The sequence below is a fragment of the Sphaeramia orbicularis genome, chromosome 15, assembly GCF_902148855.1.
Source record: "Sphaeramia orbicularis chromosome 15, fSphaOr1.1, whole genome shotgun sequence".
Lineage (NCBI taxonomy): Eukaryota > Metazoa > Chordata > Actinopteri > Kurtiformes > Apogonidae > Sphaeramia > Sphaeramia orbicularis.
In genome coordinates this window covers 33234115-33299669 of record NC_043971.1, presented here as the reverse complement: position 1 = coordinate 33299669, position 65555 = coordinate 33234115, and the positions used below count along the sequence as shown (strand labels likewise).

The 65555-nt window shown below is 35.8% G+C and overlaps 5 protein-coding genes across 6 annotated transcripts; 2 read left to right on the top strand and 3 right to left on the bottom strand.

Annotated features, from left to right (window-relative positions):
- Positions 1-9185: 9185 nt before the first annotated feature.
- On the bottom strand, positions 9186-17092 carry ftr14l (finTRIM family, member 14-like). Its single transcript, XM_030155248.1, has 7 exons — positions 16557-17092; positions 16363-16458; positions 15329-15562; positions 15083-15242; positions 14504-14638; positions 12647-12783; positions 9186-10338 (listed from the first exon to the last, which is right to left on the bottom strand). The coding sequence occupies exons 1-7, from the start codon at positions 16968-16970 to the stop codon at positions 9952-9954; spliced, it is 1563 nt and encodes a 520-aa protein (XP_030011108.1). The 5' UTR covers positions 16971-17092; the 3' UTR covers positions 9186-9951.
- Positions 17093-25072: 7980 nt separating this feature from the next.
- Positions 25073-32983, top strand: itprip (inositol 1,4,5-trisphosphate receptor interacting protein). Its single transcript, XM_030155196.1, has 2 exons — positions 25073-25174; positions 30546-32983. Exon 2 carries the CDS (start codon positions 30615-30617, stop codon positions 32226-32228), a length of 1614 nt encoding a protein of 537 aa, XP_030011056.1. The 5' UTR covers positions 25073-25174; positions 30546-30614; the 3' UTR covers positions 32229-32983.
- Positions 32984-34326: 1343 nt separating this feature from the next.
- Positions 34327-39160, bottom strand: LOC115434626 (glutathione S-transferase omega-1). Of its 2 annotated transcripts, none has more exons than XM_030156663.1 (6): positions 39022-39160; positions 36290-36398; positions 35958-36186; positions 35180-35275; positions 34902-35008; positions 34327-34628 (listed from the first exon to the last, which is right to left on the bottom strand). In XM_030156663.1, exons 1-6 carry the CDS (start codon positions 39047-39049, stop codon positions 34478-34480), a joined length of 720 nt encoding a protein of 239 aa, XP_030012523.1. In that variant the 5' UTR covers positions 39050-39160; the 3' UTR covers positions 34327-34477. The 2 variants fall into 2 exon arrangements, with proteins under 2 accessions (XP_030012523.1, XP_030012522.1); XM_030156662.1 differs by having other exon boundaries at positions 35180-35281; positions 35964-36186.
- Positions 39161-39250: 90 nt separating this feature from the next.
- cfap43 (cilia and flagella associated protein 43) lies at positions 39251-63070 on the top strand. Its single transcript, XM_030156666.1, has 38 exons — positions 39251-39324; positions 40106-40362; positions 41071-41167; positions 41285-41452; positions 41618-41768; positions 42643-42787; positions 42962-43044; positions 43160-43291; positions 43376-43492; positions 43600-43677; positions 43791-43936; positions 44778-44881; positions 45039-45182; positions 45801-45961; positions 46050-46214; positions 46568-46698; positions 47627-47786; positions 48525-48623; positions 49269-49346; positions 49750-49875; positions 49955-50059; positions 50152-50268; positions 50753-50944; positions 51662-51868; positions 52024-52110; positions 52332-52412; positions 53892-54020; positions 54121-54240; positions 55032-55139; positions 55382-55468; positions 56322-56410; positions 56510-56720; positions 58632-58744; positions 58890-59049; positions 59887-60051; positions 62345-62425; positions 62509-62659; positions 62762-63070. Exons 1-38 carry the CDS (start codon positions 39296-39298, stop codon positions 62935-62937), a joined length of 4950 nt encoding a protein of 1649 aa, XP_030012526.1. The 5' UTR covers positions 39251-39295; the 3' UTR covers positions 62938-63070.
- Positions 63071-63127: 57 nt separating this feature from the next.
- sfr1 (SWI5-dependent homologous recombination repair protein 1) lies at positions 63128-65155 on the bottom strand. Its single transcript, XM_030156664.1, has 3 exons — positions 64875-65155; positions 63429-63761; positions 63128-63349 (listed from the first exon to the last, which is right to left on the bottom strand). The coding sequence occupies exons 1-3, from the start codon at positions 64974-64976 to the stop codon at positions 63161-63163; spliced, it is 624 nt and encodes a 207-aa protein (XP_030012524.1). The 5' UTR covers positions 64977-65155; the 3' UTR covers positions 63128-63160.
- Between the last annotated feature and the right edge of the window lie 400 nt (positions 65156-65555).

The window sequence follows — 65555 nt, the reverse complement described above, 5'->3', positions numbered from 1 at the left end:
GGCCCAGGGGCCAAATCTGGCCCGCCAAAGGGTCCAGTCTGGCCCCTGGGATGAATTTGTGAAATGCAAAAATTACACTAAGATGTTAACAAGCCTTTTAGTTCAGGTTCCACATTCAGACCAATTCAATCGCAAGTGGGCAGGACCAGTAAAATACAATCATAATAACAGAAATAATGAAAACTCCAAATTTTTCTCTTTGTAAATGTAAATATTTTCATATATTTCCACTAAAACAAAGTATAATTTCACAAAAAATGTAAATAACCTGAACAAATATGAACAACCTGAAATATCTCAAGAGGAGTAAGTACAATTTTAACAAGAGTCTGCCTGTTACTAAATGTTTCGTATATTTGTAGATCCACTGTGATCTATAAATTATAATGTACACGTGTAAATGATAAACTGTCTGAGGCAGAATATTGTTAAAATTACACTTATTTTTTCAGTTTGTTAATGTTACTCACATTGTTTGAAAGGATAGTTTGTAAATGTAAACATTTTCATAATGTAAATTAACTTTTTTCACTCTTAAACATAGAGAAAAGTTCGGAGTTGACATTATTTACATATTCTTACGTTACTATTTTACTGGTTCGGCCCACTGCACATCTAATTTACCCAAATGTGGCCCCTGAACTAAGATGAGTTTGACACCCCTGTTTTAACCCATAAAGACCCGGTGCTACTTTTGTGGTAGTTTCCAAATAAATTTTTCTCTCTATTTAACCTGTAAGTGATTTATCACCATCTATCATAGTATTATCCTCTCTATTTTGTTTTTTCTGTGAAAATCAGGTATTTTCCTATATCTATTTTACTGATCATATACTTTAATCATCATGCTAAGATTACATTTAAGGGTTATTATGCCAAAAACAGAGATAACTTGAGAAAAAAAAAAAATTACTTTTCCAGTAAATTCTATCATTAACTGAACAGAAAATCAAGTGTGTCCATCCACTGTCATTTATCAAACACCATGGGCTTTACTGGTGAATCAATGTTGTAGAAGATGATAGTGTTTCCATGTTCACTATGGAGCCTCTGAACCTCCAAATGAGTCATATTTGATAACCTGGAAAAGATGATAAACTGCATTTTACACCAATTATTTACATGTATTGGTAGGATTAGTGGCTCTAAGATTATTAAACATTTTACATCAATAGATGATTTTGCTCACTGGTGTAAATTTGGGTCTTTGTGGCTTAAAACACTGAAAACACAATACATTGATTTGCTTAAGTGATCAAAGCCAAAGCTAAAGCTTGACATAATAAGTCACTAAGGGGCAGGGCACAGTGAAAGTTAAATTTTGAATGCATCGCATCACATCATAAACACACTAATCACATCAAGTTACATCATACACACACGTTTATAAATGTGTCCCTTCGCTCAGTCCATAACCATTAACTCCATATACACCTGCTCCATTTCTGCACAATGCAACTGCTCTTTTTCACACCGCAGGACAATTTTAACCCATAAAGACCCAAATAGCCACCGACAACCAAAACCATCTACTGATCTAAAATGTTTAATAACTTCTGAACCACTAATACTATCAATCCATGTAAATAAGTGTTGATAAGTGCAGTTTATCATCTTTTCATGGTCATCAGATATGACCTATTTGGATGTTCAGAGACTTCGTAGTTACCATGGAAACATCGTCATTTTCTATAACATTGGTTCGCCAGTAAAACCCATGGAGTTGGATCAATGACAGTGAATGGAGATGGCTGGTTTATGTTCAGTTAATGATATATTTGACTGAAAAAGTCACTTTGTCTTCATTTTTCTCCATTTTTGACATAATAATCCTGAACTTTAATGTGAGCTTTTATGGATATCTACATGATCTGTGAATTAAATACAGGAAAATACCTGATGTTCACTGAAAAAACAGAAAACACAGAGGATTATGTCAAGAAAAGTTAAATATTGAGAGCAAAATATTTTACAACTGACAAAAATGTAACACTGGGTCTTTATGTGTTAAATCATGTCTTTGATCCATCAGTACACAGTTCCCCATCTGAATGACTGTGATTTGCGCCTGGAGATGATGGGTAAAGGGGCCAATGTGTTGAAAGAGATCATTGACAAAAGTCAGACAGAACTGTCTGAAAAATATGACAGTGTACTTGTGTCCCATTAGTGTTGGAGTGGCTGTTGCAGCTGCAGCTATTTTTGCTTTGGCCATCATGGAGAAATGATGGTGGGATAGCACACGCTGCAATTAATGTTCTGTCATTTAAATAAACCTGAGGAAATCACAGTTGTGGTCGTGTGTCCATTAACAATCAAACCATCAAAGAAAAAATAAAAAGGCAAATAAAGAATCAAATAATGCTGTTATATTATATTTTGTCGATTTATGTACTTTAATTACTCCAGACTGTTTCAAATTAACTGTCATGTGTTAATGGCCTCATATGACCTTTACTAACATTTTATTTCTGGTAATTGTTTTATAGAATGAAATTAGACCTACATAAAATGAAGATATCACTGAACATAATGTAAACAAAACATGCAAAAAAAAAAAAAAAAAAAAAATTGAAAATTGAAAATCTGTAAATATGTTTCCTGCCTGAATCCAGTCAGACTAGCAGAAGTGAAAATATCAACTCATGTGACCTCAAGTTATTTCCAACATTGTCTACATCTTTTCCTGTTGTTTTGATTGAGAGACCTCTAGTGGCAGAAATTACATTACTGTGTGTTTAGTGTACTGTTTCTTCGCTTTATATTAATAAAGCATGACATAATAATAATAATAATAATAATAATAATAATAATAATAATAATAAAACAATAGCTATTATTATTATTATTATTATTATTATTATTATTATTATTATTATTATTGTTGTTGTTGTTGTTGTTGTTGTTGTTGTTGTTGTTGTTAGTTGTTGTGGTGGTAGTAGTTGTAGTAGTGGCTGTGGTAGTAGTCAAACACTGATGTTGAAAAAGGTGCAATATTTCAACAGTAGAACTGCCGACAATACAGTATCTCATACATTCTTGCACAACTGCTGGCTTTATAATTCTGTTACTGGAATATTTGGTCATTGTTTTCAAAATAGCATGTGAAAATGAGTGATACAGCTTAACTTTCAGAACTGTATGAATTTTGCCACATTAGGATTTCTTTTATTTAGCAATAACAATGTAAATTCACATTACTTGAATTATCAATGGACAAATTATTCAATAAAATATGAGAAGGCTGTCAAACAGATAAAAACATATTGAAGACTGCAATAATATTAACATAAGTTCAGATGTAGATTTAGGTTTCTGGTGAGATATTACTGAGTGTGCATTTTTACTTTGCTGTTTTAAGCTTTACTCTTGCAACTCTATACACATTACTTCATGCTGAAATATAATTTGGCATTTAAATCAGCTCTAATCCAGTTTTTGATTTATTTGTTTCATATATAATTGTGGAAAAAACTTACTTGATTACCCACCTGTAATCCATTATATAGATACAAACAAGACAGAGGGAGAACCACACTTTTTGAGGATTTCATAAAATGTGATCTCTTGACAATATGGTGAACTCCAACACTATCCAAATAGGATGTGAAAACACATTTTTAATATAACATCTAGTTTACAGCATAAGGCAGTGCATGGTTTTTCTATACTTTTCACAGTCCTCAGCCACGTCATTTAGATATACTAAAACAGGGCTAGGGTTAGAGGAGTTCATGAACTCAAATATGTGACGTAGGTTCAGTTGAAATGGATTAAAGGTGGCGTGTGTGTGCGAGGATGTGGGCTGTCCTCCATTCAGGATATGGACCACAGGCAGTGGGTCCAGATGGACCACAGAATCATCAGGGACCCAGATCACACCAACAGCCCACTGTTTGTGCTGCTGTGATTCTCCAGTCTGACAGGAGGTCATTTTTTTCTTTTTTATATACAAGTGTGAAAGATATAACAATAAATATTTTAATTATGACTGAAAACCAAAGACTTTGTTAAATCTGTTGGTTCATTTTAATCACTACCACAAAAATAACACTGTCAATAGTACTGCAAGTATCTACAAGTCTCTGTTACAAACAACTGTGTTTTAACTCAATGTTTACATTTCAGTGTCAGTTGTATTGATGACAGTCATCAACCAGCAGATGGTGCTGTCTGGAAATACTCAAGTGGGAAATATTTTCTGTCTGAGGACCGAGTTATTCAAGGTCAGACATAACTTTGGTTCATCACTAAACTTGAGTCAGTTTGTGTCATAATAGAATATTTTCTGTGTGTGTGTGTGTGTGTGTGTGTTAATGAGTTCATACAGATCTGAGATCAGATGGACTTTAAAGTACCAGCCTGTCTTTACTCACATTCTGACATTTAGCCCAGATAGCTGGTTCTACTATGGCACAGGTGTCAAACATATGGCCCAGGGGCCAAATCCGGCCCGCCAAAGGATCCAGTCAGGCCTGTGGGATGGATTTGTGAAATACAAAAATTACACAGAAGATATTAACAACTGCGGATGTCAAAATCATTTTATTTCAGATTCCACATACAGACGAATTAGATATCAAGTGGGTCAGAACCAGTAAAATACTATCATATTAAACCTATAAATAATGAAAACAGTAAATTTTCTCTTTGTTTTAGTGTAGAAAAGTAAAATTACATGAAAATGTTTATATTAAAAAACTGTTATTTTACAAAAAATGTGAATAGCCTGAAATATTTTGAGATAAGTACATGCAATTTTACCAGTATTCTGCCTGTTATTAAATGTTTTGTGTATTTGTAATTGTAATGTAAATTGTAATGCACATGTGTAAATGATTAACTGATAAACTGAGGCATAATATTGTTAAAATTGCACTAGTTTTTCTTAAGACATTTCCAGTTGTTCATGTTATTCCAATTTTTGTAGATGTAAACATTATCATCATTTAATTTTACTTTTTTCACTGTTATTATTTTACTGGTCTGGCCCACTTGAGGTCATATTGGGCTGAATGTGGTCCCTGAACTAAAATGAGTTTGACACCCCTGCACTATGGGGTCATGAAGTCCTTATACGTCCAAAGTTGTCCACATGGACCAGGACCCCAAGAGACATTATTACGCAGCAAAAACCTTGGTAGTTATGGTGGACCATGTTTCAATTTAATTCAGTAAATTGTAGAAGTACTGGTATGCATTTTAGATGATAAATAGTAAAGAGTCAGTACAGATGCACGTCCGACGTCATGATGCTTGATGATTAAGTGTTTAGTTTTTATCCTATAGATTTCATGTGTCCATCTCCACTTGTTTTTGTGATTTCTGATGTTGAATTTTTCTGACCGAGGAACACTCAGAAAACTCTTTGGAGTTATTAAGCAGGCAACATTTATTGGAATGAGCTCATGAGAACAGATTGCACAATACAGGAGACTGAAGAATCTAGTTCTGAACACACATCCCAGTGTACAAAGTTATATAGTGCAAATATCAGATGGAGAGAATGTATCTCTCCATGATTAGAGTAAATACACCTATAACCAGTTTTATGCCAAATCTTAAGGACAACAAAACAACTGACACATATGGATCATCCCAAAGGAAACAGAAGCAGATAGTTTTAGGCAAAATATGTCTATAAACCATATGGCTGTAGACACCTGGTCTGCAGATCAAGAGGACAATTTACAGGTGTGGAAACACCAACACACTGTGACCTGTATTCTGACCTCAGAACTAAGAGATGGATAAAACGACGAGTTATGTTAGAATTTCATCACCAGATCCTTCCTTTTTGTCGGAGAGATCAACACAAAAGAACCATTTAACCTGTAACGGAAATAGCTCTCTGGAAAGTACCTCCAGGATTGGTTACAAAGAACATGAATAAAACACAACATACAACATAGCAACCAAGAGTCAACATATGTAATAAACAGTTTGGTCTGTAAACCCCCTCCAGTGACCCCAAAAGTACACAGTAATGCCCCAATTCATTCCAATTTCATTAACTAGAGATACAAAAGGTTTTAATAGAACACATGCATATGTTCCTCGAGGGGTGGAGAGGAAAACATTTAAACCTTCACCTGATGGGGAATAGTAAAAGTCTCTGGAACCACCAATCAGAGCCAATTAGGTATGGATAATGGCAGGAAATAGAGAATTCAAAAAACGTTTGGGAAGGAATGCTTCTCGGACCAAAAAAGAGTTTGTTCCAGGTAAAAGGGATTCAAAAAGTATTTATCACACCGGAAGAAAAATCCAAGGCACTCTCTTTAAACATCACATGATCATGGCATGGTCATATCTAGACCTAAAAAACTTCAAAGCGTTTCGGCTTCAAGTCTTCAACAGGAAGTCAAACGTTTGACTTCCTGTTGAAGGCTTGAAGCCAAAACGTGTTGAAGTTTTTAGGTCTAGATATGATCATGCCATGATAATAAAGGCATTTTAATGTTAAAAGAGAGTGCCTTGGATTTTTCTTCCGGTGAGGAAATAGAGAAAATTTCAATTATCTGTGCATCTGAAAGCAGTGATAGAATAACAGAGAATTTGATTTTATATTTGAATGATATGCTATGTGTTATAATTAACCTGTTGTGGTCAATATGTTATGAGTTAAATTAGATTTTATCTGACATCACTCAACCAATTGTGGAACAGGTACTTTGGCGTTTATGCACCACTGGAATAACAGGCCTCCTTCAGTGTATCTGAGCATCAGCACTGCTGGTTCTTCTCAATGTCTCACCAGCATGTTGGTCAGAACAGGCAATACCAGTACTAGTGAGGCCATGGTCAGCTATGGCGTCAGTTTTGGCGTCAGATGGTCACTTGGAGTGGACTCTGGCCGATTTTGTCAGCAGTCTTATGCAATAAGACATTAGACTAAACAGTCTGTTGAACCAGTAAAATGCATGCAGATATGTCGATGACTTATTAAATATAACGAAAACATCTTCAAGAGGAGATGGAGCTAAGTTCTGATGGAAGTACTTACGTCAATTCAAACCAAATGTACACATCACATGAGCTATGACAACACTAATACAATAATATGAAAGATTTGTCTAAGTGGAAGTCCAGCTCAGACAGAGGAATACTTCAAATGTATTTCACTAGTATTGGTTAAGGTAGGTAGTAGTTCTGTTGATAATGACACAAATTAAATCGGGTTTATTTTCAGTTAAAATAAGCACTAAACTCATACCTGTGTTATACAGACATGACTTTTACGAACAAATAATACATAGATTCGCAAAATTATTTGGTCTACTTTATACAGTACTTAATAATACCAGTACTTAAGAAATGATATCAATGATATTATGAACCTCTGAGACTCAATGCACTGTTTTCACATATTCCATGAGCCAAATAGTTACATTACTTTACTATTTCATATAGTCATGAGCTGTCATTATGTTTATGTTTATGTTTATGCATTTGGCAGACGCTTTTTTCCAAAGCGACTTACAGGGGAAAACCAATTAAATCACTCAATCAATCAAATTTTATTTATATAGCGCCAGATCACAAAAAAAAGTTATCTCTTGAGACTTTATATATAGAGTTGGTCAAAACCAGACTCTAAGCCAATTTACAGAAACCCAACAGAATCATAAATTAAAAATCATAAAATTATCATAAATCAAAATTGTAAAACTGAAGAATCACTGTAAGAGCTCAACAGTTTTGGTCACATTATTACTTACATTATCAACAAGGACAGATGCTTTAATTTGTGGAAACTGTTTTTTCTAGACATTAATCATTTTAATGCTGTTCATATGTTCCATATATTATTTTGTATTGTAGTACAGAAACTGAGAATGGCATATGTGTGGTTAGATTTTTGTACAGGTAAATAAAAACAATGAAAAACTGGAAAAGAATAAACATAGTTTCCAGGTTTGTTTTTTTATGTTATCTGTAAACTTTTCTTAATCTTATCACCAAATCCTTACCTTGTGTTCACAATACTTGAGCAGCTATAGATTATATATATAATGTATGTGCTCACTGTTCATTTAATAATTGTTCAGAAAAAAAAAAAAAAAATTCAAATCATTTTACCACACATCTGTTTTACAATTAGTATACACATTACAAACGTTACAATACGTAGCTAAAAGGAAGAAAACATAAACCAGTATCCAAATGTTTTCATCCATAAACTTTAGATGAGCTTGATGTCTTAAATGAAAAGCCTTCATGACTTGCAGAGTGCCATTTTGTTGATTATTACGGATACACGATTGTGCTATTGATTATAATATCCCTTTTTTTCAGTTGAGGAATTTGGACTGAAACTTCACAATGTCTCAATAAAATATGTCTATTCAGAGGTACACAGTATGTGTTTATGGAAAATATAACCAAAAACATGAATCAAAACGTGTTTCTGTTGCCATCTAGAGGTGTAACATCTGTAGAACATCTTCTCATACGGCTGCTGTCATGAACCCTACAGCAGGTTTGGAGACGGTCTGTGTATATGTCATGAAGGCCTAATGTTTATATGAACTAATTAATTCATACAATACCAAACAAATCATTTCTAGTAACCAGTAATAGGTTCTGTTTTCATAAAATAACATTGCAAATACAATGGAGTAACAATGTTTTTCCACCTTTTTTCACTAGGTCCTGGAATTCCTTGACATACTGTAAGTAGTGGGATTGAATGACAGAAGGTATAAGTATGTTGTTATATTAAAAGAATGATCAGAGGCTACAGGCTGATGCTTAAAAGCCAATGAAAAATCTTCCACAAAACTCAAGATGAAAGATGGGGATCTCATACTGATTTACAGTTTTGTTTTGTTTTTTTACATCCTGCAAAGATCCTCAAGGACTTCAGGAACTGGCTGACATTTGATGCTTGTTATCAGATTTCATTCCTCATGGTGTTCATGTGATCCATCTACATTGTTCTTATGCTCATTTTTCAAATGTGTTTCATTATAGATTACTGTACACAATACAAATTGAATGTACTGTACGTGTGAAGTATTCTACATTGAGGATATAGTTCTAGATACTTTACTGAAATTGTCTTCCATTATTAATACATACAATGATGTGAATTAATGTTGAATTCACAGAATACTGCCACCAAGAGAGGACATGGAAACACAAAGAAGTGTGATATTTGTTGAAAAACAAAAACAACCCAGTCTTTTCTTGGCCTTTTATTTTCTACAGCGTCAAGTTAGAGTCAAAACCAATGAGAAAAGATGAAAATCAAACTATGATCATTTGCAGTTACATAGTAATATTAAGTTTGTACTTTCTGACATGAAGTACATTCAGTTGTTAGAATACTAATAATAAAACTTGCACCACAGAGTAGTTTTGTTTTCTCCCATTTCATAGCATGAAATGGATGAAAAAGATCAAATATAAATAGCAGTAACATACTGTTCACCAGTGTACATACACTACTATAATGGAGATAGACTTTTGTCCTACGCTTTAAATCCAGGTCTTATAGGACATTATTAATTAATGATATCAAAGTTTCAGGGCAAATAAAGCAGAAAAAGTCCTTAAAAGAATCTATTCATTTTAAGCAGGGAAATTTATTCTCATCAGCATCCTAAACTGTAATTTAACTATACAATTAGTCATATAAAGTGTTCTATGTTTTTCAAATAATGTACATGCATTCTATTACTCCCCAACACAGTATTTATAAATGAATACTCCAATAAAGAATATCAAGATAACTTATTATTCCAATCTTGGCAATAAAATATGTAGTAATGTGCATAAACACAATAAAGCAGAATACAAGAGATAAGACATGACAACTGTTATTGTTGTGTGTGTTTCTAAAAGAGTTTGTATGTGACACAATTTCAACCAAAAAGTATTTGGCATGACATTATCATGACATCAGTATGAGATGATTTAGTCACTCTGATGCTGTTTGAGAGTCTCCTACAGTCTTATAGTGGTCCCAAAGCCCCACACACTGAATGCAGGATAAAGCGGCTCTTTAAAGACAGTCTGGACTCTGTGCAGAAGCTGCATGTTACCATCAGACACACTGTAAAAGGCAAGTATTCCTGCATTATAATCCAGGTAGACTCCGATACGAGACGTGTCTGGAGCCGGTAAGTCTTTACTTTTATTATTGTGCACAAAGGAGAATTTGGAGTCGGAGCAGTACAGGCTCCAGGACTTGTCATTCCAGCCCAGACTGCAGTCGTTTCCATCTCCTTTGCGGCGAATCCCCCTGTAGGTAACAGCCACGTCAACCTCAGTTCCCCTCCAGTCTACCTCCCAGTAGGAACGGGTCCCAATCAGGTTCTCCCTGCATAGCACCTGGACAGAAAAAAGAGGAAACAGAGGGTCAAGGGTGGCCAAGATATACAACATCTGAAACAAAAAAAACCCTCATTAACCCATAAAGACCCAGTGCTACTTATGTGGCACTTCCAAAACAGTATTTTCACTATATTTAACTTTTTTTAAAGTGATTTACCACCATTTATTATTATATTATCCTATGTGTTTAGTGTTTTTTCAGTGAAAATCATGTATTTTCCTGTATTTAATTCACTGGTGATGTAGATGTTCATTAAAGATCAGATTAAAGTTGATTATGTGTCTTTTTTTCAGTCCAATATATCATTAACTGAACATAAACCCAGTGTGTCCATCTGCTGTCATTGATCCAACTCCATGGGTTTTACTGGGAATCAATGTTGTAGAAGATGACAGTGTTTCCAAGGTAACTATGGAGCCTCTGAACATCCAAATGGGTCATATCTGATGACTATGAATAGATGAAAAACTGTATTTTACACCAATTATTGACATGGATTGATAGGATTGTTGGATCCACAGGTATTAAACAGTTTAGGTCAGTAGATGGTTTAGGTTGCGGTAAGTGTTTGGGTCTTTATGGGTTAACCAGGATAATAAAAGTCAGCAGTAAAATCATTGTTACTCAGCAAAAATCTCTTTCAGAACTGTACGATAACCAGGCTTCAAAGAAGGAGAAATGCATCATGTCCGACAGCACCCTAAATTTAAGTTCCTACCCTCTGGTTCCCGCCTCAGACAACCATCAGCCAAAAACCAATGGCAGATTCTCCTTCTTACCCTCAGCGATCTCTACGCCCAACTCTGTACAACACAGGTAGCATTTTCACTAGTTGACATTGTATTTAAGTAAGTGTTTTTGTTGCACCACCAATTTTTATGTGTTATGTGTCAATGCTGTGTGTTGTTGTCAAATTGTTGTTTTAATTGCCACTGCGGCAGAAACAATTGAAAGGTCTTGAATCTTGAGTTTTGAATCTGCCACTGCTGGGAAATGACATTTATTCTAAGGACATTTTACATTCCTTTTCTAAGGCTTGTAAGTATTGCACAGTACATGCAAACAAAAGCCACATGTAAAGAATAAACAACAGGCATGATAGATATTGGATTTTATTTGTTATTAAAGCCCTCACTGGTCTTTTACCATCTTATATTAATTTTTTAATGCAAGTCAATATCACACTGGTTCAAAGGACTGGTTCACACTGTATGTTCCTTCAGTGCATACTGAATTGGGAAAGTTCAGTTTTTCCTACTGTGCACCTGAAATCTGGAACACTCTCCAAAACCATCTGAAATTTACCATACTTTTATCATTAGGACAATTTAAATCCTTAATCACTTTTTATTTTACCTCCAGCTGCTTCTGTTTTTAAATAGATGTCCTTGTTTTTAGTACATCTTTGTTACTTTTACTTTTTGGTACTTCTGATATGTCCATTGTATGTTTCAAATGTTTTGTTTTGTCTCAGGTGTATTCTAAATGATGCTGCGTCCTCAATATAGCTCCTAGTTTAACCCTTTCATGCATAGTGGTCACTACAGTGGACAGTTACTCTACAGCTTTAATCTTGTATATTCATGGGTTTTGTTGTTTTAGTTCCATATCAACCAACACAGTGGACACTTATGCATCATCTCATAAACTGCAATTCATACCATTACTGTAACTTTGCAGTTCTTGATTGGTTCTTGAGGGGAAATCAATTGTTAATATTTATTTTTTGCATATTATCTCCATGGAGTGAGTAATAACTAGTATTAGAATATGTTAAAATGTGAGAAGACATCAGATTAGCTTCATTAAACATGGTTTCATTTCACTGTTTTCATATCACTTTATGATATTGGGTTTTAAATACATGTTTCTTTGCTTCAAGAATAAAATTCAAGGTGTAGCTGAGTGGACATTTTTGTAACTCCATGAAAAACAGGTTGATTTAAAAAAAAAAAAAAAAAAAAAAAAAAAATTAAATCACATTGTTTATTTTCATGCCTAAAGAGGAATAAAAACACTCAGGAAAAAAAAAATCTGGATTAAGGTTCTCATAATTCATGCATGAAAGGGTTAAATAAAGGTTATGAATGAATGAATGAATGGAAGTATAAACAAAGGAAGAAAATAAATGAAAAAGACAGGAGAAAAATTAATTCCATCAACATAAAATACACAAAAATAAGGGTGAGAATGTATGTTTAAAGAGAAGGTTATCTGATAGAGTGCGAGGCCTTTCAAAGTGCAGTTATCTTCAGAATCTCGTTATCCTGCTGTTTCTTTTCCACATCGGTTGTTGGAACTCACCTGCTGCCAGTGGTCGAAGCGCTCTGGGTGTTCGGGGTAATTCTTGGGTTCGCTCTTCATTGTAGCTGTCCGGTTCCCCTCTGACAGATAAAGGTTTGGATGGACGCTGTTGATGTCCAGAGTCAGCTGGGAAGAGTCTATTCAAAGCAGTTTTCCAATATTTATGAGTATTTTTGCATATCAACTTTGGCTCATGTTTTAGTTTTTCAGGATTTGAGATGCTTTACTGACACTTTAATTTTTTTTTATTCTATTTTGTAATTTCTTCTGTTTTCATGGTAATTGTTTCCTGGTAACAATGCCTACATTTTAAACATTTCTTTTAAAATTTACAGGACTGCAAGTTGAGAAATAGAAAGCCATCTAACTAGAAAGTTATCTTATCTTATCTTATCTTATCTTAAATGAAATGATTAAATGATCTTAACTGATGCATGTGTAATGGTAATTTTACATATATTCTATATTACATATAAGATTATTTGAACGCCGTATTATATGAGGCTGGTTTTAATCCTGTTAGACGAACGGTTGTATTGCACTCTGTGTTTGGTCAAGGACACATGGACACGTGCTTGCACAGAAGTGCTTTCATAGAAGTTATCTCTTCCTAACTCCCATATATTCTACTCAAAAAGTACTGTCTCTATGAAGCACATCAGAATTTCATTGTGTATGCTCTGTGTATACAAAGGAATCTTAAATCTTTAACTCAGACACTATGAACATGGTGAAAATGTGTTTCCTGCTTGGAAATTTGTTATATTTCATATTGCTGCTGCTGGTATAGTGACTATTGCTTGATACCATTACACTAAACTCTGCTATAACTAAACACATGCAATAATCAACAATGTATAATAATCATAATCAACAATGTGCAATAATGGTAATCAATAATAATCAATATCACAATCAGCAATCTGTAATATCCAATAATGTGCAATAATGGAAAACAGCAATGTGCAAAAACCATAATCAACAATGTGTAATAATAACGATTTAAAGATGTGCAATAACTACTGTATTCACCTCTCATGGTCCTCTGCACTTTAACTATGTATAAATACGTGACTTGACAAAATGGGAGAGGGGCATTGTGTGTGTGTGTGTATGTTTTACTGCTTTTTACTTATCAAATTTTTTGCATTGCATATTTCCCTTTTTTTTACTCGAGAAGTTCCGTCTTTTACAAGCACATCAGAATGTTGTTGAGTATGCTCTGTGTATACAATGACAATAAAAGGAATCTTGAATCTTGAATATTATTGTCTTTTGTATTGTATTTTACTGTGTTCAATCTATCTTAACTTGTAAGTTGTTTTATTTATTCATTTTCCAGATTGCTTAATCCTTGAGAGCGTCACAAGCATATCAACATATTTAGTGGCTGAATGCAAAACTTTAAAAATAATCTTAAAGATTTACAAGTTTATGTAGTAATCAGTTATTTCATCACTGCATGTATTAGATCACTAAATAATTCAACCACATACTTGCTAAGGAATGAATAAAACCAGTCCACCTGTGTTTTATGTTTAAATGGTGGGAGGAAACATGGGAACACCTGTGTTTGTACAGTGTAAGTAATCCTGAACTGTAAGTTTGCTTTCACAGACGCTGTTTAACCTGTTCTGTGAGCAACATACTTTGTGGTTTCAGGTGTTTCGCCACTTGGTTTTCTCATCCCAATGTTAAAATACAGATATTTACAGCCCAACAGAGCATGACTTGCACATTTTTGTACTTAAAGATGGAGCTGGTACGACGGCCAAATGTGACACAAGGCCCTTTTGGTACAAAGTTGCTGTGTAAGAGCTATTGTATGTTCTGTCTGTAAGAAATAACCAGACTCACATCTCAGGAAATCCTGTCTTGTTTTTGGTTCTTCTCTTAGGCTCGGTTCTTCCCTTGTCCTTTGTTCATCCCTCACAATGGACTCTCTCCTTGACTTTGGTTCACTTGCGTCCTGTGTGATGTGGACATCTTTCACTATGAAAAGACAAACAGATCAAATATGCCAGAGTAAATGTCATGTAAATACAAGAGTAAATATGTTTAACAGCACTGCAGATATTTAGTCTTTATTCCAATTGCTTCTATCATGGATTAATTACACTGCATATTGATCTTATAACTACTTGAATTCTTTGCACTGTGTTAAAATAGGAATATTTTTTACAGAATGCAATTACTATCATCTATTTAAATTAAATAATTTTATTGTATTTTATTTATTTTACCTTGGAGAGGAAGGTGTAACACATAGGTTAGGTATATTACATAACTGTGATTATGCTTGAGACTGAGTGTGTTTTGTTTATTATGTGTCAGAATGTGAATGTAGCAATGTAGCACTGCTGTTCAAGACAAATTTTTTGTGCAAGACAATAAAGTTTACTCTGTTCCTGATTCTGAAATAGAAAATATACAAACCTGATGCTGAGATTTTACTCATTTCTGCTTTGCTGACTTCTTCTACTTGTAATTTCAGTGCAGCAACAGCCCTTTTGGTGGCATCAAAGGAGTAATAAGGGACGACGCTGATGTTGTTGAGGTCTTCATATCCTGATGGACCAGACAGGGACTGCCAGCTCTGTGAACAGATCAGAGATGGATTTACTGAACCTGCCTTGAACTGACTGAACTCCCATTGGTGTCGACTGTCGTTTTTAGGCTCACCTGTAGAAAGTGTATGTGATCGTCAGTGTGTGAAAGCTTGTCCAGGTCATTGTGCCTCTTTCTTAAAAGGGTGATCTCCTCCTCTAATCGATTCAACAGTATGTCAGCACGCGTCACTGTGCTTTTCTCATGGGAGCGAATCATCTCTTTGACTTCATTGTACTTTCTCTCAATGGAGAGCAGCAGCTCAGTGAAGATCCGTTCATTCTCTTCCAGGGCCATTTGAGCAGAGTGCTGGGAGATACACAAGGAAGAGTGTTCATTTGTTAACCTGTAAACAGCCAAGACCAGTTTGGTTGTTTTCTCTTCTTTTAGTTGTTTTCTCGTGATCTCATTATAATTATCTTATCTCATTAAAACAATAGAAAAAATTTACCAAAATGAACCCAGTTTCATAGAAGCATCCATTTCATATAAAATATCATATTACATCAAATTTAATACCTTTTAAAGACTTTTTTAACGTATTAAATGCAGATTTTTAAGACTTTTTAAGACCCCACAGGAACCCTGGTAATAATTCAGGTAAAATACAGTTTGTCATCATTTTATGGTCATCAGATATGAACCATTTGGATGTTCAGTGGTGAACGTGGAAACACCGTCATCTTCTACAACATTAATTCACCAGTAAAACCTATGGAGTTTGATTAATGACAGTGGATGGAGAAACTTGTTTTTTGTCCAGTTAATGATAGATTTGACTGGAAAAAGTCAGGTTTTCTTCAGTTTTCTCTGTTTTTGATGTAATAACCCTCAACTTTTATCTAAGTTGTTATGAACACCTACATGCTCAGTAAATAAAATATAGGAAAAGACCTGATACTCACTGGAAAAATGCAAAATACAGAAGATAATATTATCATAAATGGTGATAAATCACTTAGGAAAGGTTAAATAGTGAGAAAAAATTATTTGTAAACTGACACAAAAGTAGCACCTGGGTCTTTATGGGTTAAAAACACTACAAGAAAGCATCTCAAAATTGCACCTGAGAACACACTTGAATAAATATAAGTACTTTTTATACCTACCTTGACTGATTCCACAGCTTGATATAGATCCTGCCATTTTTTAACCCTCTGGTCAATCCTTTGTTGAGATTTGTGCAGCGTAACACCAAGTTGTTTCTGTGGGAGTAAAATTACAGTCAACATCTGAGTTGGATGACAAACCAGGAAAAACACATGACACTCAGGTCTTATTTCATCCCAAAAACACCACCCACCTGTTTTTCTGTCCTCTCTGTTCCAGCTGGGACAATGTCATGGTGCTTATGCTCATCCATCATACACAACACACACACCGATGTCTGATCAGTGCGACAAAAGGCCTCCAGCAGCTTGTCGTGCTGGGCGCAGACTTTCTCCCTCATCTGGCCTGTAGCTTTGACCAGTTTGTGTTTCATCAGAGCAGGGTACTCATAGTGAGACTGGAGATGGGTCTCACAGTAGGATGCCAGGCAAAGCAGGCAGGACTTCTCTGCCTTCTGCTTCCTCGTTGTGCAGAAGTCACACAGGACATCTCCAGACTTGGCCTGGGACTCTGTACTCCGTACTCTGGTCTGGTTGCGACTTGTTGAGCGCCGGGATTTGTCCAGGCTGCTGTATCTGTCTAAATCCAGAGTGCTGGGATGGGACATTTCCTCTTAATAAGTTTAAATCCAAATGTCGACTGTAAAAAAGAAAACGAGTGCAAAGTTGCTCCTGATCTCGACAGCGTCAGTGAAACTCTGTGAAAGACAGTGTGTGACAGAATGTTAACTATGTGGTTTGGTCTCTGTGTAAAACCTGTATTCCTGGTTGGTTGTTTAATAGTCAGGGAAAGGGGTGGAACTATAGATGACCTGACAGCAACATAGAAACTTAAGACAAAAGAGTGTGACACATGAAACTACTCCTTATTAACACACAACACTTCATCACTGAAATGTTCTTTTTGTCAGTGGGAATCAAAACTATTATAGTAGTAATAATACAACCATATCAAGACAGACTGACATAACACAAAAGTGAGGATTGCAAGTGGAAAGTAGGAAAATAAATCAATTATGAAAATAAAAATGTATGTAAATGCAGCAGATACTCATTTTATTCGAAAAGGAGTTTTGAGTCCAAATCATTTTGTCATTATGTTAAAACAATTTAAAAGTGAATAACTTCACACACATATTTTTCTTGCTTAGTGCTTTAAAGTATGTACTATTTAACTGAATAAATATGACCTAAAATCACATTTTCATACAGGTCCTAAAACAGCATAAAGGAAACCCCATAAAAGAATTGAGACAGAGCATTAAACTTATTTATTTACAAAGACACATCATTCTATCTTGAGAATTTGTATGGCAAAAGTAAGTGAACCTCTAAGATTAATCTTTCTTTTAAAGGGGGTACAGGAAGCTACTGAGCTCCAAATCAACGTGTCTGCCTGTTTACAATTTGCTAAATGCCTTATGGATGGACAAGAACGCCTTTGTAAGTAGAACTTATATGTGACATTAACCAAACTCTGCATTCCTATACGAACTTATAACAGGGGGTATGATGATGCACCGCTTCTGGACCAGACCAAGTCATCATCACTAATAAAACTATCACTGCTGTTTGTACCGGAAGTTTCTATTCTATTCTATTCTATTCTATTCTATTCTATAACAAACAAAATTTTACTGGTCCTAGATTAAAATAGCCACACACAAATATTTTGCCACATCTAGATAGATAGATAGCCGTACAGCCATGAGAATACAGCACATCACTCACAAAAAACATATAACATAACACAAACCCAAAAAACAGTAACTCCACACCATGTACCCGCCCAGAACAGCAAAGACAACAATTCCGCCACCATATATCCAGCACCACATATATCCATCTAACACATTACAGTCTCTTTAATGATTTGTTCAGTTGTGTTATGGCATTTGGAATGAAACTTTTGATGAATTTAACTTTTTTCCACTTTATTGACTTGTAGCAGTGACCAGAAGGATGCAGTTGGAAACATGGATTAAGGGGCTGACTAGGGTCAAGTGCAGCGTTGTGTGCTCTGCATGTGCATGCAGTGGCTGTGCTATTGAGGTGTGAGAGGTTGGGGGTGGGGAGTCCAGTGATTTTAGCAGCTTTATGTGTGATCTGGATGAGTTTGTTCTTGTTGGAGGCTGAAAGCATGCTGAAGAAAGGGAGAGCAGTAAAAGAGGATGGGCTGGACAATGCTTTTACAGAGTAGCTGCAGAGGGGGTTGGGGTGGGGGGGGCAACTGAAAGTGCAAAGAGTCTTTGTTTGCAGTGTTTATGAATGTCAGTGGTGTGTTGAAGCTTAGTTTATTGTCCAGGGTGAGTCTTTGGTATTTCTGGCTCTCCACTATCTCAACTGCTTCACCATCTATGTTAACAGGGTTATGGGTGGTGTTCGAGGCAGTTCTGCTGGAGGAGTTAAAAACAATTTCCTTTGTTTTGGAGACATTTATCTTCAGGTGATTGTCCATATACCACTGTGTGAATTACTGCAGTGATATAGTAATTAAACTTTAACTGATGTAATGAGTAGTTTCTCATTTCTAAAACAACCATCACTTTGATAGAGAGCTTAAAGATTGGACTGTGTTTAAATGGAAAAAGGTCATGTGGTCTGATGAGTTCAGACTGACACTGTTCCAGAGTGATGGGTACATCAGGGTGAGAAGAGACAAGGATGAAGTGATTACCCATCATGCCTTGTGCCTACAGTACAAGCCTGTGGGATCAATGTTATGATCTGGGGTTGATTCAGTTGGTCAGCATTAGGTTCAACAACGTTATGTATCTAAAAAATGAGTTTTAGCTGAACCTGAATATACTGAATGAACAGGTCTGAACATCAGTGGATTTTTTCTTCCCTGATGACACAGACATACGACAATACCAGGATTCATCAGGATCAAATTGCAAGAGTGGTTCAGGGAACATGAGACATCATCATGATCTCTCTGTAGGGCTTAGAAACTCTGAAATGCCCCCTTGTGGACAAATGAATAATAGGTAGTTAAACCTTTTGAAATCCATATCTTAAATCTGCCATCAGTTCAATTTGGTGCAAAGTCTGAATCATAACGACATCAATAATAAGAAGATAGAGATGGCCACAGTAATGGTGTTTTTACTTCTCCTTAAATAAGACACGGATCAGGTGAATAAGGTGTGATTGTGTTGGAATTCAGCAGACACAAAAATGGAAAGGCCGTCATACATGCAGATATGCTGATTTCACAGGAAATTGCAGTGGTCTCTTGATTTTTTTCCAGAGCTGTATATGTTCGTTCTACTGCCCAGGTAGGTTTTGAGTGTTCTTATCTGTGCTCATGAGTGGAGTGAGTAGAGGTTCTTCTGAAGGTGGATTCCATGCTTGGCCACAATGTGCTTCCGCTGCAGTCTGTTCTGTTGTCCTGGCTCGCCACTGAACCGCTCAGGGTTCAGACTCAATTTCTGTCCAGCAGAAAAACCAGTCTACACATGTAGGGCAGAAAACATCACAATTACTATCATATCTCATCATGTTATGCTACTCTTACTCTGAACTTCTTCAATTTATACCCAATTGCTGGATATACCTTACGTCAATTATTGTAAATGAACTGTAATACGTTTACAGTATTTTAACATGACACAGTTATTTACATGAATTTACATCTTTTTTTTTTTTAACATAAATTCCTTTATTTATCTTGGTAAGTGCTATTTAGCTTTTTTAATCAATATTCATCATTTAAACATAAGCATTTATCTTTATAACCATAGCATACATCTCTTTTTAACATATTTTAACTGTAAATCAGCTGCATTAAATTATTAGTATTTTAAACCAACAACTGTATTTTATTAACTATAGTGAAACAAATCACATTTGGTACATTACATTCATCAGGGAACCCTTTTTTTTTGTTTTTATCACAAACTGGCACCATATCAACAGACATGTGCACCATGTACCATCTCTGTCTCCCTCACTAAATACAGTAATGACAAGCTACCAACTTTATTAGCTCTCCTATCAAACGCTACGCTTAATATCTGAGCTAGCGTAGTGGTGGAAGCCACTGGCAATTAGCATTAGCACTGGGCTAACGTAGTGAACAATCTTTTAGCATTCAATTTACACAGTATACAGTTATATGGATAATACTACGGTGAGCCCAAACACCAACAAACACATTGGTGACTCCGACTGATTTTATGAAATCATCCCAATGAAAGCATTTTTTCATGAGTTCACATCAACAAGCTAACTTAAAGGCCTAGCCTCTAGATGTAGTTTACAGGTGTCCTGTACAATTTTTATCCCCGTATTTTTTTTGTACTACTGGTGTTTTCGCACATGCATAATATGTGGGTAAATTTGGTACAGCATGTAGCGTGCTGGTTTTACACCCGTATTATTTTTACCCCCATTAACTAGTTTTGAATATCCAAATAAAATGAAATTTACAATAGCAAATGATAAACTAGAAAAGCACTTGGAGAGCGCAAACCTCTGCCAAGGAGGAAAAAGATTTCTCTTTTTCTTGGTGAAAATATTTTCCCTTCATCTTGCAAATATTCAAAATGGAAAAATTGACTTTATCAGAATACAGACGGACAAATTTTAGCATATTTGGGGCAAATGGATCAAGTTTGTCTCCTCTAGCCACTCAGAATTTGTATCACTTCTCTAAAAATGTCCTCTTTTTTATTATCTCCTTGTATTTATTCTTTGTTTTTATGTTTTTCTGCATAAAGAACCAAGAGGTAACTGTAATTGTAATGCTGCAATTGTTTTTAAGTGAGAAGTACCGAAACTGTAAGCACCCAGTCCATATGCTTGTTGTTTTTTTGTTTTTATTTACACTTTTGTATGCATAAAATAGGAAATACGAAAAGGGCTGTAATAGATAACATCATTATGAATTGTAATGTTGGAGATATTTTGTCACCTTTTTAAATAAAAAGAAATTTTTTTTTTTTTTTTAATATTTCCCCCGTTCTTGTCAGAAAAAAAAAGTTGATGGATGTAAGAGAACATTCTTCAAATAAATGAGACAAATATTTCTGTATAACAAAATGATATTGTAGCATGCTGATTTTCCATGAGAAATATTATTTAATGGAAAAACTTCTGGGTCTGGGTCTCAGGGGGGATATATCACAATGAAATTTTAATATGTGTTCATTCATAACTTAAATTGTGTGATAAATCTGAAGTGAAACAAAGCCAAACCAATGCATAAAACCTATAGGAGCTATTTGTCGGTTTAGTTTTTTGTTTAAAGTTAATTTACCTTTTTGTTTACTAACTTAGTATTTTTTGCTAATTGTTTATTTTTTGTTTGTTTAATATTTAGAATATTTTTTTTTGATTTTATGATTATTGTTTTCATTCTTTGGTATTCAGCACCTTTTTGTTTTGTGTTTTCTTATTGGTTTAGACCGTGGGCACCTGGGTATAAATAGGGAGCACAAAGTTAGACCAGCATGCACCTGGGTGGGCCTATGGGTTTTTTTACCAGACGGTCAGACAGTCAGACAGGATGAGCAGCAGAGACAGCACAAAAGGCCTTAGTTCAGGGGTGTCAAACTCATTTTAGTTCAGGGGCCACATACAGCCTAATATGATCTAAAGTGGGCCGGATCAGTAAAATAATATAAATAATAGGATAAGAACGTTTGAGTGAAAAAAGTACATTCCGCAATGAAAATGTTTACATCTACAAATTGTACTTGAACTTAACATGAACAAATACGAACAACCTGAAAATTCCTTAGTAAAATAAGTGCAATGTTAACAATATTAGGCCTTAGTTTATCATTTATACATGTGAATCACAACTTAGAGATTGCAGTGGAGCTACAAATACATGAAACAGTTGATAACAGGCAGAATATTATTAAAATTCCAAATACTTCTTATAAGATATTTCAGATATTCACATTTTTTGTAAAAGACTAGTCTGTAAATGGGAACATTTTTGTGTAACTTTACTTTTTACACTAAAACAAAGAGACAAATTTACAGTTTTCATTTTTTGTAGGTTATTATGATAATATTTTACTGGTTCTGATCCACTTTAGACTGAAATGACCTAAAATGATTTTAACATCCTTGATTGTTAATATCTTCAGTGTAATTTTCGCATTTCACAAATTCATCCCAGGGGCCGGATTGAACCCTTTGGCGGGCCGGATTTGGCCCCCGGGCCACATGTTTGACACCTGTGCCTTAGGTGTTGTTTGCCTGCAAAATCTTGAAAATAAACCACTTGAACTACATCTTTGATATGGACATTGTATTTTTGACTGTAAACCACAAACCCATGGTGCATCTAGTGGTTATCTGAATTATGTTAAAGTCTTAAGTTTACCTTTTATGGAAGTAAATCTGTCTCATCAGGTTTTGAATTATAAAAGCCATCAAATTTCTAGCACTGAATTGTTTTGCACTGAAATTAAGTATCTGAATTTTTTGTCTCTCAAGTTAACTATGTTCATAAATTTAGAATAAAAAAAATTCAGATGCAAAAAATTCAGAAGCAAAAAATTAAGATGCAAAAAATTCAGAAGCAAAAATTCAGAAGCAAAAAAATTCAGGGCAAAAAAATTCAGACGCAAACAATTCAGATCACATCCGGGACACCAAGGATAAGCAATCGATTTGATCTCAAGTTGAACCGACAGCTGGTCAGTCGAGTTACATTAGGTTGGTCATGTGACGCCGATGCAGGAAGACAGTCAGCGCGGGTGTGTGATCTGAATTTTTTGCATCTTAATTTTTTGCTTCTGAATTTTTTGCATCTGAATTTATGCATTGGAATTTTTTTTTAATTATAAATTTATAAACATAGTTGAATTCAGACACAAAAAATGCAGATACTTAATTTCAGTGCAAAAAAAAATTCAGTGCTAGAAATTCAATGGCTTTTATTATTCAAAATCTGATGAGACAGATTTACTTCCATAACCTTTAAGTTGATTTAATTGATATAAAACTGAAAATTAATGAAATCGAAATTGAAAGAATGTATGAAACAAAATTTTTGGGAGTGATTATTGACCATAAACTCTGTTGGAAACCACAAATAGAATATATCAAACGTAAAATGTCCAAGGCTGTTGCGATTCTTTATAAAACTCGAGATTTGTTAAACAAAAAATGTTTGCATATATTGTATTGTTCACTTGTTATGCCATATATGTCATACTGTGTGGAAATATGGGGCAATGTGTATAAAACTAATATAGACCTGATAATTAAACTCCAAAAAAAAAAGCTATTAGAGTCATAAACAAAGCTGGTTATCAAGTAATCAAGTAATCCACTTTTTGTAGAATCTGGTTTACTAAAATTTTTTGATATTGTATATTTAAAAACAATGGAATTTATGTTTCGTGCTAAAAGTAAAAATCTTCCTGTTTGTATTCAGAAAATTTTTAAGTTAAGAAAATGGAATTATAATTTAAGAGGGATGTTTGTGTATGAAACATGTAAAGTAAGAACAAACATTAAATATCACTGTGTTTCTATTATTGGTGTCAAATTATGTAACAAATTGAAGGATGAAGTGAAATTGTGTAGCTCGCTGTTGAGTTTCAAAAAAGCTTTAATTTGTCAAATTCTCAAGGGCTATGAAAGTAATGTGATTTCTATAGAATTATATTTGTGCCAGTTTCTTGAGCGAGCAATGATAGATTCTGAGCACACAATTAGAGATTTTGAGCACATAAAAATATATTTTGCGAGCACATCAATTATATTTCAAAAAGAAATTATGCTTGAGGAAACAAAAATCGATATTGTGCTCCATAAATGCGTTTGCATGTTAGTTTTACTCATAATGTTCTCTCATAAATTCTTTCCATGACGCACAAACAGACCGCTGCACTCACTCACTTTCCCCTTCCCTCTCTCACTCAACCTCCCTCTCCCTGCGCGCTCAGGTTGTTGTGTCCGCACGCTCAAATTGACACACACATTACAATTGTGCCACAAAACCAACCAATCGGAGAGCTTGCGGAAGTACACCCTGATTGGCTGTTCACTCTCCAATTAGCTCGCTAGTTACATTTACCCAAAAAAAAAGCACTCGATGAGACAGACACGGATCGGAAGAGGAGGAATTGATTCTACACAAACTTCGGTCAGTATTTATTATTATTATGATTATTGTCTCGGGTAAATGTAACTAGCGAGCAAATTTGAGAGCGAACAGCCAATCAGAGTGTACTTCCGGAAGCTTTCCGATTGGTTGGTTTTGTGGCACAATTGTAACGTGTGTGTCAAGTTGAGCGTGCGGACACAACAACCTGAGCGCGCAGGGAGAGGGAGGTTGAGTGAGAGAGGGAAGGGGAAAGTGAGTGAGTGCAGCGGTCTGTTTGTGCGCCATGGAAAGAATTTGTGAGAGAACATTATGAGTAAAACTAACATGCAAACGCATTTATGGAGCACAATATCGATTTTTGTTTGCTCAAGCGTAATTTCTTTTTGAAATATAATTGATGTGCTTGCAAAATATATTTTTATATGCTCAAAATCTCTAATTGTGTGCTCAGAATCTATCATTGCTCGCTCAAGAAACTGGCACAAATATAATTCCATACAAACCATTGTAAAAGTGCGCTTCTGTGGACATTTCCATGTGCTCAGGCTGAAATGTTGACAGCTGAAAGTGGGCGGGGCCTGTCTTAATGGGCGGAGTCCACATACAGGAAATGTGTCAGAAAAAAACTGTGAACACGGTTCCCTCTTTGGCCGCGCACAAGTTGGATGAGAGTCCGCCACTTCTTCCTTTTCTTCTTTTCTATCACCATGAAGGACTGGAAACCTCACCTGAAAGGTACGTTTACAAACTACTCACAGCATAACTCATGTATTCTCTTCTTTCTATGTGTCTCTGTGTGTTGTTTGATCGCCTTTAGTCGTAACATGTCATTATGTTTCCAAACTGTGCAGCCTCACTGGCCGCTCGCTGTGGCTTCTGTTTCCGTGAATGGAGGAATATTTAGTTTCAACACACCAGACTACACAGTATCCTACACAGCAGCTTTAGTTAGATGACTCTGGGCTGTAATGTGACTCATGGATCAGGAATAATGTTTGTCTGCCATGACATTTCCTGAGGACTGGGACTATTTTGTTGCTAAGACAACTGAGCTGAGGAGGTAAAACCCACCAGAGTCCATCATCACCAGAGGGTTGTGCCCATTTTTGGTCCAACTGGTCCATCATCAAGTTTACATGTACCTAAAGTAGTAACCAATTATAGACGTAAAAGGAATTGTCTGCTGGTAGATATTGTCTTTCTAGCAAATTATAAATACAAGATATAAAAATAAATAAATAAATACACAAGAGCTCAGTATAAACCAATGTACAGTTTAGTGCATTTTTGTGCAATTAGGATTTCAAAAAATACAGTGAAGTTCTGTGTGGTTTTGGCTGTCAGTCTCCATCAAGGATGTCCTATCTGTTACTGAAGTGTGCTGAGGTAGGCCTCTATGCACCACTGTCATGTCCACCTCCCATTTAGCGTGTTTTTTGTCTACATCTACATTGCTGCCTTTGACTAAAAGGGTTTTAACTTTTTAAATTTTATATTCTCTTTCGAAACTCTGCACTGCAACTCTTACTTTAATATGTGTGTGTTTTTAGATTGTTGGATTTTATGTGTTGTTTTCTTACTTCACCTTTTACATGTTTCTTTTATAATGTTTTAAATGTGTTTCTTTTTCCCTGTTGTATTTCAATGTCCTGTGTGAAGCACCTTGATTTGCCTTGTTGCTGAAATGTGCTATACAAATAAACTTGCCTTACCTTGCCTTACATTTATTTAACCCATAAAGACTCAGTGCTACTTTTGCAGCAGGTCCCAAATGACTTTTTCTCTATTTTTTTTTTATTTTTTATTTTTATTTTTTACTTTTTTTTAAGTGGTTGTTCACCATTTATTCTAATAATATGGCCAGTATTTTGCATTCTTAAGTGAAAATAAGATAATTTTCTACATTTAATTTACTGATTATGACTGATGTCCATTAAAGCTCAAATTAAAGTTCAGGGTTATTATATCAAAAACAGAGAAAGTGGAGGAAAAAGTGACCTTTTCAGTAAAATTAATTGAACATAAAAGCAAGTGTCTCCATCCACTGTCACTGATCCAACTCCATGGGTTTTACTGGTGAATGAATGTTGTAGAAGATGACTGTGTTTCCACGTTCACTACGGAGCCTCTGAATGTCCAAACTGGTCATATCTGATGACCATGAAAAGATGAAAACTACATTTTATACCAATTATTTACATGTATTGATAGTGGATCAACAGTTATTTAACTAGTTATATCAGTAAAGGATTTTGGTCGCCAGTGGGTTTTTGGGTCTGTTTGAGTTAAAGACAAGTTGAGCTTGTGTTTTCAGCCACTTCCCCTCATGTTTCACTGCTTCCCACACACCCCACAAGTTTCATCTACTCAACTGATCTGTATTTTAAAGGAAACGTGTTGTATTCCTACTTTCAAAAAAGAAAAAAGACAAAAAAATTGCATTAGATTGTTGAGAATGAAGAGTTATGCCAATATATTGTACCGATATGAACTGAATTTATTCATACTGATAGACAATCAGATTTATGTGACCACTAGAGGGAGTAGTGAGTCACTCTGCTGGTCTTCCATGTTGAAGAAAACTAACACCACAAGGCCTTTGAACAAATAGGCCATCAGAAAGTTATGAGGTGGGTTGAGAATCATTAGTAAACAATTTTTAGCGTCAAGGAAAGTGATAAAAGCTAGAAGCACTGTAAGAAGTAAAAAGAATGGAGTTTGATGATGAAATCTAAACATTTCTTCTACATGAGTGAGTTTGATTATTAAGCTTATGAAGGTATTAAGTTATTACGTGATGTTAGTATGTTTGCTAAGTTGGCCGTTTGTTGATATATGGATCAGACAAAATTTTAACAGTTCTGACCTTGTTTGGATGATTCCAAGCAGATCTTTAGTGCAGCTACAGACAACACAAACTGTACTGAAAACAGAGATTATTTGTGTTTTTACTGAGGCTGTTTTCTGTCTAAAAACAAACCTAAGTTAACAGAGCTATAATGTAGACTATCAGCTGATTCAGCACATGAAGATTATAAGAGAGTGTTGATTTGACTGATTGTCAAAATAACCAGCTATGAGTTTTTGTTTGAAGGAGAAAACTTGATGATACTATAATACAGATGTGTGTAAACAATGAGCTTCATACTCTATTCAGTGAGTGATACAGTGTGGATACTTAGTGTTGATTTGTTTGTGGTTTTGGTAGTCATAAATGCCAACCCGTATAAATCTCCATCAGTTTCCCAGAGATGTTTGCACACATTTCCAAATAATATTGCTGCAGAAATTCAATGTTCATTACAAAAAATCCTTAGTTGAATAAAATTATGTAATGGCAAACTGAAGTATTTTGTAAGCACAGATGAGAATATAAACTAAATGAACCCAAAAGATGAAGTAAAATGTTTATTCCAATTATATGTATTGCATTCTAAAATTAGACCATTTGTCATTATAGTCCAGATTAGTAATGAGACTCCTGAGCTCAAGGTGTCCTAACACTGCGAGTGTAAGCTACAGCAATGACAATTATTATTACCATGAATATCCAAAACTTGAAAGAATTAACAGTCTGACATTTTTATTGTTGATATTGACCAATATGTCCAATATTTTTTATTTAACAGCATTATTAGACAAATTTTATACTTCTTTTTGCATGATCATGAACTAAACCTATTTCTTTTGTTTTTTAATGTAAAGAGTGTGAATCTAACATCTAATGCAGACACATTTCTTTGCAATGTAGGACAAAAATAGCCCTTGAACCACAAATAGTTACACTTATGATTCCTTATGCCACTCCTGAAGATCCATTTCCATGAGTTTCTAAGGTAAACCTGAAAAAAAGAGCTTTTTGGAAAAAGTGAGTAGCTCAGTAAGATTCATTCTCTTTAATTTGTTTCTGGACAAGCCTGCGTGTTCTTCTACAACTTCAAATCCTAAATTATGTTGGATGTACATTTTGGAACTGCAGCTCAAATCTCTGTCTGGTTTCATGTTTGTTTGGAAGAACTGAGCCATGTACGTTTTGGAGAACGTCCAAGTGAGTAAGTCATGGGAAGATTTGCTCCTCGTTCTGTGGACTCACGTGTTCTGCTATTTCTGCTGTCGTTATTTTAACCCTGACAGAGAATACCTCATCATCTTAAGATCTTTTTAAGTGAAAGAAAGCAACACAGTGCAGCTTCTCAGTCTTCTGTGCCTTTGTCTCTTTAAATTCTACCAACAACTTGGAACTGAAGCAAGAACCTTATGTAATTTCCTCTTTGCGACAGCATATTACATTACATATTATCTGATGACATACAGGAAAAATGACAATAATGTCCCTGTCAATGTTTTCAATCATATTGTGTTGCATAGAACAATGTTACAGCACATAGATGGAATCTATGTGAGATCTTTTCACTTTTTGGTGTTATTTTAGATTAAATGTTAACAGGATGTAAATACAAACAGGCCCAGTGTTAGTAACTAAAGTGGGTTATCAGAGAAGGATGGCGTCCTCTAAAGGGTTCAATCTTCCTTCCTTCCATGTTGCACAGTCTGATACTAGTCGAGTGCGTCATACAGCCCACTGCCTCTATATTTAGAGGTACAATCTGTGCTTCTTTGATGGGTGGAGTACCGCACAAATATAACAGAATTTTTTTTTTTACATACCGTGCATATTGTAGAATGCATAAGAGAGGCTTGTGACTGAAATCTTCCATTGTGATCAACTTTCCTCCTACACTGTACAGAAATCGAACTGAATGAAGATTATTTTCATAGGCAGTCATCTGCTTGGAGTACATGTGACCTTTGACCCTTGGTTTAAGCGAAAGGAAAAAAAAGAAATTTATAGGTATAAGAAAAATTGGTAGGAAGACCAGGAAGAGCTATAGAGGAGGGCTTCCTCTTCCAGTATGGGGTTACGTGTACAGAAATTTGGATAAACAATATAAATAACAAAATCTCCACATATTATGCACAACAATAGATACCTGTGATGCAGTGTGACGCTCCACTGAGGTCCTGCAAAGTGTCGGAAGGCAATATACGACCTCAAGTCAACTACCAGTGACTGCTAAACTGTGCAATGTGGCCATGAATTTGGTTTTATGTTTTTTTTCTCACATTTTCTGTAAATTAAGTAGGGATGAGCATTTTCATTACTTGTCAAATAATAATAAATAATCCAAGTAGTTGTAATGCCATCATTATTATGTGTCATACACCCATACAATAACAATAATAAAGATGATAATAATAATAATGATGATGATAATAGTGATTATTATGCTGCTACTACTACTACTAGCCTACTACTAATGATGATGATGATAAAATAATCATAATCATAATAAAGATCAAGGAGTGGGTTAACCACAAGAATACAATTTAATTATTTAAAACACTTTTTCAGACTTACCATATTCAGTTCTCAGGAAGAAACAGTTACATTAACATTAGCTCCATGTCCCTATGAAGTAAAACCCACACACCAATTAAAAATCTTTCAGTCTAAAAAAGTGTTGACTCTGGTTATAGTTTGGATTAATTCACTACTTTAGCACATCTCTAAAACTGAATATTTTTTATTAAATGGCCACATTGAAAGGCCTATTTCTTATTACATCTGAAATATATGCTTAATAACTTAAATTTAATTACTCATATTTCACTTCTTGTTTCTTTTATTGAGAATCTTTGTGCAAATTATAACCATGAAACACAACCACAGTCACAAACAAAATAAATATAGAGCTAAAATGTGACTCTTGTGTAGGTGGTAAATGATTTTTGGCAGTGTGTGAGTCTGTTGTGGGGACTGGTTTAGAGCATAATTAGCGAAGTATGGTCCTCTGGTCAGCATCTGACGTTTTATACCCAAACCACGGCCATGTGACAGGAGTAGCCCCTTATTTAGGTACGTTCTGTCCATTCTTCCCCGAGTTGTACTGTTCAAAATTATCGTTTTTTTTTTTGTCACGTTCAAATGACAAAATCCATTATAATACAGTGACCTTTTATGGATGATTGTTGATGTATAGAATGTGCAGAATGAGTGTCTTAAGTGCAGTGCTCGCAATAAAGTCTTTTTCTATGTTTGTTCCAGGTTGTGAGCTACCGCTGCTCTGAGGACATCTACAAGAAGCATAAATGTGCACAGTAGAACAAGCAGAAGATGCAGGGAGCCATTGCCCGAGTGTGTGTGGTGGTGGCTGCAGCCATATTAAACCACCCATTGCTGTTTCCTCATGAGAACACCACCCTGCCAGACCAGGACAAGGACCTCATCGCCCGAATGCGGGAGCATGAGGAAAGATTGGAAATGGAGCAGGCCAAGCTGGAGAAAGAGCTTTCCCAGCTTGAGTCCAAAGAAGATGAAGGAACCAGCACAGAGGAAGGTTATAGTTTGTATCTCTGGAGTACCTTTTTGTTCATCGTGTTCTTTGTTATTGAAAAGTGTAAGGTGAATCTCGCAGAAACAGAAATCCATCCAGTCGAGGATGAAGATGTTCTGGAGAGTGGGTCCGTCAGCCCCAGAACATTGGTACTCGATAAGGACATCCTGAGCAACTTCTGCGACAAGTGCACCTACATGGCAGCCCATGAAAACTGGAGAGTGAGGGAGTTTGTGGAGGGGTTTTCAGATGATTTACTCGAAGCGCTGAGGAGCGTATGCGACAGAGAGGTGGACATGGAGGTTGGGGACTTTGTCGGTGTTGGGAGCATGTTCGAGTCCTGGAAAGTGTGCAAACCGCTGACATGTGACCTTATTGTGCCTTTCTCTCCTCCGGACCCATACTGCTTCCAGTTCCATCTGTGGTGCAGTCCGTCCAGCGACATTCCTCCAAACATGCAGGGCTGTGGTATGATCAAGGTTGCCAGGTTTGGAGAGAATGAAGAGGGCTGCCTCTGCGGTTCCGCAAACCTCGGAGAAGACATGCTTTGTCTTTTACACAGCAGAAACGAGGCACCCAAAGTAGACCTCAGCCCCGATGAACTGCTCTGCTCCAAAAACACTCCTTTTTTAGCCAAAGATCAAGTCATGAAGTGGTTTCAGATCTCTGTAACCAAAGCGTGGGGACGCATTTCTCATAAATATGACTTTGAGGTCACTTTTCGCAACCTGGATGCTGCCGGTGCTCTTAAAATCCGATTCCGTTCAGGGAAAGTCATCGTCATGAACATTATACCTGTTGTTCAGCTGGAGGATACAGATGCATATTTTGTGCCACACTTCCCATCAGACTGTGACAGCTTTCAGGACCCTTACTGGCCCCTTTCTTTTGCGGTCTATGAGAGGAATTTGCTGAAACATTTGGCTAAACGCCTACCAGAAAATTCCTGTCATTTGCATTGCCTTCAGATTCTGACCTTTCTACACAGAAAGCAGACTGGGCTCACGGGGGAAAGCGCTCTGACGAACTACCATTTGAAGACTGCTCTCTTGCACCTGTTGCTAAATAAACACACGTCTTTGTGGGACGTTGAGAACATCGAGCACAGGGTTCAGGACATGTTTGCCTTCTTGCAGAGATGCCTACAGGAGAAAAGACTCCATCATGTTCTGATTGGGAACAGTAAAATCCCAAAAGAGGTTCTGGTTCCTCAGATTCTCAGGAGAGCAGAGCCTGTCAATCTGTTTCGTTCTCTGGTGTTGCAGAGGGAGCTTTATGCAAGCACAGTCCGGCATTTCCAGGAAATGTTACGAAATGCGCCTGTGCTTCTTCAAGAGTATACACCTCTATTAACTAACGGAGGTATCCACCACAGACTACAAGAAAGATTTTGAGGCCGTCTGCATCGTTTCCAGATGGAAAATGTTAATGTACCAGATGAATGAAATGATAATTTTTGGAGTTCATAACCAAGAAATTTGCACTGAACTATAAGTTACTGTATTCAATATAACATGTTAAATTTCTGATTAGTAAAGATTTATGTTAAGGATTTATGTTAGTGACAACTGTGCTCATGACACAGGATCCATATTTTACTATCCTTATTTTAAAGAGTATATGCCACAAAGTAATCCAAATAGCATATGTTGGCTTTATTGAAATGCATTGTACAGCAGGCAAACCATTACTGTACACACTGATCTACAAGCAAAATGATTTCTGAATCGAAGAGAAATTTAGCCAAATTTGGGTCATTAATAGTGAAAAAAGTCAAAAGTGCTAGTTTGCTTTATTTTTCAAAACACAGTATTGGGTCAGAATTTTCAAAAGTATTGAGACACATTGAATTCAGGTGTTTGATTGCTAACGGGGATAGGCTATGACAATTATAATTCTCAGTTGTAATAAATTTCACTGCAATACAATGTATTTTCTCATCTTACATTAGTTTGCATTGTCATCTATGCTTATAAAATACTTCAGTTTGTTTTTACTGAATTGTATGCAGTTTCATTGAATTTTTAGCATTACACTGGTCTACAATTTTTTAGAAATGATTTGCTTCAGACATTAAATGTGCTAAGTGTTACGTATTTTAATAAGATTAATTGGAAAATAAATGACAAAAATGCCGGTTTGCTGATGTTTTCAAGGTATATGATTAAGTGTTATTACACATATATATATTGGTTTATGTACATTTATATAATAGTTTTATAAATCTTCCACTAAATAGAACCTGTAAAGTGAATGTATTCTAATGTGCAGACAGTGTTTTGAAGTAGATCTTGTAGCTCTGAGACAAATATTCCTTTTGAGTCAAACCCATTCTCTCGTTAATTCTTGAGTTTCACATTTTGACCCAAGGCTGTATCTTGGAAAGTTCAGTCAACCAGCATTTTTGACTTGATTTTTCTTTATCAGTGACTCTCATGTGGTAAAATTTCATTACTTTTATTCTGGAAGCATTTTCCTTGTAGACCAGTGTTATTTTCAGTCAGTATCATACTTCTAGATTTATGAAATATTTGACACATTCTCGCCATAAATAATAATTTTAAAACACAAGAAGCCATCTGGTTTCTACATATCCCACTCAAGAAGAAAAATCAGGCTTTAGTCTTCATCATTTATCGTGTTAATTATTAACAGCAACTGACATGATCTAATATTTTTGTCCATATAGTGTGCATAGGCCTATATATATATGTCACAAAACTTCATATCTACAAAACATTGTAAAAACAGCACTTTTGTCATTTGTTTTCCAATTTATATCCAAGTGTCAGATTTAATACATTTTATCTCTGAAGGAGATCATTTCCTAAAGATTGGCGACCAAAGTCATTATTAGCACTAGCCAGTATCATTTAATTTTGCCCAACTAGAAGTAATATTACTAATAATTGTACCTGATACGCAGGCACTGAAGGAAGATTATGTCCACATACACGTTTTTAGTTATAGCTGGTATTTAAAGATTTAGTGGGTTTAGTTTTAGTGGGGTTTTCCTGCAGCTGTTTCATCAACACCTAACAAGTTCAAGAGCATGAAGGCCATGAGACCACAGCTTTGTTTTCATTTTTATGTTTGTATTTCATCATTTACAGTACACAATCTAATGTCGTAAGTGCAAAATTACTGTTACATAAATCGTACAGGACACAAGACCTGTACCCACTGGCCATTAAAAGGTTACAGGGTAAATACCTCTCCTATTGTACATATCATAACAAAGATAAATGACTGTATGGCAGTATTTTCTATTTCATTTCAAACTATTGCAAATGCTGATGGCAGCTTGTTTTATGAAGTTAACTGTTTTTTCCCCATTTTGTATTGGTCATTTGAAAGGTGGAGTTTTTCCATGTGACTTATATCTCCTCACTCATGATGTCAGCTCTTTGGTGGAGCTCCACTTTTTTTAACAGCACCACCCTACATAGCCCAGAGTGTAAGTATGTGTTGAGGAAAGACATCAAACACTGATTCAAGCCTGTAAGACTTTATTAGAAAATTTAAAAAAAACGCCCATTTTGAAATAAGATGAAAACTGGTTTTGCGATTACCTCAGACCCACAGAGAAATCTGACCAGAAATATAAACACAAACACAATAGTGGGTGTAAGGTCAATGCTTTCTACAGGCCATAGTCAAAATTGGGATTCCCCTCGAAGTAAGTTGTGTAGTAGGCTTTATAGGTGTTCACACTGTGCCCACTAGCTTTAACAGCAGGGTCCTCCTGCATCTGCTGTTTCCACTTCTTCAGTTGGGGTGTGTTATCCAGGCAGCTGAAAGACAAAGGGAACTGAATCATTTACCGCAGAATAAATGACAACACAAAGGACTCAAGTCATCCAGAAACTTGACACTTGAGGAAAGACGCTTTGTGGCATCTGTCTAACTTTGTGTGTGTGGGACTCCCTGCTCTTTACTGTATTATTATATTTCTGTAATTTTTGTACTGTACACTTGTACTCCACTGATTCAGCAAAGCATTTGTAAATAAAATATTTATTTTAAATATGATGAAAATGTCTGAAAAGCACTTCCTGTTTACTTACTGTTCCAGGTCAAAGGTCTCAAGTCTCTCAAAAAATGGCCACATCATGTAGTCAATCATTGTGATGGCGTCACCAGCAAAGTATTGGGTCTTTTTATTCACTAGATCCTGAAAAATAAACATCACATTCACCTGCCTTGTATAAAATATTCTAAACCACTGAAATAACAGTCCCACCTTTATAATTTAGATGTATTACAATTTGACTCCCTGTAATACCTTATTTTTCACTTCTTAAATCAGACACCTCATAGAAAAACATTTTATTCAACAATGTACCTCATTCAGCTTTGCAAACTTCTCTTTCAGTTCAGCTTCCAGTCCTGATATGTCTTCACCCTTGGTCTTGGCCGTTGGGATTTTATAGAAGTATGGTGTGACCTGCACATAATGTGGCATGAACGACTGTAAACTACACAACAGCAAAATATGCTGACAATCCATCCAACAACATCCTCAGAGGAGAACAGAATGATCCCCTCCTCCAAAAAAAAAAAAAAAGCTAAAACTTGTATTGTATAAAGTGTCAAGAGAATCAGTGATTGAGGAACAGGACATTTTTTGATTGATACCAATCAACTAATAACAATGGGACAAACTTGTAGTTGCAGGAAGAAGAAAAAGTTTTGAGAATTGTTTTCAAACTTAATTTCCAGGCAATATTTTTATAAATCGGTCTACCATCCTAGAATTACCGACTAAGTTTTGCCATATTTTGTCACAAACTCATCAAACAGTAAGCCTTTATTTGAAGAGGAATATTTGAGAGACTGCATGTTTCTATTACATAATGCCATGTGATTGGTGATGTGCTGTAAAAGTTGTATTTAGGAAGACTGCTTTATTTAACGAGTCAACATTTTTTAACAAATGGGCCTTCTGAGCCAGAAAATGGATGATTGTAAAGTATTAAGTGTGTGTTTTCCTGTTTTGTCAGTTGTCGGCTGTGTGGCCCTTCACCTCTGTTATCCAAGTCATGGTAGCCCTTGAGGAAAAAATGTTGCCTCCCCTGATGTTCAAGATAAACCTAGAGGATTTAGGTCTACCAAGCCTCAAGAGATACCTTAGAAAAGTGCTCCATCATCATCTTCTGCTGAGCTTTCCCAAAAGGATCAGAGGGAAGCAGCTTCTTCTCCGGGTACACCTCATCCAGGTATTCACATGTGATGGGAGACTCATACACCACCTCACCAGCAGCTGTCTCCAAGGTTGGGACGAGGCCTAGTGGGTTCATCTCCAGGAACCACTCGGGTTTATCTCTCAGGTTAATGTTGATGATGTCATGCCTTAAAAATAAAGAGAAAAGACGATGGTGATGGTGTTAGGATGCAGCAAAATGAACCCTAAAGGCATACTGATCAAATTAATATATAAATGAAACATAGTTACTCGATTCCTTTGGCATTCAGCACAAGTCGGGCCCTGTGGGCAAATGGGCAGAACCTCATGCTGTAAATTCTGATTTTTCCTTCGGGAACTGGACCAGGAGGAGGACTTCCTGTAAAGTCATATTTACAATCAGAAAAAGGCAAAGAGGAGTGCATCTGGATTATAGAATAAATGTTATAAGCTCAGCCACTAATGCAGTACTTAGGTAAATACATATCAGTAGCTAAAATACATTCTTATCAATAAGTATAATATGTAACTGTAATTTAAGTTATATTGTCAATAAACAGTGGTGGAAAGAAGTTAAGTACATTTACTTACAGATACAGTCTTGAGGTACTTTTAATTTACTTGAGAATTTCCATTTTATGCTGAATTATAATTCTATTTCACTTAATCTCAAAAAATAAAATTGCACTTTTGAATTCGCCACAACACCATCAGAAACTTTTAAGATTAATATTTGACACAGTGGATAATACAATAAACTTTTAAATGAACACCAGTTGGAGTTAACAACCCCACCCAAAGAAACTTGACACCTTACACAAACAACAACCTTTGTCTTAAGGCGTTTTAAGAAATGTCAGGCTTGATCAGACAGGCAGCGTTGGTGGTGTTAAGTAACTCAGATCACCTACACTAGTACTTTACTTGAGTATTTTCATTTTCTGTCACTTAATGGGTCTACCTCTAATCCACTATATCTTAGAGGCAAATATAGCACTTTTTACTTCATTATATCTGTCTGACAACAATTCTAGTTCAGTGAAAACCATATATCCCCAAATACAGTAATTTGTTAAAATTTTATCTTAATATAAATACAAGAAACCCTCTAGGATTAACATAAGGTTAGAAAAAGCAGGCTGCATTCTTAACTTTCAAACTATGAATATATCAACCATGAGGGGATTCAGTGGTCTAATTAGTTTATTACTGTGTTAAATGTTTGCTGATCTTATTTTTGTTGTTAGCCCCGTGGCCCTACAATGGAATGTAAATCAAGGATTTCAACCAGACCCTTCCATATACACCAATCAGCCGTAACATTATGACCACAGACAGGCAAAGGAATACTAATTTTGATGATGTCATTATAATGGGATCTGTCAGTGGGTTGGATTTATTAGGCAGCAAGTAAACATTTAGCCCTCGAAGTTGATGCTTAATATACCCAACACATTGTAAGGTACCATTGTAATGAAATAATCAATACTTTTACCACTTTTCCTGTCAGCTTTCAGAATGTTTTGGCTAATCGGTGTATGCAGTCCTGTTAGTCAGAGTAGTAAGACTGCAATGAAATTAAAGATAAAGAGCAGTTTAAAAACTACTTTTACTGGGCATCTGAAGAATGTAAACGGTGATGACCTGATAGGAAGGAGAGAAGGGGAGAAAAGCAAAAGAACACTATTGCATTTGGCCTGAGGATCCTTTCTGTTCACAGTTCTTAGATCTAGATTTGGATATAACTGTGAAATGTATTGTCACGCATCAGAACAACTGTCGCCTTAGGTGGTATTGCAAAATGTGGTTAGGCTTGACCAGACAGGCAATACTAGTGATGGCATGCAACTTAATCCTTTTGCTTGAAAATGTATTGTCACAAAGCTGATAACACTTGATTTTTCTGAACTTGTTAAAAGCTGATTTTTTTTGTTTTTTTTTGGAGATATGTGGTTTTCACAGGACAGCGATAGCACAAACACATCTTGTACAGGATGCAATGCTGTAGATGCAACTACTGCAGTAAAATGCAACATACTGAACAATGCCACAGTAACATGAAACCATAGATACCATGTACAAGTAGAACAGATACAGGAGCCATTTTACTGCATGACTGCTTTGACTTTTCTCACTTTAACTACAGTTTGTTGGTAGTTATACTTATGAACTTTGAACTTTACTTATATAGAGGTTTTTCATAGTGTGGTATTAGTGCTTTTACTTCAGTGAAGTTTCCACGCCTAGCCTAAGTGGTGCAGAATCAGTAAGACCTGCACAGTTTTTTTTGTTTATAACACTAGTCTGATGTGCATTTTGGGAACTGTATTAATGTGGAACATATGGTAACTGTAATATTTTAGCCTCTAGTAACATGCTGCTGTAAAACTAGTTATATTCTAATGATATCATTCATAATAATCTATCAGAGGAGCAAACCAGTACATTTGCACTCTATACTTTAACTCCATTTCCCTGCTAAAGGCTTTATACCTTATTATTCAAAGTAAATATTGTCAGTTATTAAGTATTTTGCTTTATTGGTACGTCTGATTTGAATATTAAGGCTAGTATTTAAGTATTTCACCCGAGGAGCCACAGAGAGTCGCTGTGCATCCTTTCTAGACTAATAAAACAAAACAGAATAAGCTCGGTAACTAATTTCTGTAATACTTTTGTTATTTCAGTCATAAACGAGCCGCCCTAAAAAGGTATGCGGTGCACTGTCACAATGACTTTGCAGAAATATAAGCACCGTAATTAGCATTACATAATATCAAGTAATCGGACATTCATTCATTAATGGGAAATCAAATTAAAGCCAATTAAAGCGCAGTGTCGCACGAGTTTTAGTGTAAAGCAATTGTTACTGAGGCAATCAGGAAAAACCGTTCTTGGTAAATTTTATGACGAAAAACGTGAATTTTTTTGTTAAACAAGAGCCATGTGCAACCTGCAATTTGCAGGTTGCAAAGTACTTTGTTGGCTGCAGTGCGTCTTACCTTTGGAGAAACACTTCTGAGAGGCCATGTCTCCGGTTTATGGGGTATGCAAAATGTGAAAGCCAAGTCAAATGACTGCAGAAGTTTCGACAGCTGCCGTAATTAAGAACAAGTTTTTCACTTCCTGTATAGGCTTGCACGTCACGTGACAGCGTGTTTCCGTTAGAGTCCTCTCGTTGCCAGGGGAACGCAGCGACACATCACTCCGTTGTGGGTAAAAAAAAAAAAAGCTTATTTAACGTTATGGTGTGTGCGTCTTCATTTCTGCTGTAAAATGGATGAAATTGGACAATTAGAAGTCAGGTAAGTTAATTCCTTCTCTTAAAAATTGTTTTAATAAACTACGACGGCGTATTAGGGCCACACAAGAATAAAAACGCTTGTCACAACGAGAATAAAGTCGTAGTTTAAAAAAAACAAACTCATTATTTAACGAGAATAAAGTTATATTTCGAGAATAAAGTCATAATATAATGAGAAGTTGTACCTACTCATCGACAAATGGAGAACTGTGAACATTCTGTGCAGTTCTCCTTTCATTTGGGGGTCAGGCACATAGGCCAAATGCTGAGTCTATCCTCCATCTACACATTATCATTAGTCTGAGGACTTTGGAGAGAGTTTGCACACGTTTGGGTCTGTAGTAAGAACCAAACTGATTTGTAGCAAATTTCGTCTTTTGTGGAGGAGAAACTGCTGAAGTGGTCATCTGCCGGGCTATCAGTGGAAACACCACAGAACTAAACAGAGAGGGTCTGTTGTTTCTGAACAAACTGGGGGGACGCTACTGTGAGTTTGAGTCCAACAGAAGGGAAAGTTGCTGCTTCGCTTGTTTCCTTCGCTGTAAAACCGGAAACTGTCGAATTTTCAAAATATTACGAGTTTAATCTCATAAAAGTACGACTTTATTCTCGTTAAATAACGACTTGATTTTCGTTAATCGACGACTTTATTCTCGTTAATGACTTTATTCTCGTATTTATTTTCTTATGTGGCCCTAATACGCCGTCGTAATAAACCCTTCATTTGCTAACATTTAAAAGCTTTTTACATATATCTGTTTATACTCTTACTTGTCTTGTAGATGGATACAAGGATTTACAGGAAAAAACGTCGAGTTTGTCGACAACAATACTGTCTGTTATCCATGTGGGAATCACCTTGTTTTCCTAAACCTCAGTACCAAAGAGCAGAGTGTGTTTGAGGGTCCAGGGTGCAGAGGCATCAGTGCATTTACAGCAAATGGCAACAGTGGGGTGTTTGCAGTCTCTGAAAGAAAGCTAGACACCTCTATATTTGTGTACAATTACCCTGATCTTGGATTGAAGAATGAACTCAAAGGTAAGGCCGATAGTTACTTTACTCCTGAATCCCAGCCTCTCAAAAAGGCTTGACTTGTATTTGAATGTAATCTGATCTGTACAGTGATGCTCTATCTTTGCTGTAAAAACAGTCCAAAATTAACTATGTGGTTCATCTGTCACTGGCAGGTAAAAAGAAGAAAATTACCTGCTAAAAATATCTTTATTGGCCAAAATATTGTGCTTATTTGCCCAAAAAGTACCTCTGGTTGTTAGTCTGCAAACTCATCTTTAGCAGGCAATTAAATGAAAAATATGTTTTACAGTTCAAGTTCATGGTACTGGAAAAAGAGTGGTCTGTCCCCAAATTCATGAGGCAGCAATAATTTAACAGTGAACATTAGATTAAAAAAATGAATGTACTTTTTACAATAGCTTAAAGACAAACTGTGAAGTTACTATTCATTTTATACACTGATCACATATATTTTTGGGCTTATAATGCAGACTCTTTTTTTCAGTTTCATACATAGTGTGCAAAAACTAACTAGCCTATTTCAAGTGTGCTTGGATTGGAAATTTCTCTTCTGTATCAACCGGTTGCTGATGATTTCACTTCATTTACCTGCCACACCTAAATGTAACCACGTCTGTCGTCTGGCAGGTGATAATTCTGGACTCTGGTTAAATTTATTCAACAATATAACCCATTCAAACAAATCCTGAAAACCAGTGACTGTGTTTCTAGGCTCAGCAAAACTGGACTACACATCTCTAGCATTAAGTGATGGTGGTCCTTATTTGGTCTGTTGCTCCTCTCTTCCAGACCACACCATAACAGTGTGGTAAGCCACTGAAAGTAATACACCTCCCGATGTTGTAGGCTGTAGAATATGTATCTTAAGCCATGTTTATTTAGGCTGCACAGCTCTGTTTCTGTAACCATGACTATGTACCTACAGGAACTGGGAAAATGCTGAGCCAGTTTGTACACAACCACAGGCTGGGAGGGATGTAATTTCTTTGGCGTTCAACCCTTTGAATTGGCTCCAAGTTTGTGCGTTAGGAACTTCATCCCTCACTGTGTGGAATATTCAGAAGAATGTCAGCTGTCATGTCCTAAAACCAAGGTAAAGCTGCCGTAAAACTGTTTTGCCTGCTTTAGTTTTACAGCAGGTGCAAATGGGACTAAAGGCCCAAGCAGAACACTAACATACTCACATCCAGATAGTGCTCTCTTTATGTTTTTTTTTTTTTTTTTAATATTTATATATATTTTTCTGTGTCTCTTTCAGTTTGATAGAGCTTCCAGCTGTTGATGGCACCATTGTTGAGAGACTTTTGGTCAACTCTCATAGCATCAGTGAAAAACTTACCTATCTTGGTCCAGAACTGCCTCCATCAGCAATTTCAGGGCTCAAAGGAGACAAGACTGAAAGCATTGTGGTATTTTCCCTCTGTCTCCAATTCACTTACATTGACCAAAAGGTTTTCATGTCGGTATTTACTTTACGTACAATAAATGGCAGTAGATATGAAAAAGATCTCTTTCAATGAAATGTTATTGATATACTGCTTAAAGATACAAGGAATGCCTAAAAAGGTATGGAAACATTGTGTAAATACCTAACATACACAATAAACAAATTGGATAATACTAAGGAAAAAGATGTATATAATATAATATAATATAATATAATATAATATAATATAATATAATATAATATAATATAATATTTAAATTATTGTATATAATTTTGGTATATTAAACCTGAAATGGAATAACAGATTTTGGCAGTGTCTTTTTTTTAAACTATTCATTAGATGTAATCTTTATTTGTCCTTGTGGGGAAATTGGTTTTCTTTCACAAGGTAGGTCACCAGTATCACACATTAATGGGAGACACTCTATACACACACCCAATGCTCCAGTCATATTTGTACATATACTTTACCAAATATAGGCAGAGCCAAACTAACTCGTTAACATGCATGCATTAAATGGCCTGTGGCCCAGGTGACAGATATTCAGTTTTGCATTTTAATTGATGTTATTTCCTTTATTTATCATTCTGTACATCTGGTTACATATACTAAATACAATAATCTAACAGGTGACTTTTTTTCTGACAGTCTTTTTCTGAGCCTTATCAAACCAGCAAAAGATGCAAAGGCACTGACACTGAAAGCACAATAACACATTTGAGGAGGTGTGTGTGTGTGTGTGTGTGTGTGGGGGGGGGGGGGGCTTCTCTATGCTATGTTTTACGCTGCAGCATCTACTGTAAATGCAAACTGTTTTCCAACTTTGTTTACACAGAACAAGCTCTGCACAAAACCCAGAGTTACTCCTACTGCCATCTGCTGGACAGCCACATCACAGCTGTATGTGGGCTGTGAGGAGGGTTTTCTGCTGCTTGTGGACCCAGAGAGCCACTCTGTCTCCATCCTCTACAACCCCACAAGTAAACACACTCACACTCACACACACACACACACACACACACACACACACACACACACACACACACTGGTGCACTGAGCAGCGGGACAATTTGTACTTTTCCATATAGGTCTTACCTAGTTTTATGTGGCAAAAACAAGCGCCTTTAACCAATGATTTGTGTTTTTGCTTTCAGCTGCTGATGCAATTCCTGAACTCAAACAGAGCAGCTTTCAATGTTTAGCCCTTAACAGGAATGGTTTGATCACAGTAGGAAAGGTACAAAGCTATAAAGCCTCTAAAGTCAACCACTAAATGATATGGTTTACATCTTGAGGTGTCGTATTTTGTATTGACTAACTTTTTGACCCGATTTAAAATCTCTGTCTTACAGAACAATATGGCACACTGCTTGGAAATAAAAGGAATTCAGATTACAATCACACAGTCATGGGAATTAGATGGACCTATTACCACTGTTATGTATTCCCCTAACTATGAAACATTATTTTTCTCCTCTAATATGGTAAGTACTTGTAATTTAACTAGTGTAAGTGAGCAAAAATGTGTGTGTTTGTGTTACCGTGAAAAAAACGTTATAATTTTCCAGGGTAAAATCTACACCTTGAACACAAGCCAATCAGAAGAGATAGTGAACGTTCTGGATGCTCTCAGTGGCGACTTTGTGGCTGCAGCTTTGTCACACACTGACAAGAATATTTGTGTGGTAAAACATTTGTGTTGTCCAATAATAACAGCGTTTCATGATTTAAATGTTGTGTAATTTGGGTTAGCATCACTTAAGTAAGTTTATGTTTCTCTTGCTGGATGCAGTCTGTGCAGAAATGTGGACAACTGCAGGTGTTGTCCACAGATGGTACCAGCCTTGGCTCCCTATCTCTGCAGACTGAGGTCATATTCAAAACATACATTTATAACATATATGAAGAACTTATAGCAAGTGGTATGCTGATTCACTTGCTCCAAAAGCATGCAGTATGAAAATGTAAATTATGTCTTTGCAGGTGACAAGTATGGCCTGCTGTCCTATAGCAAACTATGCGGCCGTGGGGACTTCTTCAGGAAGGGTCCTCTTTATAGACCTGAACAGGCAGCAGCCTCGTGTGGTCCACCAGATTCACCTTTACCGTGCAACTGTGGATCACCTTGTGCAAGTGTTCTTTAGAGTATCTCATAATTTATTGAACAAAAGTATAAGCATGTGTTATTTCTGTTCAGAGCAGTGGATCTACTGCTGGTGAGGAAAACATTAACCCTTTCATGCATGAATTATGAAAAAAAAAAAGTATCTAGATTTTTTTTGATTGATTTTATTACTCAAAATTAGGCTGAAGTTGAAATGCATTTTGAATTTTTTTTTTAATATGGTTTTATTAAACAGATATTCAACCTCCTGAGACCCAGGAAAGTACAAGTTTTGGCTTTCTTGAATTAAATAATTCCCTATATTGGAAACATCATGATGCAACAGTTTTTTCAGATGCATTTTTTTTTTTTTTTTTTTTTAATGGAATGTCCTTTGTGGTGGACAGTTCATATATATATATATATATATACATATATACATATATATATATATATATATATATATATATATATATGTATATATATATATATATATATATATATATATATATATATATATATATATATGTAAAAAGCGGTGAACTTTGTCTGCAAAGTGAACCGAAAAGTGGACAGAAAATCCATAGCAGGGTCTTAGGAGGTTAACTTTATGAGATCACAGAGCTGTCCAAATTGTACAACTAAGATGATACTTTTTCATAGTGTTGCTTAGGGTCTATAGAGACTGCCCCCATGTGGTTTGGAGAATATTGCCTTTATAACCCTTTGGAAAGTGAGCTTAAACTATGTGTCCACAAATGTGAACATCATGCATGAAAGGGTTGAAGTGGCACCTTGGATGCTTGTGTTTACATTTCATCTGTGTTTACATGTTTGCTTGTTATTTGTGTGTCTGTGTTTTACAGTTTTGATCCAAATGGGCACTTCCTTTTCACTGGTGCCTCAGATGCATATATCTATGTACTTGATGCAAAGCCATCAACACGATTTTCAGTCAAAGGATTCACAGGTAGTTGTTGTCACTACAATTTTCTGCATCTTGGAAAATACTGAACTTATGAATGCAATTAACATTTTTAGCTTGGATCAAATATAAAAGTGTCATACTTGCAAATCAGCAATGGTTTTAAAAATATTAATGTGCCTGAACCTCTCACATTTTACAGTTGCTCGAGGATCCATTTTGTCTCTTGCCGCTCAGTATATCAACGACAGTGAGCAGGTGAAAGTTCTTGCACTGTGCACTCACAAGGACAAAAAAAGTAGCAGTCTGCTTACACTGCTCACTCTGTCGGTGAAAGATCTTTCAGGTACTGTACTCAGACAGACACAATAGAACAAAACACAGTAAAACATTGTTTGATTTTTTTATAATCCTGTAACTCTGGATCATTTGAAATGAAGGAGGACTTCAGAAATTTGTCAGATGTTTATTCTGTATATATTTTTGGATCACTTACTGATAGATAAACATGATCATATTTACAATGGTCTGGTACAAATCCAGAATCATCAGCTGAGGAATTAAACCAAGAAGTGAAAAGTGGTCCTTAAAAAGCAAAATGTATTTTAGAAAGCATTAAATTATATTGCATATGCTAACTTAATTTGTTTTGTACACTGTGTTCAGTTTCCATCATTCATCAACAGGAATGCTTGTAAAAAGAATGATGTGAACCTTGATACACAACGGGTTGGAAACACAGAGGTCTCTGAAAGAAAGTGCACATACCAGCACTGGGGTGTGACTACAGACACAATGTTTATAGAGCTATTTTTTATGTAGTGTATTGTAAGCCTTCTTATTCTGCTACAGCACTTGACAAACAAAAGTTTCCTGAAAAAGCCCTCAAAGTGGTCGCCATTATACACAGGCTTTGTTTTTTGTACTCAAAGGTTTTCTGATCTATTGCATTTGTTATCTTCAGGTCCAGATTGTGTAGACCGCCATGGCTGTCTTTCTAATCACATCCTTAAAATGACCATATTTGAAGTGCCTCATCTGCTCACCTCCTGTGTCCTGGGAGTCAATGAGGTCTTTGCTTACTGCCACAAGAGGAGGGCTCTTCAGCGGTTTCAGCTTCCTCAGGTTTTCTGCTATCTAACATGACAGCTTCTCTTGTACTGATCAGGTAACACAAATGAAGCTGTTATCCTGCTGTGATTCTTTGTTCCAGGACTCAAACACTGACTCCAGGAAAAAGGTGGTCCAGCTAAAACCAGAGCAGGAAGTCAAGGGCCATCCTTTAGGGCCTGTTTCACTCACACTGTCTCCTCATCAGTTATGGCTGGCGTCTTTGGGTAGAGATGGTGTGCTGCGTGTACGAGAAACTGTTTCAATGGTAAGAAACTCTTTGTCATATATCCTCCTGAGACCCAACAATTGATTTTTGTCCTCTGTGGGGGACAAAAGTTTGACAGTTTTACTTTAAAAATGCTGTCCATTGCAAAGGACATTCCATAAATAAATAAATAAATAAATAAAATAAAAATAATTTAAAAAATGGACCTGAAAAAACTGTTGCACTATGCAGTTTCCAATCCAGGTTTTTTTTTTTTTTTTTTTAATGTAAAAAAGCTAACATTTTCACTTTCCTGGGTCTTAGGAGCATATGATATTAGAACCTAAGAAATCATTATCCTGCAACTAAAACATACACCCTTAGAATGTGTTATATTTTTGCTGTTCCTGCAGGAACACTACATCGAGTTGCAGTGCCATTCTTTGCATCTTGGTGGACTTCAGATTGTGTCTTTCTCTGCTGACAGTCAGACCCTCCTCACTGCTGGCTGCAAGGATGGCTCTTTAGTGTGCCTTGATCTGAGGTTAAAAAAAAAACAAAAACACACACAATGCTTCCTGTTAAATACACAGCTATGCCCAGTAGAGGGAACTGTTGCTTTCAGAAGAAAAACTCTGCTCTTTGGCTTCACAATTTATAACACAACATAGTTTATACTACTTTTCCTCTGTTACTGTTGGCTGTGAAGGAGGTACAAATAGTAAATAAAGACAGATGGTGCAGTAGGTTTGGAGGAAATGTGACCATAGCCTCCAAAAAACCAAAGATACAACAAACATTACCACGCATTACCTCCCCAAGTGAATCACATCCCACTCACATACCAACATCCACCTTCTCTACTTTCTTGCACATGTTTTCATTTTAAAGTTTTAAGTTTCTTTGGCAGTTTTCTTTTATATTTATTTATTTATTTTACAATATTTCATTACTAACATATCATCAGAATTTCTTTATTTGTCCCCGTGGGGCAATTCACGGTAAGTAGAGCAGTTTTACCGTCAGAGTGTGTGTGTATCTCTGGTCACATGTCTTAAAAACCCATCTTTTACGCAGCTCTCTTTTAGTTACCAACAAACTCTTTTATGTATCTCATCCATTTATAATTACAAATGATGAAGACTTGATTGAAAGTCTTAATTCATACCATGTAATGGAGCTATAAGACTAAGGTATTTATTAAGCATTTCTAAAACCATCAGTTACTACTTACACCTTTGTCTTAGGTTGTGGATAATTCTCGTTTTGATGTTAATAGAATCAAGGTGGTTAAACAGTATGAATACTAAACACTATAGAGTATGTGATTTCCTTTTGCTTCTTATGATACTTTACTTTTTGTACTTTTTTGCCCAAACTACAAAAGAAGCAAGGAAGCAAATGATTAGAGCTTTAAAACATATATTGTTTTTAATATGTTTTCCCTTTAAGTATCAAATGTCTCCTTGTAGATTCAATGATTTGGGCGCTGCTGAGTTGAAGGAAGCCACTCAGTATTGCCAGTCTATGGATTATGCCTTGAAGAATGTATTCCAAACAGAAAACCACATCCTCAGGGATTGGCCTGACTGGAGCCAATGGTCTAATGCTGGTGACACTGATGTGAATGAGGTGTGGAATGTTTTTGTACAGTAAACCATGACACAACAGTGTACGTACTGACTGTTGCTATTTCATTGATTTTAACCCATAAACACCCAGTGTTACTTTAGTGTCAGTTCCCAAATGGATTTTTCTCTATATTTAACATTTGTCAAGTCATTTATCACCATTTATTACAATATTATCTTCTTAATTTTATGTTTTTAAAGTGAAAATCAGGTATTTTTCTATATTTAATTTATTAATCATATAGATGTTCTTTAAAACTCAGATTAAAGTTGATGGTTATTATATCAAAAACAGAGAAAACTGAAAAAGAAGTGACTCTTTCACCAAAATCTGTCATTAACTGAACATAAACCCAGTGTGTCCATCCACTGTCATTGATCAAACTCCATGGGTTTTACTGGTGAATCAATGTTGTAGAAGATGTCAGTGTTTCCACCTTCACTATGGAGCCTCTGAATGTCCAAATGGGTCGTATCTGATGACCATGAAAAGATGACAAACTGCATTTTACACCAATTATTTACGTGGATTGGTACGATTAATGGTTCATCCGGTATTAAATAGTTACCCCAGTAGTTGGTTTTAGTTAAAGGTGGATGTTTGGGTCTTTATGGGTTAATGCACTTTTTTAGGTTACTTCTTAGTTGTGTTTAACAAGAGGGAGTACTGTGGTGTAAATCTGACAAAAACAATGCCTGATTTAATGAACTGGAATTAATGTGTTTCAACACTGTTTAGCTTAGTAGGAGAGCGGAGAATGGGGAAGTGACAGATCTGGATGAAAGTTCCACCGGCCTGTTATTACAACTCACTTGGCTGGAAAACAGGCGAGAGGCGGTCAGTGACTAATACACAAATAATCATAGCGGTGGTGTACAATGCAGATCATTTTGTGTCCTTACACCAATGCAGGTGGAGGATTACGAAAGTGCCCTTTGCACCTGTGTGTAGAATTTTGTTCCAGATGCAGCTGTGTTGCCTTTGGCACGCACTTTCACTATGCCACAGTTTGACTTATTGTTGCTTATTATAGTGTGAGAAAATCAAGCAATGAACAAACATGTTAGTTGTTGAACAGATAAGCATTGTAAAATATGTTCGGGATCTTTGATATGACAATGGTTCTTGATAATAATGGGTTGATAATGAAGGTGTGGCAATCTTTGTATTGTGGGTTTTACCTCTCATTCACAATCATACATGGGAAACCAACCTCTGGCCAACTTTTCTGCAGTTACATTATAATTACAATCACAATTACACAATTAAGTTTTGTCATAATACTGTCAAAGCATCTGTTTGAAATGAGCTGCATCGTATTTTATGTGTAGAACCACCTAGGTTTTTTAATTTGATATTGTAAATTCATAAAATCTTAATTAACCATCCCTTCACAGCTATTTCACTTAAATTACAATAGAATGGGTTATAAAGAGGTGTAACGCTGTGACACTCACATTTTTTACTTTGTATGTTGAACAGGTTGTGAAAGAAGACAATGAACAGAATTCTGAAGTAAAGGAAAAACTGAGGAAGAGCCTCAAAGCGTTACATGACATTGTGAGTTTATCATTATTAGAATTATTATTTACAGTTTTGTTACTAAAATATGTTGCTTTCACACACAAACAGACACTGACACAACAAATGTAAAACATGCTCACAAAAACAAAATACCTGTGAATTTATGTCACTGTCATTTCTTTTAATTCACATGATCAGCCTGACTATAAAACTATAGTACTTAAAAAAAAATTAAACTTTTTACTTCAGGAAGTATGTTATGATTAGTAATTTGTTAGAAAAAAAACATTGGAAGTAGTCTTAGATAAATCCTGCCTGTACTGATATTAAACCACAGACACAAGACACTGTATGGTTAAATAGAAAAGGCACGTAGTAGATCATGTTAAAAATGTCCAGAGTGATTTAATGAATTGACTGTGGTCCTCATATGGAACAGGTACAGGACATGATGCAAGAAAATGAGAACCTTCCCACAATTCAACGTCTGGAACAACATGAGTTTAACCTGGATGTGGATGAGCAGAGGAGACTGGAGGCACTGGTGCATGAAGAGGCCACGAGGGTAACGTGAAAACAATAAATCTTGAATTCTGTGTTTGAAGTCATCACGGTAACAGTGCTTAATTTAATAATTTTTTTAGGTGAGAACTGAAAAAGAGTGGGATATTGTGGCCAACCGTTACCTCTGGGATATCTTAAAGAGACAGTACTGGGATTCTATGGAGGTCAAAAGCAAATCCATCAAAGTAAGGTTTGATTCGTAGCCATCAGAGTGTTTCTGCTCATTGTCGTCATTACACTGCACCGTGATTTGATCTGGAGTCTTGGTCTGTTACAGGCTTTTCACTCTGAACACGAGGTGAAGAACTACCCTCTGACACAACGGACTGAAACAGAGCTGGATGAGCTCCGTAGAGTTCAGAATGTCAGGAAGATTGAAATGGCTTCCTGCACTGTAAGCAAAGCTGGTACACAGACATCAACAGTCTGTGGTTTTTGTTTTGGTTCACACAGCAAAGACAAACACATGTTTTCAATCTCCTCATATGTTAACTGTTTAATCTAAAGCAGAAATGCAGCTTGTGTGTTAAAGCTGAAGTTAAAGTGATGATGTGTGTTTTTTTTAACTCCCTGAAAATACATTTTTATGACAAAACCATTCAAGTCAAAACAAGTTTATGGCTTCGAAAATAATTTCATGCTTTGAATCACAGTCCTAAGTATGAACTTTGAATGTTGTAACTTTTTAAATGCTTGAACACGTGCCAGTCCACCAGTGTTGAAACTGTTAAAGATTTATAGCTCCGTGGTGGAAAAAAATCATCTCGATGTTCTCTCCACTGCAATAATCTGGGAGTGAGTTTATAATCTTATAGCCACAGATTCTGTCCTCAAACCTCTGATTCAAAGTATTTTTCCCAAACGTTTGATTGTAACAGAGCACCATAAAGAAAATGACTAACACATCGAGTGCTAAGGAGGATGAGAAAGAGGCGGAAGACCAAGAGGTGCCGAGCGCCGCTGTGATGGGATGCTCCACTGCTGACTGCGGATATTCAAGTCCTTACTTATACGACCAGTTCACATTGCAGACCACAGAGCAGAAGATTAATCAGATAATCCTGCTACAGGTGGGAACCTGCTCTAAACACCTGATGTATATATTAAAACCATGCCAAAAACGTAACGGAAAATATGCTGCAAAATAAAGAGCAAATACTGTGGCAAGAAAAAGTATGTGAAATGTCCTAGTTTTCAACATGAATTGGCCATAAAATGAAACCTTAATGTCTTTGAGATTATTGTGTAACCCCTTCCTGTTAACAGTTCTTGATCCAAGTTTTTCTTGGATGTCTTTTTTGTGAGGCAGATGCTTGTGGAAAAACTCAAAATGTTTAAGTGTTTTTTTATAAGTCAAAGTAGCTCCACACCTGCTTGATAATTTCACTGACTTCAGATTTGCAAACTCATAACTCCAATTAGCTCTTTTTAGAGTCATTCTCTTAAGGTCTCACTTTTTTCCATCAGCACCATGAATATTTAATATCTGAATTCAATTAAGGTTAAGATCAATTATCTGTATTGAATTAAGACATTAAAACACAAGACTCTTTTTTTTATTATTATTACAGTTTTTTGTAGTGTAATAGGTTAAAGATAATTCTATTTGTCTCTATTTGTAACTTATATGCAGACCAGATCACATTTTCTGTACAATTTCAGCAGAAAACTAGTTAAGGTCAAATGGTTAATGTACTTTTTTTTGCCACTGTAATTAAAGAAACAGATCAAGCTGTTTTTACAAAAGTGACACATTCAGGTTTACTGTGATCTTTTTTTTGTGTCAGGATGTGATTTATCAAGTCAAGACAGCTTTCAACACAGAATTTGAAGCTGTACATAAACAAAAGGTACAGGAGCTCAGTCGGATCAGGGAGAGGAATAAACGCATCAAAGCCATCATGAGAGAACTGGACGTGAAGGAGACGCTTTGGGAGCCTTGTCTTTCAGCTGACGAGTGTCCAGAGAAGCTGCTCAGTGTGGACGACTCAGAGGTCACTAACCTCCTCATTAAACATCTAAACAGCTAACTCCTGTAAAGTTGAACAAACTTTGAGCCACTTGATTAATTAAGGTTTCACAATTTATGTGTGAAGTAATTTTTTTTCTCTCCGATAAAAAAAAAAAAAAAATCTTTGTCCTACTCTAGATAAAAGCAGAGAAATACCTAACCCCAGAGCAGAGGGAAGAGGAGGAGAGGAAAAGACTGGAAGAGCAAAGACGTTTTGCAGCCAAGGTATGCTACCATAAAACTAATGTGTTTGTGTTTTTCAACACTTGCTTGTTACACATTTAACGTTCTTCAGATTCTTCCACTCTGATGTCCTGCAGCTCTGTTATTACTGACGACACTTTCAAATGAATCCAGTCCAGTCTAACTGAATATTCAACTGTTCCCTTCAATTCATAAATAAAAGCTTTTCATTTTTGCTGTTCGTTTTTGTCTTTTTATTCCAGGGTGATAATTCAAGAGAAAAGGCCTTGGATGATATGATGGATGGAGTGCTTGAAGTAAAAAAAGAGGACGTCTTAAAAATGGTACATTTTAATTATTATCAATTATATATTAATTATTATATATTAGAGACATTACATTACATTGTTTTTCTCAGTACTGTATCAGAGACAGTCAGGAACGTATAAATAACCTAACTGGAAAAAGGAACCAAGCCTCTGCCCTCAAATCTTTTAAGTGTGCATGTTTTCGGTCAAAGACATGTGATAAGCGAAGTGCAGTGCAACAGGTTAAAAAAACATGAACTGATTAGCCGTAATGCAAGACACTTGTGTCAATAGATGGGACTTGGATGGGTAAGCATCATGGGGGTTATAGTGCTGGATGCACTGACATCATTCGGTCAGTGAGTGACAGGCTGTCAGGGCTTGAAATGGTGTAAATGTGAACAGCATTTTACTACAAGTCATGTGATGTTACCTTGACAAAGCAAAGAGATGAGAGCTGAAGACAGATTCACTTTATTAAGGAACAGGAAAATTAATTGGCATAGACTACAGCTCAAAGTAAATCAAATCAAAAATTTAAATGAGAAATGAAAACAAGTAATTCATTATTTAAGTTACAAAAATAGCAGTAGTTGTAGTAGTAATAGTAGTAAGTGTTAGTTATCAAATAATTAATTGACTTACTTTTGTTAAATCAGTACCCTTTCATAAAGTAAAATTAAATATAATTGGTTAATGAACTGGTGTGTATTTATTGCCATTTCCTTTAAAGTCTGCTAAAGGTGATGATTTATGAAAAAGAGGGTAAAGGGATCGAAATCTAGAAAATACAAAACAAAAATATTTAGTCACAGTTAATTCATAAAATGATCACTCAGGTCAAAGTTGACCCAATGTTTCTAATAAGAGGTCCAAGTCTGTCACCGAAACCTTGCACATTAAAATAATATTAAAATAATGTTGCAGACTTGAGTATGTGGAGATTCCTTTACTTTTTTCACAAATTGCACTGAATGCATTGTGTTTAGTGGAACAAACAAATTAAAACATTCAAGAAAAGGCTATAAATTGAGGCTTTTAAATTTTTATGCTCATGAAATATGAATACAGCAAAATAAAAACCACTAATGATGTGTTTGCAAAGCACATGTTTTACCGCCTGTGACAAACAAACAGGCTCAGACATTTTAATCCTCTCTTGTCACTCTTTCTTACAATGAAATTAACTTTATTAATCCCTCCAGGGATTATTATCCAATAGCACAAAGTCACATAGAAGTAAAATTAAATAACTAAATTTCATCATTTACAAAATAGTCATAGTAGAACGGAGAAGTATGCTATTGATTTACTATCTGGTGGTAATGGTTATTGCAATACTTATGATGTACAAAGCATTTAACTTGTAAAGAGTCAGAATTAACTAATTAATTTACATTCATTCTCCTTTTTAGTAAAATATCTTTTCACTGGATTAACGTTTCTAGGTGGTGTCAGTTGAATTAGACAAATCAGCATGAGGGGCACATAGTTTCTATTGAATTAACTCCACAGGAAATACCTCCGCCTGAGTTTGTTTTGACCAAACCTGACATTCACTGGACTGAGGAAGAGAAAAAAGCGTACCGAGAATATGAGAAGAAATCCAAAGAGCTGCATGAGGAAAAAGAGAAGTACAAAAAGGTATAACATTCATTCAGCTTTTTTTTTTCCATAATGAGTAATGAATTGATTTACTCCTGTTCTGCGATGATGTGAACATCTCTGAACTCTGTGATGTCAGATACTGGAAACTGAAATGAAAAAACTGCAGGAGTCCACTAAGGATGCAACTGAAAAGCTTGATGAAACTTTGAAAAAGCTGTTTGAGAAGAAGGTGAAGTGTGAATTTGCTGTATATCAGGTAATATTACTATGAATTGTAAATTTTGTTTTCTTTACTTCAGGGGTGTCAAACTCATTTTAGTTCAGGGGCTACATCAATATGATCTGAAGTGGATTGTACCAGTAAAATAATAACATAATAATATATAAATAATGTCGACTCAAAATTTTTCTCTATGTTTTAGAGCAAAAAAGTAAAATTATATAATGAAAATGTTTACTTCTACAAACGATCTATTTTTTTAAAAATGTGAATAATGCGAACAACCATGAAAAAACTGAAAGTCAGAGCAATTTTAACATTCAGTTTAACATTTACACATGTGCATTACAACTTATAAATCACAGTGGCTCTACAAATACAAAAAACATTTAGAATCAGGCAGAATATTGCTGATAGAAAATTGCATCTTCTTCTCTGAAGACATTTCAGGTTGTTCATATTTGAGGTTATTTACATTTTTTGGTAAAGGACAGTTAGTAATCCTACTTTTTTTTTTACACTGAAACAAGGAGAAGAATTTGTAGTTGCCATTATTTATAGGTTGTTATGATATTATGTTACTGGTCTGATCCACTTTAGATTATACTGGTCTGAATGTGACCCCTGAACTAAAATAATTAATGTCATTTTTACATTTCACAAATTCATCCCATGGGCCAGATTGAACCCTTTGGCCCACGGGTCGCATATTTGACACCCATGCTCTTTTTAATTAATCTCACTTTCATTCCCCACAGCCTTACTTATATTTTACATCATGTGTATGTGATGTCGTTAAAATGATTGTTCTATGGTTTATTTGTCAGGAGGAGCTCAAGATTACCGACCTTGTTTACTCAGTGTTCAAAGAAGAAGGGATGAGAAACAGAGCTCTGGAACTCAAGCTCAAACTTGAAAATGTGTTGGAGTACAAGGTCAGAAAATCCAACTCAAGCACGGTAACGTTGAAGGAATTTATGACTGCCAGTTTCAGATGGTATTTATTTCAGAATCACTCTCAGCAGTTTTCAAGGGCAGCATCTTCTTCTTTGCTCAGGCGTGTTGTGCAAGAGCTGACCTGTGTGGCACGCTGATGTTTTTTGGCTTCAGATCATTCCCAGTACATGCTACTGTGTATCCTCTGTATGATCACGTAGATATATATTTTCTCTGACAGGATGAAGTCAGGGAAGAGGTGAAGAAATGTGAAGAAGAAGTAGAAGAGTTTCAGTGCACATATAATGCAATTGTAGCCAAAGACAAAGTAAGGCTTCTCGTGGATTACTTACATTTGGTGTTTTTGCCCATAATTGCCTGTGTACATAAATGGGTGCTTCTATGAAACTGACTTCATTTTGGTACCTGGCACTTTGCCAGCTTTTTTAGACCCAATAAAAAAACAGAAATTTATACGTATTTCCCCCAAGGATGTATCTGATGATGACCTCAGATAAATGCAAAAAAAAAAATTATACTCTTGCACTGAGACATCCCAAAATTAATGAATTTTTAATAAAATAGTGGGGCCAAAAATAGGACCAAAATTGGGGCATGAAAAGCTACCTAGGTGTCACTGCATTTTATTTTGAAAACATGGCTTGAAATGGTCTTATATACATCTATAAATAAAGACATTGTGTTAAATTTGACAATCTTGGTGGTTTTTCTAATCCAGACATGCAGGGTTTTCATGAATCGGCGGCAGTCTCATTCCAGGTTTCGCATGTAACCCATTATGTCCACCTGCATTACATGTGGAACTTGCCCATTTAACAGCGATCATTTTTGTGAAACTGGTTCGATTCCCAAATGTACCTGTGAGAGAATAAAAAAAATTTCAAAAAAATAGTAACACATAATTTTCGTGTCCTCTTTACTGTGTTACATGCAGATTTTTGTATTAAAAAAATTATATAAAAAACACAAATGTGTTTTATCTGAAAAATTCTTTCTCTTTTATCTCTGTAAATATTTATTTTTAAAATAGCCCAAAGTGCTTCCAAACTTGCTTCATAACAATAGTCTACATCTGGTTTGAATTTTAAGCCCCCATTTCCTGTTTTTAGGGACCAGTTTCATAGAAGCACCCAAATATAATATTGTCCTTGTTTCCTAAGGATCTTGACAAAAACTTCAAGAGGGAGTTCTGTGATGTACCACGTCACATCCTGGAACAGCTCTATAAGCTCTTTAAGCGCAGACCCAGGTTTGTGTCAATACATACAGCAGTTGAACCTAACCTTAGATCCTACACAACAGTGTTTAGTGAAAGCTGTGGTGCTGATCAGAGAAATTTGACCCTCAGAGTTCAAAAGACGAAGACCCAGGCCGACAACACACCCAACCCTTTTACAGAGCAGCGCCAGAGTGCTTCGCTGGCCCCAGATGGACTCGTCAAAATGATGAAAGCAATGGAGGAGATGGATGACCCAAAGAATATCCCAGAGGGCTTAAATGCGTTCATCTGGGAGAGGTTTTGTCGTTATCGAAGAACCAAGATAGAGAGTGAGCACCAGGTATTTTAACATGAGCAACAAAATGGGCAATAAGTTGATTTACATATATCAGTAACAAAGAGATATATTAAATTTACTTTTGGTCTGATAATCTCCATATATTTATTCTACAACCATTAGGTATTAAATTTCATATCATGTGGCATGCAAACTTATATGAAATCACACTTTTCTTTTCAAATTTCTATGCCTTCATTGTATTTTTTAAAATTATTATTATTTCTTTTTTTTTTACATTTTTTGTTTTACATCTGTTAAGTACATTTACACAGGTGACCATGGCTTGATAGATGATCTATGTAAATCCATTATTTGTAAATATTTCATATTACTACACAATAAGGACAAAAGTATTCAAGTGTTTCATTGCCAATGGGAGGGTGAGATTTTATTTTATTCAGTGTAGATTTTTTTAATCATTATGATTGTTTTAAATATCCTATCACTAAATTATTAAAATATTTGTTGTGCTCTGACCATAAATAACCATTTTAAGCCACATAAAACCATCTGGTTTCTGCAACTTTCACTCAGGAAGAAAAATCAGCTTTTAAACTTAAAAATATGTGTTTGATATTTATTGTGACAATTATTGACAATTAATATTAACATTTTTGTTGCAATTTTTCCAATCAACTGGAGTTTGAATCCTAGAACATGGGTAACAATATTCTTGTCCATGTTTATAGAAACATTAAGAATGTGAAGATAAATCACGGTCGTGCCACATTTTTTCAAGCTACAAATTATGTATGTGAAAAAAACTTTAAAACCACTAATTGTAACATGTTATTATGAAGGTATGTGAACACAAAATTCTTATTATTTAAACAACTGCAGTATTTTCTGTGTTTTTGTATTTTAAAATTGAAATCCTTATACATCCTTGTGCACATAAATACATATAGATATGTTTTACTTCAGCCAAAGGTCTGTCATTTTACTTTAAATTAATATACAGTTTGTCTAAGACCAGCAGACAGGTAGTTATATTCAGTACATACTAAATACAATCTCACCAGACATGTGATTGATGACTTGGCTTCTGACAGTTCTGCTGGATTTATAAACTGTGAGCATGTCAGATCCTTGCTGTCAAGTCATGCTATTGAAAGCTTAAACTGTGTCATACAAAACCCAGAGCAGCACTGCCAGTTCAAGTGCCATATAAGTGGACCACTAAAATATCTGATGACCTAAAATAAGCGCGGTGGCAGCTGATAATACGGATATAAAATAAGCATGCAAACATACTTGTCCTGTTTACGGCTTTACACGTCTAATTGAGTTATCACCAAGTCTTCCATAAAGTTAACATGTTTCCAACTTTTTTTTTTTTCTTTTACAGTGCATTTTTGTGCTTCTTCAGTGTGGCAGATTACATTGGTCTACTTTTTTTTTTTTTTTTTTTTTTTAATTCCTCAGGGATGAAATGGGCTAAGTCTTATATACAAAATAAGATTGGAAAACAAACAAGAAAAGTACTGGTTAGCTGATGTTTTCAGTATATATGATAAAATATTATTACACTTATATATTGGTTTATGTATATTTATAGAACAGATTTATAAACCTTCCACCAAAAAGAACCTGAATAGTATGTATTATAATGTGCAAACAGTGTTTTGAAATAAACCTAGTAGCCCTGAGACAAACATTCTTTTTGAGTAAAACCCATTTTCTCATTAATTCTCAGAAACTTCAGCCAACCAGCATGTTTTACTTAATTTTTCTTTATTAATGACTTAGCTTGGTAAAGTTTCACTACTTTTATTCTGGAGGGCTTTTTTTTACTTGTTGATCAGTGTTATTGGACAGCACAGTTACCATATTGTTAGGGTTAGTGATGCGTTTTTACAGACCCTTTCAGTGATTTCTTTTTTATTGTTTTTTAAACTAAATCATCTGCAGGTAAAAATGAAAACACATATTTTTGCTGAGATGCAGTCAGTCCTGCAGAAGATGACAGAAGAAAGCATGGCCGCTGAAGAGGAATTTAAAAATATCTCTGATGAGCTCGAAAGGTATGTTATAAATTAATGTTGAATATTATCAGGCCAAACAGAAAATTAAAGACTGAAAAAACAATAAAGTTGTCTATGTTCAAAGGCAGAACTACTTAATTGATGCCTTCATGGACAATTCCTCAACCTTTTGCTGTTTTTCTAGACTCCACAGGGAGAAGAACCGTTTCCTGTCGGACGTTATGGTCCAGGTCCTCCCTAAACAGGGTCAGGTGGAGGCTTCTGTCACAGACCTGACCTTGGACTACTCTGACTCTGTACTGGTCAACAGGACTGTGGTGGACGACCTCAAGAAAACAATCAGGGTCAGCCAAGTGTCAGAAAACACAGGCCACACTTATACATGAAAACAAGGATGACTGTTATTATGTAGGCACTAGAAACACACAAGATACTTACTTGGGGAAATGAGAATAATGGTACATGTCAACAGAATACAAATAAAAGAAAGTTAACCCTTTAAATGCCGAAGTTGCAATATACAAGCAACATAACTGAATGAAACAGACCATAGATACAGATAAAGTGCCGAACCTTGTTACCACCTCTTACCAGTGAATGACAGACATGTGCTCTTTCAATCCTAACACCATGTCAGAACATGTTTCTATTAAAACTGAATAAGATAATCCAGTTTGAAAGGTGTGGTCCGGAGTTAGTTTAGTAAGTACGTAAGTAAAGTTTATTTTAGTTTTAGTTTTTATAGATAAGGACAGATTTGGCTACTCTGCTGCTTGGATTAAAAGCGTCTAAAACTTATTGCATTTTACTTTCTAACAATGTTTAAATTCATTTATTTCAAGGATAAGATGACAAAAAACCAAAAACACAAAGAAAACTTACATGACAATATGTTCAAAGTTCAATTTTACTAAAAGTTACACAATCAAATATGGCTGCCGCCCTGTGATGTCACAAGATGCAAATTAGATGAGTAAATTTACTCCCATCATAAACTTTTGTTATACCCCATATTTTTCTCATGTACAGTATGCCTTTATTTCCAACCTCTTCCAAGCTACAGCTTTTAGAAATCTTGAGATCAAAAAAATTCTGGTGCCCAGAGGGTTAATATTTTGGTTGTGAAACATGTTCAACTAATGTATATGTGAATTTCAGTGTGCATTTTTCTGTTTTACTAGACACTTGGAGATGAGAAAATAAACCTGATGGTGAAGTGCAAAGACATTCGTAAATTCACCATCCAGCAGGAGTGGGAAGACAAGAAGTTAAATATGCAGATTGAGGACCTCATCAACAAGGCGAGAGACATAAAGACATTTCGGATCTCTGAAGAGCAACGGGAGGTGAGAGGAATCACACAATCGATGCTGCCTTTATCATTTATCAAAATATTTACTCTCCAGGCAGTTCTTACTGAGTCAGGGAATGAGATCTAAATAATCATATCTAAGCTCTAATCATGAGCTTTGACCACACATCTTATAGAAAATAAAGTTTGTATTTAATGTTGGCGTTTTCAATGTGTCCTTTAACATAATCCAAAAGCCTAACATCTGTTTGAAATGTTTGTGAAATCTGTGAGCTGTGAGACGTTAACACTCGTAGTGTTTTTGGCCAGACCTCAGTCAGTGATATCAAGGCAGGTATTTTGGTTTTGGCAGCATATGTTTTACAGGCAGAAAATTGTTACCATAAGTACAGATGGATGACACACACCCTATTCATTCTGACTCCCCACCCTGTATTTTCTTTCTTTTCTTTTTTTTTTTTGTATTTGCTTTGAATCTGTAGGCAGGTAGGAGACAGGTTAAACACTGCGGTTATATAACTGGGACTTACATAATCATTAATGTAAAGGCCTATATTGTGCAAGATTTGGGGGAGTCACGAGGATCTAATTCAGTGGTTTCCAACCTTTTTTGGCTCGTGACCCCATTTTAACGTCACAGATTTCAGGTGACCCCAGACATTCAAAACAGAGACATTTTTTTTGGCTAAAATTAATGTTTTTGATCATGTAATAGTTTGCTATACAATGTTGCAAATAAACATTAATTTTTTTCAACATTTAGACTATATAATGTAAATTTTTATTGGTAAGTTTTAATTATTATTATTTTTTTAAAATAAATTATTAGAAATTCCAGGCGACCCCAGACATTCAAAATGGAGACATTTTATTTGCTAAAATTAAATTTTTTTTGATCGTGTAATAGTTTGCTATAATATATTGCAAATAAACATTAATTTTAGGCAACATTTAGGCTATATAATGTAACTTTTTATTAGTAAGTTTTAATTTTTTATCAATTACTAGAAATTTCAGGCGACCCCATTTGAATTCCAGGCGACCCCACGTGGGGTCCCGACCCCAAGGTTGAAAAACACTGATCTAATTGCAGAAATGAAATGTAATATTCAGTGTTTTCAGTGTATAATTAAACAAAAATGAGAATTATTGTGTTTTTGTTATCTTAGATGGAATGTACAAAGAGAAACGTGACCTCCCCTCCACAAAGACAGAGGTCACATGTCTCCTCCCCTTTGGGGAGAAGGTCACGCTTCACAGACAGCATGTCTCCTCAGTAGCTCCAACTGAAAATCCTCTAGTTGTTTGTTGTACGGTGTGGGGCGTCTAATATTACGAGTCACTTTTAAAATCACCAATGTGGAACAGAGTTACGCACATTTACTAAAAAAGTCTAGAAGACAACAAACAAACCAGGGTCTTCTCTACAATTAAGGCTTTTTGGGTACCATTGGGTTAACACTAACACTACATTCATGTAAAATTAATGTGAAGGGCGTCAAACTAAACTGGACTCAGGGAAAATGGTAGGATACAAGTTGCAGCCAAGTCACCTAAAACCCTGCAAGCACACTGTTTTTACAACCACTATAGGTGATGTGGAAATTGGTTCAGTTGGTTGCAAACAGCATCTTAAATGTTCAATGTCATTAATATCACACACTGAATCTTTGAGGTGAGCTCTGTTTAGTTAATTATCCAAAGTTAAACGAAAGAAACAAAACCTCCATGGCTTCATTCAGCTTCACATACAGACAGTGGAATAAACAGGCAATTCTTAATCTCACAAGAAGTAGTTCTGGCAAACTGTAAAGACAACAGACACACAGAGCTCATGTCTGAACCTTAAAAAAATAAAAGAAGCACATTAATATCAAATGAGTCATGGATCATCCACCTTTCAAAAATAATGAACATGGCACGTACATCTTTCCAAGCATGAGCACCAGTTTCATCTGGCAATAGATTCAGGTAATCACTGAGGTGTGGCACGAACCTTCCTGTCATTGTGTAGGGATTAAAATAAAAACAAACCCATTCTAAATAATCCTTGATTTTTATGGATACATTTCTCGGTCTGGCTGCATTCACATCTCTGAACAACAATACAGGATTAGTTGACAATGATGATGTAAATTAGATAAGATGGATTCCCACCATCAGCTTTTCATTTCACTGTTAGACACTGTTCACTACATCAAATCTTCATAGGAATGTACTAAAGTTAAGTACCTGTTAAGGCTTGTTGAGACACTTTATGCTGCTTCTAATTTATCCATTACATGTAGATTTGTCTTTGTTTACATGCATTTCTTCCCCTTTTGCAGTATCTCAACAAGAAAGACAAAAACAGTCAAGTGTCCATGAAAGTTGTCGCTTTGGAGAATGTTATAGCTATGCAAGAAAAGGTACCAAAAGAGTCATCATTAAATCTAATCAGTTGTGTACTTGACCATACTTGACTGTTATGTCTAAAACGCTGTACTTTCAGAGTCACCTAAAGCGAGTGGAGCATCGCAAGAGGAGGATTAAAGAGTTGAAACGGCGGACACAAAAATGTAAATCTACAGCAGTTTCAGATGAGAGGCTCGCTGAGATGCATGCAGCTGTGTCTGAGAAGATGCACATTTATGAAGCAATAGGTGAAGGAGGTTTTGATGTTCTGACTATAAAAAGTGATTTGAGTAAGTCAGGATATTCAAGGACAAAGCATTTACTGTGGCTTGTCTTTGGTTGGCATACAGCTGTGGAAGAAAAACAGGCAGCAAAAAGAGAACAACGCTACCAGGAAATTGTCCAAAGGAAGAGGCTGGAGGACTTGGCCAGGGCGCAGGCACAGGAGCTGGCTGTCCTTTGGGCCGAGGTTGAACGGCTGAGGATGAAGAACTTCCCTGCACTTAATCTGCTGAAACACAACTAACCAACACTTCCTCTTCAAAGGTTTTATTCACATTGTTCTTAACAAATAAACATCTGCATAGAAATAGAAACAATTATAACTTAAACAAAAACAGCAGCAGCAACAAATAAAACAGCATCTTTTTAACACTTTACATTTGTGATGGGCTTGTGATTCAATTCATCTACTTTTTTTGGCTACTGACAGTACAGTCCTGTATATGTGTGTGTGTTTGAAGGCATATTTAGGTAGTGAATTCGTCCTCTGAGCGGTCAAAGTGCAGGATACCGTCATCTAGACCAAAGAGGTCAATGAGCTCAGACAGGCTGGCCTTTCTTCCCTCTATGGGGACTTGAGACTGCAGCTCATACAGTGCAGACTGAGCACAGCCTCGCCACTTGTTGATCAAGGTCTGCAGCTGTGTCAAATCATTCTAAGGAGAGAGACACAAGGAGGGTTAACTAGAATAAATCACCTCACAGGCTATTTAGACATTTGAAAGCAGCCCATACCTTGCTTCTGTACATTTTAACCATCTTTAGTCTTCGTAGAGTCTCCATCTTAGCTTTAACTTCCCTCCTGAGTTGGTCTCGTTGTGTGTCTTGTAAGGGAGGGTGATTTGGCTCAGTACTGGGTCCAGGTCTCACTATATTTCTGTTCATGTCAACACTGTGTACGATCACTGGCAGGTTATCAACAGTCTCCTTCTTGGTATGTGCTGAAACCTGCCCTTCATCCTCCTCTTCATCCACACAGAGGCGTTTGGCCACAGACAGAGGCGACGTGAAGGAGCGTCTTGTCCTCTTCAACCTTTCCCTCAGTGAGACGCTGAGCTTCTGATGAGACTAAGGAGAAAAAGGAAATAGGAAAGTACAAAGCTGAGATCAGAGGCATTATGCTATTTTAGTTCAGGGGCCACATACAGCCAAGTTTGATCTGAAGCGGGCTGGACCAGTAAAATAATAGCATAATAACTTATAAATAATTGGTTGCTTTAGTGCAAAAAAAGTCCAATGAAATTATAAAATGTTTACATTTACAAACTATCCTTTCACAAAGGAATATGTATAACCTGAAAAACCACAACCTAACATTTCTTGAGAAAAATGAGTGAATCTTAACAATATTATGCTACAACTTATCATTTATACATGTGCATTGCAGATCTACATGTAGTAACAAGCATAATATTGTTAAAATTTTGGAACTGAAATACATTTGACATCCTTGACTGTTAATACTGTATCTTCAGTGAAATTTTTGCACATGGTAAATTCATCCCTTTGGCCGTATGTTTGACAGCCCTGGTTTAGATGGACACACAGTATTATGCATTAAATAAAAACACTCGGGTCAGTTGTTAAATCCAGATTAACCCATGAAGACCCAGTGTGACTTCTGTGGCAGTTCCCAAATGAAATTTTCTCAATTTTTAACCTTTCTGAAGTGATTGATCATGATTTACTCTAATATTATGCTCTGTATTTTGCATTTCTATGTGAAAATCAGGTATTTTGTCATATTTAATGCACGGATTATGTAGCTTTTCATTAAAGATCAGATTAAAGTTAAAGAGTATTATATCCAAAACAGAAAAGTAAAGAAAAAGATTTTTTTTTTTTCTGCAAAATGTATCATTAATTGAACATAAAATAAGTGTCTCCATCCACTGACATTGATCCAACTCCATGGGTTTTACTGGTGAATCAATGTTGTAGAAGATGATGGTGTTTCCACGTTCACTGCAGAGCCTCTGAATGTCTAAATGGGTCAAATCTGATGAACATGAAAATATGAGAAACTACATTTTACACCGATTTTACACATGTATAAATAGAATGAGTGGATCAACAGGTATTAAACATTTTATATCAATGAATGACTTTAGTCGCCAGTGGATGTTTGGGTCTTTATGGGTTAAAAGTCACAGCTGAACTACAGTCTTTACTCCACATTACCTTTCCTTGTCTGGATTCACATGGGCTCGTTTCTGTTGAGGCTGAATGAGCGGGTGTAGAATAAACAGACTTTACTTTGTCTGCTTTGGGAGTTACCTCCATCTGTAAACCTTACTTTACATACATGTACATGAACTAATGCTACCGTTTTAGCACTAACAGCCAGCTACTTCACGGAGATCGACAAACTACTAAAACTGAAATAACACAATAAATCGTACTGATGACTGATTTTCCTAATATTGTATGGAAGGTTTAAACATGCAAAGTTGTTAAACACCACTTGAAATGCGGTGTATATCTGTCTAAAAATGTCAGTGCGTTGTTTTTTCCGTATTTTGTAGCTCAAGAAAGCCTCCAAAGTAAATGATTGGACAACTCTTGATGACGTTGATATCGTAGAGGATCATGGGAGATGTAGTTTTTAGTGTCATTCTAGCATGGAGGCAGCCTAATAACACCGTGAGGTTCAGGTAAGGACAGATCAAGAAGAAATTCAATCAAAAGTAATAAAACACACTTCACTGATGAGGTAATGAAATAGCTGCAGTAACAGAGATACTAGTATGAAAACTTAGCAAAAAACCTGGGAGAAAAATCTGCTTTAACCCTTTCATGTATAGTGATCACTCCAGTGGACAGTTTTTTTTTTCAGCTGTTCTCTTGTATATTCATGGGTTT

What these genes read in the sequence shown, in the direction of transcription:
- ftr14l (XM_030155248.1), bottom strand. Translation starts at nt 16,970, where the DNA reads ATGTCCCATCCCAGCACTCTGGATTTAGACAGATACAGCAGCCTGGAC. An exon ending in ATCACATACACTTTCTACAG is followed by an intron (nt 15,243 to 15,328) that starts GTGAGCCTAAAA and finishes ATCTGTTCACAG; the next exon opens with AGCTGGCAGTCCCTGTCTGG. An exon ending in GCTTCGACCACTGGCAGCAG is followed by an intron (nt 10,339 to 12,646) that starts GTGAGTTCCAAC and finishes TTTTCTGTCCAG; the next exon opens with GTGCTATGCAGGGAGAACCT.
- itprip (XM_030155196.1), top strand. Translation starts at nt 30,615, where the DNA reads ATGCAGGGAGCCATTGCCCGAGTGTGTGTGGTGGTGGCTGCAGCCATA.
- LOC115434626 (XM_030156663.1), bottom strand. Translation starts at nt 39,049, where the DNA reads ATGGCCTCTCAGAAGTGTTTCTCCAAAG. An exon ending in AGCACTTTTCTAAGGTATCT is followed by an intron (nt 35,276 to 35,957) that starts CTTGAGGCTTGG and finishes GTGCAGGTCACA; the next exon opens with CCATACTTCTATAAAATCCC. An exon ending in GAGACCTTTGACCTGGAACA is followed by an intron (nt 34,629 to 34,901) that starts GTAAGTAAACAG and finishes TTTGTCTTTCAG; the next exon opens with CTGCCTGGATAACACACCCC.
- cfap43 (XM_030156666.1), top strand. Translation starts at nt 39,296, where the DNA reads ATGGATGAAATTGGACAATTAGAAGTCAG. An exon ending in TTAGTGTGCCTTGATCTGAG is followed by an intron (nt 46,699 to 47,626) that starts GTTAAAAAAAAA and finishes GTCTCCTTGTAG; the next exon opens with ATTCAATGATTTGGGCGCTG. An exon ending in CTCTTTAAGCGCAGACCCAG is followed by an intron (nt 56,411 to 56,509) that starts GTTTGTGTCAAT and finishes TTTGACCCTCAG; the next exon opens with AGTTCAAAAGACGAAGACCC.
- sfr1 (XM_030156664.1), bottom strand. Translation starts at nt 64,976, where the DNA reads ATGGAGGTAACTCCCAAAGCAGACAAAGTAAAGTCTGTTTATTCTACA. An exon ending in GTGAATCCAGACAAGGAAAG is followed by an intron (nt 63,762 to 64,874) that starts GTAATGTGGAGT and finishes TTTTCTCCTTAG; the next exon opens with TCTCATCAGAAGCTCAGCGT. An exon ending in TTAAAATGTACAGAAGCAAG is followed by an intron (nt 63,350 to 63,428) that starts GTATGGGCTGCT and finishes CTCTCTCCTTAG; the next exon opens with AATGATTTGACACAGCTGCA.